This window comes from Helianthus annuus, chromosome 15 (genome assembly GCF_002127325.2).
Source record: "Helianthus annuus cultivar XRQ/B chromosome 15, HanXRQr2.0-SUNRISE, whole genome shotgun sequence".
Taxonomy (NCBI): Eukaryota; Viridiplantae; Streptophyta; class Magnoliopsida; order Asterales; family Asteraceae; genus Helianthus; species Helianthus annuus.
Genome location: NC_035447.2, coordinates 167,617,184 through 167,689,272, shown reverse-complemented (window position 1 = coordinate 167,689,272; position 72,089 = coordinate 167,617,184). Strand labels below are relative to the sequence as shown.

The following is a 72,089-nucleotide window of genomic DNA, read 5'->3' as shown; positions in this document are numbered from 1 at the left end:
TTTTTCTCTTTTTTTTTCTTTTTCAGTTGTTCATAATTTGTCGTTCACGGTCGGTATCAAACAATTCACATTAGGTGGACAAACGAAAAGGTAACTAGGCTCAACAGGGCTACTAAGGGTGATAACTAGGTAAACATAAAACGAACAAACAGGTGTACGGGATATCCTAATGCCTTTATCATTTACGTGCACATGTTAAACCACAGTCTCAGCATGCATCAAATCATACAAGTTCTAACACAGAATAACATGCGGCCTGCTCTCAAAAAATGAATTCAATATGTAAAGCATTCTATCATTCTACAGGCTCAAAATCTCACCAAGAAAGGGTAAAAGGGTTGCCGACATGTAGCATATGCAATCTAAAGCATGTTACCCCTAAATAGACATCTCTTTTCACTTCTTTTATCATTAAAACACCTGTCAGACCTACTCTCATGAAACTTAAAGGAACGACCATGACAAGGGACTATGTTAGTTTACTACCGGCAAGGAACCCATTAGTGATTGAAACGTTCGGTTTTCATATCCATTTAGTTCACTTAAAGCGATGAAATTTTTCAAAATTTTCAATTTTTTCAATTTTCATCATTTATAACCTCTCTCAAATTCTTGTCCCAAACCTTCCTTTCCCGGGTTTCCATATCCCCACACTTGGGCGACATTTAAGAGATATACAGTCAAGAAAATCAAGGGCAATGGTGATATATATGCGGATTAGACACCAAAAAAAAACACTCAACAAATGGCTACAATTTAAGGAATGTGTTTTGTGATGGCATCAGATTCCTAATTGATGGAGAAAGGTCTGGTGGCAAGAAAAGCTGCTTCTAGGAGTTTGTCAACTGTTTTCGCTTGACGATTCCATTCTTGGGTGGTTGGTTTGGTCCTTGTTCCTGTAACTCGAATCCTAGCCCGGTATTTCCCATTTTAATTTTACACCATTGTGAACCTTACGCCTTTTTTACTCTCTGATCGAGGTTCTCGGCATCGAAAAATCTTCGTAAACTAAATCACACGTGTATATGTTGACATTTAAGAGATATACAGTCAAGAAAATCAAGGGCAATGGTGATATATATGCGGATTAGACACTAAAAAAACACTCAACAAATGATTACAATTTAAGGAATGTGTTTAGTGACGGCATCAGATTCCTAATTGATGGAGAAGGGTCTGGTGGCAAGAAAAGTTGCTTCTAGGAGGTTGTCAAGTATTTTCGCTCGACGATTCCATTCTTGGGTGGTTGGTTTGGCTCTTGTTCCTGTAACTCGAGTCCTAGCCCGGTATATCCCATTTTAATTTTACACCATTGTGAGCCTTACGCCGTTTTTACTCTCTGATCGAGGTTTTTGGTATTGAAAAATCTTCGTAAACTAAACCACACGTGTATATGTTGACATTTTAGAGATATGCAGTCAAGAAAATCAAGGGCAATGGTGATATATATGCGGTTTAGACACCAAAAAAATCCACTCAACAAATGGTTACAATTTAAGGAATGTGTTTAGTCACGGCATCAGATTCCTAATTGATGGAGAAAGGTCTGGTGGCAAGAAAAGCTGCTTCTAGGAGGTTGTCAAGTGTTTTCGCTCAGCGATTCCATTCTTGGATGGTTGGTTTGGCCCTTGTTCCTGTACCTCGAATCCTAGCCCGGTATATCCCATTTTAATTGTACACCATCGTGAGCCATACGCCTTTTTTACTCTCTGATCGAGGTTCTCGGCATTGAAAAATCTTCGTAAACTAAATCACACGTGTATATGTTGACATTTAAGAGATATACAGTCAAGGAAATCAAGGGCAATGGTGATATATGTAAGGATTAGTCACCAAAAAAACACTCAACAAATAGCTACAATTTAAGGAATGTGTTTAGTGAAGGCATCAGATTCTTAATTGATGGAGAAAGGTCTGGTGGCAAGAAAAGCTGCTTCTAGGAGGTTGTCAAGTGTTTTCGCTCGACGATTCCATTCTTGGGTGGTTAGTTTGGCCCTTGTTCCTGTAACTCGAATCCTAGCCCGGTATATCCCATTTTAATTTTATACAATTATGAACCTTACACCTTTTTTTACTCTCTGATCGAGGTTCTCGGCATTGAAAAATCTTCGTAAACTAAATCACACGTGTATATGTTGACATTTAAGAGATATACAGTCAAGAAAATCAAGGGAAATGGTGATATATATGTGAATTAGACACCAAAAAAAACACTCAACAAATGGCTACAATTTAAGAAATGTGTTTAGTCACGGCATCAGATTCCTAATTGATGGAGAAAGGTCTGGTGGCAAGAAAAGCTGCTTCTAGGAGGTTGTCAAGTGTTTTCGCTCAGCGATTCCATTCTTGGATGGTTGGTTTGGCCCTTGTTCCTGTACCTCGAATCCTAGCCCGGTATATCCCATTTTTATTGTACACCATCGTGAGCCATACGCCTTTTTTACTCTCTGATCGAGGTTCTCGGCATTGAAAAATCTTCGTAAACTAAATCACACGTGTATATGTTGACATTTAAGAGATATACAGTCAAGAAAATCAAGGGCAATGGTGATATATGTAAGGATTAGTCACCAAAAAAACACTCAACAAATGGCTACAATTTAAGGAATGTGTTTAGTGAAGGCATCAGATTCTTAATTGATGGAGAAAGGTCTGGTGGCAAGAAAAGCTGCTTCTAGGAGGTTGTCAAGTGTTTTCGCTCGACGATTCCATTCATGGGTGGTTGGTTTGGCCCTTGTTCCTGTAACTCGAATCCTAGCCTGCTATATCCTATTTTAATTTTACACCATTGTGAAACTTACGCCTTTTTTACTCTCTGATCGAGGTTCTCGACATTGAAAAATCTTCGTATACTAAATCACACGTGTATATGTTGACATTTAAGAGATATACAGTAAAGAAAATCAAGGGCAATGGTGATATATATGCGGATTAGACACAAAAAAAAACACTCAACAAATGGCTACAATTTAAGGAATATGTTTTGTGATGGCATCAGATTCCTAATTGATGGAGAAAGGTCTGGTGGCAAGAAAACTACTTCTAGGAGGTTGTCAACTGTTTTCGCTCGACGATTCCATTCTTGGGTGGTTGGTTTGGCCCTTGTTCCTGTAACTCGAATCCTAGCCCGGTATATCCCATTTTAATTTTACACAATTATGAACCTTACACCCTTTTTTTCTCTCTGATTGAGGTTCTCGGCATTGAAAAATCTTCGTAAACTAAATCACACGTGTATATGTTGACATTTAAGAGATATACAGTCAAGAAAATCAAGGGCAATGGTGATATATATGCGAATTAGATACCAAAAAAACACTCAACAAATGGTTACAATTTAAGGAATATGTTTACTGACGGCATCAGACTCCTAATTGATGGAGAAAGGTCTGGTGGCAAGAAAAGCTGCTTCTAGGAGGTTGTCAAGTGTTTTCGCTTGACGATTCCATTCTAGGGTGGTTGGTTTGGCCCTTGTTCCTGTAACTCGAATCCTAGCCCGGTATATCCCATTTTAATTTTACACCATTGTGAACCTTACGCCTTTTTTACTCTCTGATCGTGGTTCTCGGCATTGAAAAATCTTCGTAAGCTAAATCACACGTGTATATGTTGACATTTAAGAGATATACAGTCAAGAAAATCAAGGGCAATGGTGATATATATGCGGATTAGACACCAAAAAAAACACTCAACAAATGGCTACAATTTAAGGAATGTGTTTTGTGATGGCATCAGATTCCTAATTGATGGAGAAAGGTCTGGTGGCAAGAAAAGCTGCTTCTAGGAGTTTGTCAACTGTTTTCGCTTGACGATTCCATTCTTGGGTGGTTGGTTTGGTCCTTGTTCCTGTAACTCGAATCCTAGCCCGGTATATCCCATTTTAATTTTACACCATTGTGAACCTTACGCCTTTTTTACTCTCTGATCGAGGTTCTCGGCATCGAAAAATCTTCGTAAACTAAATCACACGTGTATATGTTGACATTTAAGAGATATACAGTCAAGAAAATCAAGGGCAATGGTGATATATATGCGGATTAGACACTAAAAAAACACTCAACAAATGATTACAATTTAAGGAATGTGTTTAGTGACGGCATCAGATTCCTAATTGATGGAGAAGGGTCTGGTGGCAAGAAAAGTTGCTTCTAGGAGGTTGTCAAGTATTTTCGCTCGACGATTCCATTCTTGGGTGGTTGGTTTGGCTCTTGTTCCTGTAACTCGAGTCCTAGCCCGGTATATCCCATTTTAATTTTACACCATTGTGAGCCTTACGCCGTTTTTACTCTCTGATCGAGGTTTTTGGTATTGAAAAATCTTCGTAAACTAAACCACACGTGTATATGTTGACATTTTAGAGATATGCAGTCAAGAAAATCAAGGGCAATGGTGATATATATGCGGTTTAGACACCAAAAAAATCCACTCAACAAATGGTTACAATTTAAGGAATGTGTTTAGTGACGGCATCAGATTCCTGCTTAATTGAGAAAGGTCTGGTGGCAAGAAAAGCTGCTTCTAGGAGGTTGTCAAGTGTTTTCGCTCGACGATTCCATTCATGGGTGGTTGGTTTGGCCCTTGTTCCTGTAACTCGAATCCTAGCCTGCTATATCCTATTTTAATTTTACACCATTGTGAAACTTACGCCTTTTTTACTCTCTGATCGAGGTTCTCGACATTGAAAATTTTTCATAAACTAAATCACACGTGTATATGTTGACATTTAAGAGATATACAGTCAAGAAAATCAAGGGCAATGGTGATATATATGCGGATTAGACACCAAAAAAACACTCAACAAATGGCTACAATTTAATGAATGTGTTTAGTGACGGCATCAGATTCCTAATAGATGGTGAAAGGTCTGGTGGCAAGAAAAGCTGCTTCTAGGAGGTTGTCAAGTGTTTTCGCTCGACGATTCCATTCTTGGGTGGTTGGTTTGGCCCTTGTTCCTGTAACTCGAATCCTATCCCGGTATATCCCATTTTAATTTACACCATTTGAACCTTACGCCTTTTTTACTCTCTGATCGAGGTTCTCGGCTTTGAAAAATCTTCGTAAACTAAATCACACGTGTATATGTTTACATTTAAGAGATATACAGTCAAGAAAATCAAGGGCAATGGTGATATATATGCGGATTAGACACCAAAAAAAAATAAAAACTCTCAACAAATGACTACAATTTAAGGAATGTGCTTAGTGACGGCATCAGATTCCTAATTGATGGAGAAAGGTCTGGTGGCAAGAAAAGCTGCTTCTAGGAGGTTGTCAAGTGTTTTCGCTCGACGATTCCATTCTTGGGTGCCCAATCGCTCCAAGACCATTCGTTCCTAAGCCCATTTAAGCCTATAAATACGAACCCCACCCTCATTTCTCACCTTCCACACTCCGAAAATCTCTCTCACTTTCTGAAATCGAACATTCCGAGCTGAACACTTCCAGAATCATTTTAAGTGAGTTATAAGCTCCCTAACCTGCATTTTCTCTCAGTTCTTCTACTTTTCTACTATCTTTTCTACATTCCTTTAATCTTCACAGCTTGGTTTCACAGATTTGCCTTGGCAATATGATGACAACTCTCAAACATAATGAGGACCAAGCTAAAGATTGAAGTTTATCTTTCAAACTTTTATAAAACAACCTTTGGATATTGAACTTGGTAGAATCATTAGCCCACCAAGCTCACAAGCTAAGTCAATGGCTGTGGATTAGAGTTGAGGTTGATTCCAGCCAAGAGGATGAATTGTTCAAACAAAACCGAACCATTTTCATCCCGAAGCAGCACCATTCGCACGAATGGCAGACCATTCGCACGAAAGGCCCTGTTCCATCTTGTTCCGACATTTTTTCAAGTGTTGAATGTTACTCAGATCTCCATCTTCAACATGGACGACTCTATGATAACAGAGTGTGAACTGTGGTGGCCTTGGCTTCTAATCTAGTTCCACCGCCTCACTTGAAATTGCAAACGAACACCCAAACAATCTTCTAGACCTAGAATAAGTTAACCCCGCCCAGCCTCTAACACTTGGTTCACACCTTCCATGTTCAGACGGCACACCTGGGTTGTCCTTGTTCGGTTGTTTGGTATTTAAATTATGTTATTTACTTTCTGTTATTCATGACCAACCGGTTCGTTAACTTAGTTAATGAACTTGTGCTTTGGTGAACTATAATGAGGTTATTACCTCCATACATGACTTATATGATCTATATGACTATAGGATTGTTAACTATACTATATAATATAACTAAATAACTCAACTGGAGTCACAACGTGACTGTTTAATAGTTAAAACGTTCAAAACAAAGTTCTGTCCGCAAAAACAGATGCCACTCGCGCGAAGGGGACTCCCACTTGCGCGAATGGTGTCCATTCGTGCGAACCATCCATTCGCCCGAACGAAGTTGCAATGTTCGGTTTCCGTTTATTTCAGTTCTATGTTTCTCGTTACTGACTCTATCGGGCAAATCAGGACCCGTGAAATCACAGTAACTTAGTGTCATAACGGGTGCCTAGACGAAATATACTTTATGTTTAATCATACGTTCGTACCATTATACTTATGTACTTTAAATACCGAATCTGAATCCTCCATTCAAACTCCAATAACTCACACCTTCATTTACCCACCTGTAGGGTAACCTCGGTGTTCTTGCGCTCTCGTCAACAACTCAACAACTCGCAGGATTGACTAACGAATATTAGCAAAACCGTGAGTATACTCGAACGCCCTTTTCCCATTTTACACTTTTGGGTGCATTGTGTTTACTTATCAACCTGCACAGTTACATTTACATTTTATGCAATCACACAAACAATCCAAACATTCATGCCAATACGTTATACTTGATTCGTGTTTCTGGAACATTCTTATGTCATAAACTTGTCATTAACTCTGTACGAGCCTCCCTTAACATGTATAGCGCTATAGGAGTAACGCATTGCCCGTAGTCTTGTGGTCATGTTAAGTCTTTTAAACTTGCGGTAATCAGAGGATTAACTTGTATAATCGCATGCCAGTTTTACGTTAATCTTGATAACTAAGTTTGCCATGTGGATTCGTTTAAATCATTCTATACTTATGCTATTATTAAACTTGTATACTCGCCAATACATTTTGTATTGAACTATACTTTCAAACATGTTGCAGGTTGATGATGTTGTTATCGATGAAATCTAGTAGGGATGCTTTATATACACATTTAGAAATACTAAATTATGTTGTTGTACTTGACATATGTTGTTGTATCATTTTGAACAATGTTGTACTTTACTTCTTGTAATGTTGTTGTACTTTTGAAACAAATGTTGTATTTTGAATTCTACGTATTGTAATTGATAATTATTATCAATGAATGAAATCGGTTTTGAATTAGATATTGTCGCAATAGTGTTATGAAGTCTCGAGCAATCTCGTTTTTGTCTCACTCCGATGTTTCTGCCATCGGTTGGGGTGTGACAATTGAGGTATGACCTAGTCGATAGTAGTAAAGACAATGGTACGTAATACTGGTTTGGGCATATCACAATTTGTTATTTGAGGTTTTTGGTTTTCTTTTTAGTTGCTATATCAAGTACTCGTATTGTAACAAACTAAATTGGTATCAACTGAAACCAAACTTTGTCGTGTCGTGTGTGGAATCCCTCTAGTACACATGAACACTAGCAATAAAAAATAACATAATAACAACAGTAGTAGTTTAATAATAAAAAATACAATAATACATATACTTTAGACATTGATTACAATAGGCACGTAAAATTTGTAAGACTCAGTTTTGGCAACTTGTACATTAGTATTCACCTCGCCAAAAAATCATGTTGAAACACTAATAACAATAAGCACATAGAATGACAAATCCCGAATTTAACAAAATACCGTATTTTTGAGGTTGTAAGAGAAAACAATAAAAAAAACGAAATATTGAACAACTTTGATGGCTTGTATGTTCACCTGCTGTTCTTTTTCCTCTCTTTGTCGCCTGTTGGTCTTCAAACAACCAACTGCCATACGATTAAGGCATATTTCATCATTCGGCTTGAAGTCGATGGATTTGGCCGTAGAAGAAAAGAGGTGTGGTGCCGGTGATCTCGCGTGTCGCAGAGAGCAGGATAGAAAAGTTTTTCGTCACCACGACTGGAATGCCAAACGGAAGCTTTTCAGCGGCGGTGATGTGAAAGATGTAAACCGCGTCACTTCTCTGGTTCTCTTTTTCACAAGGCCTGTGGCAATGTTATAATTAACATCCTAAATTCTCCTATATATTAAAAATAGTATGGAATGAACAGTAAACAAAATGAAATGAATATATATATATATAAATAAAAATAGAATTTAATGAATAGCAATATCACTAAGGAATGAGCTGGTATCGGGTACCGGTATTAAATTTACCAAACCGGGTGTATTTTTGGTACCGGTTCGGCACCGGTATTCATCGGTTTTTACCCTCAAATGCCGGTGTCGTACCAGTACCGGTACCCGTACCGAGCCGTACCGTACCCGGTATATTCGGTACCGGTACCCACTTTTGGGGATTTGGGTAACGGTATTTCCCGTACCGGTTGGTACCGAGCTCATCAAATCATGTAGCAACGTAGCAATGCAAGTAATTGCACCGTTTAGATTATTTTTCATACACACAGTAAGTAAATTGTATTTCGTTTGAATGATGTTTTATATACACAACTTATTTTGCTTTATTTTTTGTCTTTTTCTGTAATAAATGAATTGTAGCATGTAAAATTAACTTGGATATTTAGATTATTAATGAGCAAATCGTACCAAATCCTGTAATCAAACCGGTATCTTATCGATACCAAATTTACTATACCAAATCATTTTCGGTACCAATTTGGTACCCAACTTTTGGCATTTTCAGAATCGTTACTTTGGGTTCGACACCGGTCTAGCACCACACCTGTATTTATTGATTTTTACCTTCAAATACCATACCATATTGTACCGAGCATTTTCGGTGCCGGTACCTAATTTCGATGATTTTCCGGATCGGTACTTTCGGTACCGTTACCGTTACCAGTACCGAGCTCATCCATATTTTAACGTGTTAGCATCGTAATAACTGAACTGAAAAAAACTGAATTTCCAACGTGTAGGACGTGTGGGTCCTATTATTATATACTAGGTTATTTAAAATCGTTTTTTTTAAGACGGAGTGACTATCCTTTTCACGACATTTTTATTTATGTTTTTATTTGGTATCTGCTTGCCGTGTTACTGACACGCGTTTTGCAGTCATTAGATCCCCGCGCAACGCGCGGACGAAAAATCAACTAGTTTGTCTAGTTAATATACTGTTCACAAGATCGACGTAAATTATTATTATATATAATTATTTTTATTTGGACAAAACTTACTTTGAGCAGATTGATTTCATCAACAAATAAAATGGCATTATAGTAATAATGCTAAAAAGCAAGGTAACTTTAAATATACTACCTTTGACGTAACTTTCTTACTTTGAGTAGATTGATTTCACCAACAAATAAAATGGCCTTTTAGTAATAATGCTAAAAAGCAAGGTAACTTTAAAAATACTACTATTCACGTAACTTTCTAAATGTAATATAGTTAATAATTAATTAATTAATTATGTTTGGGGAAGGTGGGAGGGTTTACCCACTTATGTGGGGTTCATGTCCGGAAGGTCTCAAGGTCGAATCTTGCGAGGGCGAACTATGACACCGGTTTAAACTGGCAATAATATGTCAACCACGGGTTTCCTACTCGTGACATGGGTGATCAAAGGCCAAAGATCTAACTGGGTGATCTAGCCGTCCAAAAAAATATAGTTAATTAATATTGAATAAATAATATCTTATTAAGGAAATTAGATGGGTAACAATGTAAGCTTTTTCAACTTTTAGAGGAATCTTTCTCCCGTGGTTTCAATTTTGTTGTCATTTTAATCAAAAATCAAAATATGGTCAGAATTTTGAGTTAACATCCAGTTTTTTTTGTCTTTTTCCTCTCTTTTAATGAAGGGCAAAATGGTCTTTTAAGGTTTGTTATAATAAATTAAAAAAATCTGACCATTATTGGTATTTTTAATTAAAGCTGAGGCAACCATATTGTAACGTAGACCTTGGGGTGTACCCTAACATATAGGATGTTATGTTAACCTGCATTGCACACCACTCACTCCCTATGTTAAGGGGGTTTAAATGGGTTGTTTGTTAACATATTAACGAAATGTTAAGAGATTATCTTAATTTGTTTTCCTTTTTTACACCCAAACGACTAAAAGAACATGGTTAAGTAGAGTTAGTGGGATTAATGGGGTGTTTGTTTTATCTTCTAACATCTTCAAGGAGCTGATGTCTGCAGGCGCGCAGACATTACCCTTGAAGCCTGTGTTTTTTTTTAAACAGAACTAAAAATGGCTTCTTTCATCTTTAAAAAAAGCTACGGAACCCTTTTTTTTAAACACCTTCACAAAACCCTTTCTTCTTCTCTTTCGCCACCAAACCCCACCGCCACCAAACCCCACCGCCCCTTCACCCACCGCCCAAACACTCTCTAATGCCGTCACGGCTTTTCGGGTCGCCGAAGGGACGGCTCAACCATCCTTCACCACCGTCACGTCTCTCTCTCTGTCTCTGCCATCTCTCTCTATCTCCCGATCTCTCTCTCTCTCTCTTCTGATCTCTCTCTCTCCGATCTCCTTCTCTCTCCTGATCTCTCTCTCTCTCTCTCTCTCTGGATCTCTCTAGTCTGCGTGTGTGTGAGAGGGTACAAGAAAAATGGAGGTTTGGTGGGTGTGGCCGGCCGGAAAACCGGCGCCTACTGGCCGGAAAAATGGCTTCGGTCGCCGAAGTATAGAGAGAAGGCAGAGAGTGTTTGGTGTGCTAGAGTTTAAAATGAAAGGGATGGGGGGAAAGTATTTGCATAAACAAAGTTTGTGCAGACATTATCAATTTATAAAAACAAACAGTCTTATATTTTCAGCTTGCAGAGCTTCAAACCACATCTTCAGTTGCAGACATGAGAACAGATGAAATCAGCTTGCAGACAGCTTATGTCTGCAAAAACAAACAGCACCTAAACCAGTTTCTTTATATGAGGTGAAGTGAAATGGGGAAAAGTAAGTGACGTGATACCTAAATGTAGTTAAAGAGAGTTAAATCATACCCCAATGCCTTAAATTCAATATCACTTCACACCGTAAGGTTAAGCATCACATTAAAATCATTATATATTATATATTATATATTATATATTATATATTATATGACAACTGTTGAACAATCTTAGAAACAGTGTATAGATTGGACAAAAGTCAAATGCTAATTATCATTCTGCCATCTTGTATCTATATATTATTAAAGACTTGATGCTTAAAATCCTACAAATAGTTACCTTGGCTTTTTGGGCCTTTTACTTTCATAGTGTTATTAGTTCTGGATTTATGTTTTCATGGATTATTTAAAGTCTAGAAAAATAAAATTATCTATACTATATAATAAAAGAAACTATCTTTGAGACACTTGTCATCATATTAGGCCATGTATTATAGATAATACAAAATAAATATTATTCAACTTATTTAAAATTTGTATAACCCATTAAATAACAAAAATAAAAGAAAATAAACAACTAATATAATAAAACAAATGCCGTCAATCATGGATGGGCAGTTTACATTTGCCTTTATAACAAGCAAATTTGCAAATTTGTAGTTTATGAATGCAAATGTAAATTATAAAATATATTACGTGTATAATTATAGGTTTGAATAAAGTTTATAGATAACCCCCTACTAAATATTATTCAGTTTAATCTCTTATAGATAATTATTATTTAGTTTAATATCTTCTAATTAATTATAGATAACTCTCATAGTAAATTTTATTTAGTTTAATCTCTTCTACTTAATTATAGATAATTAATATTTAGTTTAAATTTAATGTATACTTCTCATTTATAATATTACTAGGTTAGTTTCCCGTGTGTTACACGGGTTGAACAATTTAAACTATATAATAAATATTTCTTGTAAATGCAAATTAAAGACGGAGCATTTATATATATATTTGATAAATAATGAAACTAATAATAATAGTAAAAAAATCTCATACGTGTGTACAGAGTCGTTTGTAAGAATTTATGTACCCTGTTTGAGCTCGAAAAAATATGTTCTTTCGTAATGTTTTAATATTATTATTTAATTTTAAAATAAAATGGGTATTGGGCTTAGTAAGAGCATGTTTGGTTATGTTTTTTTGAAACAACTTATAGACTTATTGGGGTTTTGGAAAAGTCAGTATGGAGTGACTTATTGACTTATTGGTTTTTTCCTCTCACATACACCCATATTGTCAAACAATGTTTATCTGATAATTATAACCCTTTTATTGAAATTTGAAAAGGGTTTCACGCTTTTTTGGATTTTATTAAAATTCATGACTACATTACATAATTATAAGTTTGAATATATATATGTCAAAATTAAAAATTATTCTTCAAAAATTCAGTAACATCCATACTCTATATATACATTTAGAAAAATGGTAATAATTGCAAATAATACTAAATAGAAAAATGTTAATTGAATACAAAAAAAATATAGGATATCATCAAATGTATATCGATTACTTAAATGAGTATACACATACATGGGCGGTGATAAGGGTGTGCAGGGAGGACCACCGCACAGGGTCTGTGATTTCGAGGGGCACGTGTTTTTTATAAAAAAAAACCCGATATCTATGTTAATTTTTTTAAATAGCATACCAAACATGCTCTTAGTGAGCCCAATACACACACGGGTGTAACAATTAGAACTTGTATAAATAATAATAAATCGTATAATAATTCATACAACCACCTACGTTTCAAAGATTATTTTTCGATATGATTATTTATTTAATAAAACAGAAAATCGGTAAATGTTTTTATGACGAAGATTGATTGATGCCAAATAACAAAAACAATTTTGCAACTCCTCTTATTCATGAATTTCATCAAACAAACAACTTTAATGAATAATCAACATGAATAATATCTATTAAATACCATAAATTAAAAAGAACGATTCCAAATAAAAGTTTAAATAATTTTGAACAATGAAAATAAGAGGACGAATTATAATTAGAAAACTAAGTGTGAATTTGGTTGTTTAAATAGATATTCCTCATTAACTAAAGATAATCATCATCTTAATTTTAATTTGAAAATAAGATTTGGAAGACGGGAATTAGTTGTAATTATGAATAAAAAAATATATTCTATGAGGAATTTAATTTTAAATTAGATAGAGATAAATGAGTAAAAAAATACATCTTTGGCGGGAAAACTTAATGAAGATCACCTCATTGAATGCCATGTGTCCTCCATTTGATTTACTTTATTATATGTATAGATTTAATTGATTTTCTATATCATATTATCTTCATTGTTTATTTTACCTTTTTTTAACGACGATATTCTACAACAGGCGATATGTATCACACCCGCTTAGCAGGCCCTCCACCCCACTCTAGCACAAGACTATGTTGGCTTAACCGGGCCCACGCTTGGCATCAGAGTTGGGCTTGGCGCTCCCCGAGAAAATTTCCAGCCCACCGGCATCCCCGGCAGTTGCACCCTCCATAAGAGTCAGGACTCTTTGGAGTAAATGCACTGTAATAGAAAACTCGGGTATGCTCCAGGATTCGAACTTGAGTTACAGACACCTACTTTTTATTTGTAATATACAAATTTACTCATATTCTTTTCGATGATGTAATTATCTCTAATAAACTATAAACTTTTACCATAGTATATATAATTCTAGACATAAAATCGAAAAACATTTTGGATGACATCAACAACTTAAGACACAATATAATTATATGTATAATATACACTTTTTAATAAAATAAACAAAATTACAATATAAAATCACTGATTTTACTTCTTTTCAATAATCACCTCCTCAATCACCATATTTATCGCGTACTGAATATATCCATTAGTTTTTTTAAATATAATTTTCTTATTATTTGGTATATAAAATTATATTTATTCAACCCGTGTGATACACATGGTTTTAAAAATATAAGTTTTTAATATTTGGTATATAGAATTATATTTATTTAACCCGTACAATACATATGATTATTATAGTATAATTTTTATTATTTAATATATAAAATTATATTTTTTCGACCCGTGCAATAAATGAGGTTTTTAAAGATATATATTGTTTTATTATTTAGTATATAAAATGCATTTATTCAACCCGTGTAACACACGGGGTTATAACCTAGTTATATTATATACTATAACATAAATATAACCGAACAATAATGATTGTTAAATTTGTATATTTACTTTTAGTGTCCAACCTATTATTATTTATATTAGTATTAAGCATTTTTTATTTTATAAATTGTTGTATACATCATTACGACATACTTACTCTTTGTCTATGATTTGATAAAAGTTTAATTCGAATGTGTCTATAGAGTTGCTTTTTGTTCTTTACCATGACGAGCTGAACCACCACCGTTTGAGAAACATCGATAATGGTGAAGTATTCGTTTTTATAGTTTTTATGATATATCTCAATAGAGTATTTCTTTGTACTATAAACTTAGCGAGTGCCGGTAATTTTTTTTCCAAATGTGTATATCTCTTTTCGATTGCTGTAGCAAGCAGGGGCGGGCCCACCCCCATGCCTAGGTGGGCGGGCGCACCCCCGGGAAAAAAAAGTTAGTGTTATTATCCGACTAAAATCCCGTCCGCACCCCTTGAAATTTTTCGTCCGCAAACCTTAAGCAAAAAATATTATGGGTTATATTAAAAAAAAATTAGTAAAGTCTATAAACTTATATACTACCTAAACCAAAACCAAACCCATTATATAAACTTATCAATAGCCCACTAATAATCTAGCCCATTAACCTACCTAAGTTAAAACTAAAACATTTAAAATAAGCCCAAAAACCCTTCAATTCCTCTCCCGACCTCCCTCTGTGCAACTGTCCGTGCTCTCTGCCTCCTGTCCTGCCAGCGATCTTCATCAGCCAACACAGTAACAACACTGCAGCAGCCGATATCAGCCGGAATCCAACATCAACGTGACCGAAATCCGTTCCAAACCAACCGGACACCGACAAACGGTAAGTTTTATGTTTTTTATATGATTTTTCTTGATATTATATGAGAAAAGGGGTAATAAAAAACTTAAATAGGTATGAAAAATCGTGTGTTTTGACGTTGCGTATGGTTGTTTAGATGATTTATAGGATGATTATGTTATTTAGATGATTCTTAGGGGTGATTACACAATTCTAGGGCTTGATTGCTTGAATAGTTGAAAATTAAAATTGAAACATTATGTTATGAAATGATGAACTAATGGTCATGGATCACTTTGTTTGTGATAGGAACCATGAGTAGAGATGTTATGGCGCAATTTCTCAAGAGGAAAGTGGTTGTACCACTTTTTTTGCCGAATTCTTCTAATTATAGACCAGGGTATGTTTTAGATAAATTTTTTTTGTTCTTTTATTTAATGATTAAGAGAAATAGAAGTAGGAAGGGTTTAAACTTTGATGTTTTTTTGTTTGTTAATGTGATAGGAAGGTAGAAACTATGATTTGATTTTTTGAAAATTGAAATTGACCCGATCCGACCCGCTATGAAACTTTGTTTGTTTGTGTTTACTTGTTTTACATGACCTGGCCCGATCCGACCCGCTATAAACCGAATTTTTTTTATATAGCTAGGGGTCTAAAATCTTTAAAAATTTCCGCACCCCCAGAAAAAAAATCTTGGGTCCGCCACCGGTAACAAGTGCTAAAATCATACCAGTATTGTAACCAAACAAACCATATTGATACTGACCGAAACCCGCAGCAGAGCGCGGAAAATACCACTAGTTTGTACTAGATGTTACAACACTTAACAATATTTGATGTGAATTTATGAATAGTAGTTAGTAGTTGTTATGTGAGATGCCAACAACAAACAATAACAACACACACAAAAAAAAAAAAAGTAAAATATGTGATCGTTTCATACAATGTTTCACACCTACCCTCTATAAATAAACAAAACAAAATAAGAATACGAAAACAGGCGGGTACACATCGAGTGTGTCACCCAAGTCAATCGATCATTCTTGACTCTTCTAACTTAATTACCTTTCGTACAACTCCCAAAGCTCTTCGTACAACTCGTCATGTCCACGACGACGGAGAACACAAACGGAACTTCGCCACAACCACCACCACCGCCACCGATGTCCACACCAACGCCGGTAGAGTTCACCGGAAAACCACAGCCGCTCATCCACACAGCACTCGCAATGATAGCTTGGCTCGGCTCGATTCATCTCAACGTGTTCATCGTTCTCGCTTCGTTTTTCCTTCTTCCGATTCACAAATTCTTCGTGTATAGTTTTCATGCAGATATTCGCTTACTGTTATCGGATTTGTTGTTTTGATATGTTTGTTTGCTAATTGTTGTGGTGTTTTGCAGTGTGATTGGAATGCTTGTGATCTTAATTGTGATTCCGATTAATGAGAGGAGTAGATGGGGAAGAGGTTTAGGCAGGTGAATAATAATACCTAATTTGAACTGAATTGTAGTATGAATATATAATTAATGTGCATTTAGATAGTGTGATTGTTACTGGATGGATTTTTTATATTTATCTCCTGTGACCTAAATTAGGATTGATTTAGGAGATATAGAACTTATTAATTGTACAATTGTAGCACTGCACAATTGAAGTTTGATCTGGCTTAATTATTTTCAGATACATATGCAAGCATGCTGTCGGTTTTTTTCCGGTTACGCTGTATGTGGAGGATTATAAAGCTTTTGTTCCTGATCAGGCCTATGGTAATTGAGTACATTGTGTTTTTTATTTTTTTTATTTTAAGTTTTGTTGATAGAATTTGAGTTTTAGCCTCTGCGCCTTGAGTGCGTGCCTTGCGCCTTTGACAATTATAATACATATAGGAGAATTTAGTGATGTACAGTCTGTATTACGTTAGTTTGGTTGAGAATTGACACGAATTGATTGGATATCGGAGATGAAATGGTTGGTAACTGACTGTGAACAGTAGTGATTCCAGACTGTAGACATATGTATGTGTGAGCAATCTGGAAAATTAGTTTATCCTATTAGTGGCAGTTCTTGACACACCTGAAACATGACACATACCATAGTTATTAAAGGCGCTAGGCGCACTCAAGGCGTGTAGGTCTCGCCTGAGGCCTAGGCGCAAGGCGCAAAAATGGCGAGGGCCTGAGAAAAAAGTGCACAATGAAAAAAAGTTTAAAATATTTTATGTATTAGAGAATTAATACTATTCTTCAAATAAAATAAACGAAAGCTATTATATGACATTTCATATCATCTGTTTGGTAGCAAAAGTTCTAAAATATTAGTGTAGAAAAGTAGTTTTCTGTTTTCCTTATATAAAAGCAGAAATCTGGCTAAAATCTTGCCGGAATTTAGAGAATTTGGCCGGAAACTCTCCGGAATCTAGGAATCTCGTCGAAATTTGTGCCTGAACCATCACCTAGAGAATTAAAGCGCAAATGCCTGAGTTAAAGCGCAATGGCCTCGCCTAGCTTGGAAAATGGGCCTAGGCGCAAGAGGCGATGGCTTTTAAAAACTATGACACATACATAATCGGGTTTTGGGTTGTCATATCTAACCTGTTTAGTAAATGAGTTGTGTTTGGGTTGGCATGTATAACCCATTTAATTGAACAGGTTGACCCATCAACGCATATAATTAAAGAGGTTGACCTGCCAACCTGTTAGCCCGTTTAGAACGTTTACAACACATCAACACGTTTAGATAAATGGGTTTAATGAGTCGTGTTCAGGTTGCACCATTTTATGTGTGCGCAGGTTTGGGTTGAACGATTCAACCTGGCGTGATTGACACCCCTAGTTTATCGTGTTTGAGACACAATGTGTATTACTTTTGTTTCTATAACTTGGATTGTAAGTTTGTAACACCTAAAGTTCTACATCTAACACCTGATCTTAAGGTGAAGTCGGGATAAACAGTACAGGCGTACAAGAGGACAAATGTTACTCTTGGAATAACAAACAGGACCAGTGGTCATGTTATTTATAAGGTGTCTGTAGGATAGTATATCAGATTTATGATATGAAGAACTGTCTCAAGCATTTTTGGGTATCTTTTAAAAGTGTTTGTAAGTTATAGTGATAATAACTAAGGGGTGAAAAAAGCAAGTGATAAAACATAGCAAAAAGGAAATGGTCCTTTTTTTTCTTTCTTCTTTTCTTTTTTTGGGGGATTGAGGGAGTAACAATAAGAGTAAGAGGCTGTTTGTTTACCTCTTAATGAGGCTCTTAATGGTTCAGACATCTTACTGGTTCAGCACTTAATGGTTCAGAGTGTTTGTTTCACGAGCAGATGTCTGAATGGTTCAGACATTTGCCTCTGAATGGTTAAGATTTATACAGAGTCTGAATAGTTAAGACCTCTAATCTGAATTGGCCAAACATTTGCCTTTGAACGGTTAAACATTATACAGGCACTTAATGGTTCAGACCTCTTACTGGTTCAGCACTTAATTGTTCAGACTTCTTACTGGTTCAGCACTTAACCATTCAGATGTTGCCAAACAGCCCCTAACTAATTTTGGGATTGAAGTTGTGTTGTTTTTATTTTTCCATTGACAATTTGACTTCTTTGCTTCTCCTATCTTCATTTGTTATGTTCATGAAAAATTCGACACCTCTAATACAAGAACAACTTTTTCTAACTAATACAAGCACCAAAAATAACTATGTCTTGTCAAGCAAAACAATATTGTTGCTTTAAGCCTTGGAAGTAGTAACTTAACTTCTCACTCTAAAACACTAATTAAATCATGATTAAATGTGATTCACACATTCATGTCACCGAACCTAAAAATTCTATATAAGTAAATTTCTTTTTTATAAAACCGGGGGGTCGAAAACGTATATACCTAAAAAATTCTATACGAAACATACATACATAACACTACTGAGTGAAAAGTTCGGGGGGTCCCCCCCCCCTGGCTCTTTGTTCATAACATGATACATATAGGTTATAACATATGCCATTCGCCGTGCAGTTTTTGGGTATGAGCCTCATTCGGTCTGGCCGATTGGAGTTGTCGCACTGGCAGATCTTACGGGATTCATGCCTCTTCCTAAAATAAAGGTCCTTGCCAGTACCGCGGTAAGACTTGCTACCCCTGATGTTGTACACATTCCTAATATCATTATTAATGAATATTGTTACTATAATTATTGTTACCGCTATTGCTCTTCCTATTATTATTGTGGCGGGTCAACCCGCCCCAGCATGTTTCGACCTGCACCAAAAACCTCTTAGCAACACAGCCGTTTTGCCGCATCTGATTCTAATGTTGCTCCACTTCCATCTCTTATATAATTAATATCTGCACAGGTGTTCTATACACCGTTTCTGAGGCATATATGGACATGGCTTGGACTAACGGCTGCAACCAGGAAAAACTTCTCCTCTCTCCTAAAAGCTGGTTATAGCTGCATAGTCATACCAGGTGGCGTTCAGGAGACGTTTTACATGGATCATGATTCTGAGGTACTTTCTATATTCGTTTTGTTATATGGCGGGTTAATTAACCTTGAGACGATCTAACACAATACTTTACTGTAGATCGCCTTTCTGAGAACAAGAAAAGGATTTGTACGCCTTGCAATGGAGACTAATTCCCCCTTGGTTCCAGTTTTTGGTTTCGGTCAGGTAAACTCTTGTATATTTTGATGCACTTGCTTTCATGCATTGGTTTTTTTTTTTTTTTTTTTTTTTTTTTTTTGACTACGAAATCTCTTGCATGCTGCAGTCCTATGTTTACAAGTGGTGGAAGCCACGCGGGAAATTGTTCCTGAAATTGTCTCGGGCTATAAGGTTCACTCCGGTTTTCTTCTGGGGTATACTCGGGTGCGTTCCCTTGATTCAATATTACTATTTTCGGGTGTGTAGTACTATGTCGCATCATTTAACTACGGAATGTGGTCTATGCTATTTTAGGTCTCCTATACCCTTCCGGCAACCAATGCATGTGGTGGTTGGTAGACCGATACATTTCAAGAAAAATACAACGCCCACCATGGAAGAGGTATTATAGTTAATAATTTGGCTTTAAAAAGAAACCCGTGTTTGGTTTTTGAAACTGATTATGAAAGCGTGTTGCAGGTTTCAGAAGTACACCGGCAGTTTGTGGATGCGGTTGAAGATCTATTCGAGAGGCATAAAGCGAGAGCCGGTTATCCTAATCTTCAGTTAAGAATTATGTGAACAAATGGCACACTATCGACAGCAGTACACGGATGTCCTTAAAAAGTATGAAACTTGGTTCGGTTTGTACAAACTTAGAAGATTTATCATATTCTGTCGATATTTAAGCATCGCTTCATCTTACATGGTTTACTTCTTCACTCACTAACTTTCAAAAAGTTTTTCAATTCAAACATTTAACATTTCGCATGGTCGTACGGATGCCATGTAAACTTGTACACAGATCTACAACAACTATACAAGCATATTTTTTCTTCACTTTTGACTTTGGTAGAAGAGTTATGTTTTTGTGACACCAACTTAGGAAGTGTAGTTTCTAAAACTATTTACAACCTTATTGGGGGTTGATCAACAAGTGACCGATGTGTAAATCACTTAGGCAAATAATCTAACTGCGCTTACCTTTACCGACTTTATAAGAGTTAGCGTGTAAAGACACATTTTTGCTTGATCGAGCTAACAGTTAGGCAATCTAACAATCTTTTGCGTACTTCGACCAACAATGGCCTTACGTCGACCATAAATGGGCAACGTACATGATACCCGAGCCTTGTCTAGTTAGCAGATTTCACTGGAATCATAATTTGGAAGAGTTCCACTAGAAATTCGTGTTTGGTTGGCACCAAATGGAATCGGATTCAATTCCATCTTTATGGCATTCTATCATACATTCCCTCTCTTTTTAATGGAATAGGATTGACCAAAGAGCATTCCATCTTTATGGCATTCTATCATACATTCCCTCTCTTTTTAATGGAATAGGATTGACCAAAGAGCCTTTGTGAGTTATGTAACATTAGTCTTTATGTATTTCCCAACATACAATATCATATAAATACTTAACTAATGTGTTTTTTAATTGGATTGCAATAGAATGAAAAATTAGTTATAGTTAGTTACACAACTTGGGGAAGGTTAACGTACAATAGCTCCTTAACGTGCGAAGCGTATACGAGTAATTTAAACCTTAATCGCGCATAGGGTAAACTCAAAATCACGCATTAACAAAAATTACATAAAAATCACGCATAACTACCTAATCACGCATGAACAAACACACATGTTCACGCATTACTAACCCTAAATCACGCATGACCAACCCTAATCACTCATGTTATATGCATAATTATGCACGCTATTTGTGTGATCAGAATGGCACGCGTCTCAATCTCTTGCTCGTGTATCTTCGCACGAAAGTACTATTGTATTCTACACTTTATCTACACAACTTAGCATAAAATATGTCCCTTTTCCCTTTTGATGGAAAAAAGGTAGTTGCAATCGCCATAAGAGTCCTCTATTGACTAATGCCAATTATATTTATGTTGTAAATGTTTTATTCAAGTTGCAAACACGTGTTTAGAAAGTCGGTGTAACGTCCGTCCCTGAGAATCCTCGAACCGAAAGTGCAGGACGAGTAGAAAAATAGGCTCCTAATATATAATTTTATTAAAAAAAATCTAAAGAAAGCCTAAAAATATAAAAAAAAATTACAAAAAAATATTTTTTTCATTTTGAAAAATTTGGCTCCCCGACCCTGGGCGGTTGCCCACCCTTCCCCTCCTCCGGGCCGGCCCTGTAAAGTAGGTGGTTAGAAATCTAGTTATGCATTTGAAATGTGTTAATTATGGCATTATATACACTTTTTCTATATACACCGTTTCAAAACTTTCTATATATGATGCCTAGTAGAAAGATCGATCAACTTGTCCAAATTTGTAAATCAAGTTAAATTATCTATTATTGGTCTTTGAATGTGACAAAATTAGAGAGTTAGATGAGCATGTTAAGCGATTATCACTGCTATAACTTTTGGGAACACTGTTTTTAGTTTTATAATTAAATATATATTATGATGAAATAACCTACAATTTTTAAAATTAATTAAATAGTTTATAAAGTAAAAATATGCTTATTTAATTATTCCCATTTTGGAACATATATATGGAAAGTACCGACACTAGCGAAAATATGCCGCCCGACCACAAAACCGGCTAGATTTCGAAAACCAAAGCTTCCATGTCTCTCTTGTGTATCCTTTACCGGCCATCCTCAATTTTCAGAAATTATAAAAGAAAAATTAATAATGTAGTGAGTTAAGTGTCATTTACGTTCTTTTGGTTTGTTTATTTTTGCCATTTCAGATCAAATTTTAAAATTGTACCATTTTCCTTCCTGACATTTTGAAAACGTGTTATTTCAGTCCAAAAAATAACCACAGTTAAAAAATTCAGTTAGCTTAGGGGTAGTTTCTAAGCAGTTGGTCACGGGTTCGATCCCGACCAGCTGCAATTTTGACTGTGGTTACCCCTAAGCTAACTGAATTTTTTCACTATGGTTATTAGCTGCAATTTTGACTGTGGTTACCCCTAAGCTAACTGAATTTTTTCACTATGGTTATTTTTTTGGACTGAAATGGTACGTTTCCAAAATGTTAGGAAAGAAAATAGTGCAATTTTAAAATTTGCCTGAAATAGTAAAAGTGACGTAAATGACACTTAACTCTAATGTAGTTTTTAATAGACCCCGAGATCTATGAATATAGTTTTTAAAATATTTGGTTTTGCTATTCAAAAATATTATCAAAGAGTTTTTTATTAATAGGTTTGTAGAAGTGTATTAAAATATACTTAACCATTATATGTTAATATGGAGCTAACTCACTTAACAGAGGTATATGTGTCTTAGAGAGGAGGTGTTAGGTGTCCATGACATTATAGTCTAGTGACATTTTGGGGGTGTGATAAGACTTAGAAACCATTAGATCCTGGGTTCGATTTCCACAATGGGGTTCTTCCCAGATTTATTTGGTTTCTCCTGAATTGGTGTATATACATTATTTATTGCCTAGTGGAGATGAATATGATCGGATGATTATGTTGGTGGCGCGATTATACTACAGTGGTTCGTTAGTGATCTAAATTTACCGTTAAAAAAAAGGAGATGTTAAATAAAGGCATAACTTAAATGATGTAAGGTAGGAAGTAGAGTAGGAAAACATTTGTTATTCAAAATCATTAATTCCGGATGCCCATTCATTGTCATAATCCTAGACCACAATTTCATATTTTCATTTTCTATAAGGTGAACTTATCTATCAACGAATCCATAACTTGTATGTATAGCAAATCCTAAATTTATTGTTTCATTGGTCTAAGTATATGCTTAAACATGTTATATATAACCAACAATTTTTCTCAAGTTTGATACAACAATTTCACTATACCTTCTAATATTAGTATCGATCAAATATAAATTATAGTTTAAAGAATATATATAGGGATGATAATGTGTTGAGTTGATGGGTTTAAATAATGAATCCAAACACCATACATGTATGTAATTATGTGAAAAGAAATCAACTATAATATGGACAAACTAAAAACCTTGTAAACCAAACACCACTCATATAACACACTTATTTAAACGAATTGATTGATTGTAAACGAATAACATGTTTGTAAATGTGTTGCAAGTTGATTAAACATGTCATTAAACAGGTTAATGGGCTACATTAAATCACTTAAACATGTTAATAAACAATTAACTTGTTGTCAACCTGCTTAAGTTAACAGGTTAACTCAGACATAACCAATGTTTTAAAAATCGGTTGAACCGGCCGGTTGAATCGGTTAAACCGGATGCCGGATGCTTGGTCGGCACGAATCATACCGGTAAACTAAGGAAACGGAAAAGAAGTTGTACCGCCGGTAAATTGGGAATTATACTTGTTTAAACCGGCATACCGATACCGGTTCATACCGTGCCAAATGTCAAAATTTTGAACTTTTAATTTTTAGATGCCTAAAAAGGTGACTATCTACCTTTTTAGTTAAAGTGTAAAACTTAGCACCCACAATTGACAATCCACATCAATCAAACTTCTTCCTTACTCAAAGATAGAAAATCATTGGATTTTTCAAATTAAGTTCTTCAATCGATCATCCAGGTTTACCTTCTTTTGACTTTTGTTCAATCATTCATGTTGTTAATTGTTATATTGTTTGCTAATTGCTATATAATGTGTATTTAATCATGAGCTTTTGGATAATTTTTTATTACGGATTAACTTTTGGAATATTTTTTAAGAAAAATTACAAGTTTTGTCCTTTATCTTTATACCACTTTTCAGGCGGTGTCCTTTTTAACGAATGTTGACAGGCGGTGTCCTTTACTAGGTATTTTGTTGCAAGTTTAGTCCTTTACACCCAACCCAGTTAAAAAACCCTGTTAATTGTTGACAGGCGGTATCCTTTACTAGGTATTTTGTTACAAGTTTAGTCGTTTACCTAGGTATTTTGTTGCAAGTTTAGTCCTTTACACCCAACAATTAACAGGGTTTTTTAACTGGGTTGGGTGTAAAGGACTAAACTTGCAACAAAATACCTAGTAAAGGACACCACCTGTCAACATTCGTTAAAAATGACAACGCCTGAAAAGTGGTATAAAGATAAAGGACAAAACTTGTAATTTTTCCTATTTTTTATTATGAAATGATATAGTTTTGGATTATTATTTTAGTTGAAATTATATTTTATGGATTTATAGAGTTAATTAGTCAACACGGTTGAACTGCCCTGTACAACCCGGTTCAACCGGTTAAACCATTTCTAAGTCTAACCCGGTATGATTAAAATACCGGTTTTTAAAACATTGGACATAACCATTTAATCATGGGCGAAGCTTTTAAGGGGTGGAGGGGGTGGCCGACCCACCGAACTGTTCGTATAGAAACTTTTGGGTATATACGTTTTCGACCCACGATTTTATAGAAATTTTTAGGTCCGGTGACTTCCGTCTCCGCGGTAAAAAATCTCAAGCTTTGCCACTGCATTTAATTAAAGTGTATAAACATTTTATCGTGAACACAATATATTAAATAGGTTATACATTACAACTCAAAACCTATTTATTTCGTGTAAGAATTCTATGACTTGTTTCAAATCTTATGGTCTATGACATGTTTCAAATTTTATGAGGAAATACGTGGCATCTTTTTTCCAATATTTAAATTACCAATTCCCATATTTATAAACCAAACTCCCAACCTAGAAAAAAAGTTAAAAAGATTGTGTTTTACGTTTACCTATAAGCCAAATGTAGAATAAAAAAGTAAAGATAAGTCGTATGTTGCATATAAAGGCAAACGCATGTCACACCTACCAACCTACCGCCACACGGCCTCACGTGGTAACCTTCATTTTGGTTCCATGCACCTTGTCTTGTAACAATCCGCCGTATTCGCATACACACACACACACAATTCTTTAATATGTACACTTATGTTTTGTTGTCTCTTATTTATTTATTTATATCTAATTCAGATTTATGACAGTGTCCACAGCTAGCCTTTTCTTTTGTGTCTCCTTTTTATTTTAATGGTAAATTTAGATTACTGGCAGATTCAGTGGCGGACTTTATGTATACCGAGCCGTAGCACGGGTTACGGCTCAACTTTTTATCTGCAGTGTAATTTTTTTTTCGGTTTTTATACCAAGGATACCTCTGAACAACTACGAGGACACCCCTAAAAAAAAGTCTGTAAGCCCAAATGAATTGAAAATAATAAGTCCAATTGCCCAATATGTTAGCCCAAAATAATAAAATAAGTCTGAAGTTTTAATGCACGGCAAGGATACCAAACGTCAATCATCTTTCTCAATTCTCATAAAGGACGATTTTTGTAATTTACTCTTTATTTATTATCGTTTTTTAATATTGTATGATTGCACGTAAAAAAAATTGGGATACCCCTGATTTAATGGGCTAGTTCCGCCACTGGACAGACCGTTAGAGTATCATCATGTCATCAGTGAAATCACTCAATCATATCCATCTTCACTAGCAGTGGCGGACCTAAGATTTCAATGGGGTCCATTTTTTTCGGTGTTCAAAATTTTTATAACAAATCGTTAAAATTCGTGAGTTGTCCAACATTCTGCCCGTTAGACATGCTTACGGACCGTAAGGCTATGGTCTTACGGTCCGTAAGACCTCAAACGTGTCAATTTTAGTTCCTACAGTTGGGTTGTGTGTCATTTTATGCTATAATTACATAATTAGGTATGATTTAGGCATCTTAAGGTGTATACAAGCATGTGTAATGTATGAATATATTTGAATATAATTCCGAGATCGGTGTATGACTCGGTTTCCAAATATAAAAGTGTATTTTGTAATTGATTATGTATTGTGTATGTATGAATAAACACGTATGATAAAAATGTGATTTTCATTATGATCAAAGTCTAGAAGTTACAAGGATTGAAATGAAATACGAATACAAGCTTTCTAAAAATAGAACACATTGGATTTTTAAAGGTGAAAGAGAGAATGTGAGTGATTTCATATCTCTACATTTTTAGAGGGTACCAATAGAAAGTCAACAGAAAGTCCCATGTTGGTTTGAGAAATTTCTTTCATAATTATACAATTGTTTTGGTGACTGAAGTAAGGGACACCCAAGTGGGGCTAGCTCAGTTGGTAGAGGCTCTTGTCTCTTAGTGGGTGGTCTTGGGTTCAATCCCAAGCAAGGGTGAGTTATTTGTAAATATAGTAGATTGGGAGAGTAACGTTAGCCATTCAAAAAAAAAAAAAAAAAAAAGTAAGGGACACCCCTCCATTACAAGTATTCTCCACCGATAGATTTAAAATCCTTAAGTGTAAGCGGGGATGTGAGCTCAAACCATGAAATTTGGTTTTTGAGATAAGGATTAGGATCAAATACAAAGGATCCTAATTGTAAGAAGTGTAAGAAGGATTTATAGAGTGACAAGTGTCCAATAACCTAAAAAAACCCACCTACACAAAAAAAAAACCCACTATAAAAAAAAAAAAAAAAAAAACCTTAAACATCCACCACCACCAAAAACCTAAACCCCCCCCCTCCCCCCCCCCCCCCGCCCATCACCCACCCTAAAAAAAAAAATTTTTTGCCGATGGGGTGGGGGTTTAGGTTTTTGGGTGGGGGTGGGTGTTTAGTTTTTTTTTAGATTTTTTTGGGGGGGGGGGGGGTTAGGTTTTTTGGGGGTTTTTTGGTGAGGTATAGTTTTTTTTTTTTTGTTTTTTTTTTTTTTTGCCGGGGGGGGGGGGGGGGTTAGGTTTTTGGGTGGTGGTGGGGTGGGTGTGGGTGTTTAGGTTTTTGGTGGTGATGTAGTGGGTTTAGTTTTAGGTTATTGGACACTTGTCACTCTATAAATCCTTCTTACACTTGTTACAATTAGAAGCCTTTGTAGAATAACTTGACCCTTTGAGATAAACTATGGCACTTTAGTGTATGCATGGATCATTCTTATAAATGCACTAGCTTGATAATAATAAAATACAAACATATATTGGAAATGTTACTTTTACAAATGATAATACGTTCACAATGTCCTCTCAATGTCATACGCTTAAAGCCATACAAAAATAACAAAGAGATCAGCGCTTAAAGCGTAGGATACGCAATCAAAGAGCTTAAGGAAAACTTCACAAAAGAATATAGTAGCCCCACAATTGATATGTGGGTGGGTTGTGAATCCACATGCACGTATGTATACATACTAATGAACATGTGCATGTCACGTGATAAAATCTTGTTCGGAAAAATTTGACAAGACATATGTGACATGAGAGGAGAAAGAAGAGCGGTTAGATAGAGAGAAACAACGTACTTAAAACATCTTTAACGAAGGAATCACATTATTCATATATTATCTTGCATTGCACATGTACAATGTAAACTTTAATCAACTATGCATCCACACATGTACAAGTAAAATTTTAATGGATTACTGATAGTAAAATACATGAATAGTAGGTTGATTAACAAAACTGAAAACGACATTACATTACACATCAATTTTCATCACATATATGACATAATTCCAAAATTTAAAACTTAATATGATAACATCATTATTCATTAACTATACATCAATTTTATTACTTGAATTGTTAATTCCTAGCATTATCATACACTCATACCCGTATCAACCACATTTCCTATAACATTTTTTCTGATTCGCTTGCCGATTTACAATGCTATAACCTTCTTCATCATCGCTATTAATCATTCAACTTCGTTGAGAATGGGTTACTTGCTTAACTTATTTTGCATTGATTGTTTGTGACGTTTCATTGCGACAAAACAAGCTCTGTGAACCGAATTTTTATGAATATATATTTTCTCTAGTTATAAAAACATGGTGCTAGTACATATAATACTTTTATGCTAAAAACAGTGAGGAGAAAGTGTTGATATGTAAATAACAAAGTGCTGATAAGTAACAACACATGTGTAGTTATATATTAACATTTTACATCTCACAGTTTTTAGGTAAAAAGTATTGTGTATTTAATCTATGAAAATATAAATATATACAGATGGTGTATATATATACGCACACGTGTGTGTATCTACACGAAAAAAGGGAACAAATTGTTGTTTACCTGTTTCTTAATATAATGTTTGTCGAGTGATTAGAAATGGTACACGTACTGATATCTTCAAGAGATACTTTTAGGGTCTACATATTTACACACCTTATTGCCTATTTGGACACCCTTTAAGACGCCTCGTATAGACCTATACGAGGCGTATAGCCTTTTTCAATTTCCAAGAGAATCTCTGATTATGTCATATTTTGTCTTATTTGCCTCGTATACGCCTCGTATAGGCCTATACTGGGCGTCTAGGGGAAAAAAGACCATTTAGCCCCCGATTTAGGCCTATACTGGGGGTAAATTGGTCTTTTTTGCCTCTCTTATATGCCTAGTATAGGCCTATACTAGGCGTATATAAGGGTTTTTTTTTTTTTTTTAACAAACATTTTAACAATATTAATCGTTTTAGCAAAACTTTTATACAAAAACAAGTTTTTTTATTTTAAATAATTAATATTAGGACCCCTCGTTGGTTTTTTTTTTTTAGTTGAAAAATGGATGTTTTGGTAGGGTAATTTGATTGTTTTTGGAGGGTGATGTTTTTTGAGTAAAAAAATGGGTGTTTTGGTGGGGTAATTTGAGTTGTTTTTTTTTTAAAAAAGTTTTATTGTTTTTGTATAAAAGTTTGCTAAAACGATTAATATTGTATAAAATGTTTGTTAAAAAAAAAAAAAAAAAAAACCCTTCAAGACGCCCAGTATAGGGCTATACTGGGGCTATACGAAGGGTCCAAAAGACCATTAAACCCCTGAATTGCCCCCAGTATAGGCCTAATTCAGGGCTATAATGGTCTTTTGGACCCCTCGTATACGCCCAGTATAGCCCTATACTGGACGTCTATTATTATTTTTTTTTTGTTTTCTTTTTTTAGTATTTAAAAAGAAAAAACAAAAAAAAATAAAAATAGACGCCCAGTATAGGGCTATACTGGGGCTATACGAAGGGTCCAAAAGACCATTAAACCCCTGAATTGCCCCCAGTATAGGCCTAATTCAGGGGTATAATGGTCTTTTGGTCCACATAGACGCCCAGTATAGCCCTATACTGGGCGTCTTGAAGGGTTTTTTTTTTGTTTTTTCTTTTTAAATATCAATAACACTAATATTAACTATAAAAAACTCATATTAATTATAATAACACTAATATTAATTATAAAAAAACTCATATTAATTATAAAAAACTCATATTAATTATAATAACACTCATATTAATTATAATAACACTAATAATAATTATAAAAAACTCATATTAATTATAATAACACTAATATTAATTATAAAAAAACTCATATTAATATCAATAACACTAATATTAATTATAAAAAACTCATATTAATTATAATAACACTAATATTAATTATACGATGCCTAGACGAGACTTATACTATACTATACAATACGATACAACACGATAGGCTTATACAAGACCTATACGAGACTTATACTACACTATACTTTACGATACGATGCGATACAACACGATACTATAGGATACGATCCCACATCCATAGGCCCATACAATGCCTATACGAGATTTATACTACACTATACGATACGATACGATATGATACGATACAATACAATACGATACTAGACTATTGGATAAGATACAACACTCGTATAGGACTATAGGTGTGGTTTAGGTCCCGTTTAGGCCTATAGGCTTATACAAGACCTATAGGGGCCATATACTAGACTTATACTATACACTATACGATACGATACAACGCCCGTATACGTCGATAGGCCTATACAAGACCTATAAGGGACCTATACTACACTATATGATACGATAGTATCGTATAGTATGGTATCGTATTGTATCGTATAGTGTATAGTATAAGTCTCGTATAGGTCCCATATAGGTCTATACGAGAGCTATACGAGACTTATACTATACTATACGATACGATACAACACGATAGGCTTATACAAGACCTATACGAGACTTATACTACACTATACTATACTATACTATACTATACCATACGATATGATATGATATGATACGATACAATACAATACGATATTAGACTATTGGATAAGATACAACACTCGTATAGGACTATAGGTGTGGTTTAGGTCCCGTTTAGGCCTATAGGCTTATACAAGACCTATATGGGACCTATACTAGACTTATACTATACACCATTTTTTTACTCAAAAAACATCACCCTCAAAAAACAATCAAATTACCCTACCAAAACATCTATTTTTCAACTAAAAAAAACCAACGAGGGGTCCTACTATTAATTATTTAAAATAAAAAAAACTTGTTTTTGTATAAAAGTTTGCTAAAACGATTAATATTGTATAAAATGTTTGTTAAAAAAAAAAAAAAAAAAAAAAAAAAAAAAAAAAAAAAACCCTTCAAGACGCCCAGTATAGGCCTATACGAGGCATATAAGGGGCAAAGGGTCACATATGAGGCCTATACGAAGGGTCCTATACGCCCAGTATAGGCCTATACGAGGCGTCTTGAAGGGGTCAAACCAGAAGTGACATGAGTCAGGCACTGATTTTGATGTAACCATATACGCCTCGTATAGGCCTATACGAGGCCTATACGAGGCAAAAGGTGTCTAAATAGGCAGATAAGGTGTCCAAATAGATTGACCCTACTTTTAATTAATTTAATATATAATTCAAACATAAGTATGCTCAGAGGATGTTTCATATTCACATCCCTTTTCCCAAAGCAAATTGGGAATAAATCTCCTTTAAATAAAGTTGAAGATATCCTGAATACATTTAATTAACTTAATTTTCATGGTTACTTTTTAGTTATGTCTAGTTCTAAATTATTTACTGTTATTGTATATAACATTTTACATAAATCATACGAGTCATGGATAACGACCTCTTAAATAGAGTATACTCTCTTGTCAGTTTTTAATTTATTTTTTTAGTTAAACGTAACTATTCTATTTTTATACAGACAGAGACGTCTCTGAGAATTCACGTACTCTGTTCGAGCTTGAAAAATGTGTCCTTCCGTAATGTTCTATTATTATTTAAAAAAATTCAAATTAGTATTGAGCTAATAAACCTAATGCAAGTGGATTAAATTCCAAACCACAAAAAATGATTTGTAAATGGGCCTATATTGGAATTGGTATGTTTTTATTATTTAAAAAAAAATAACATATATATATATATATATATATTGAATTTTTTAAATCGCGTGCCCCTCGAAATTACGGGTCTTATGCAGAGGTCCTCCCTGCACACCATCTAAGCCGCTCCTGTATACAGAGGGTGTAAACGAGACAAGTTATGTATAAGCTTGATATTGGCTTATTTTGAGTTCTGATTCTAAATCCAAGGTTTGGTTTGGTAGTAGGTTTTTAAGTTTGAGTTTGACTCTTTTATTAAGTATGATTATTTTATTATTTTGTTTTTATACTCTTTAATAGTTTTATTTTACATATTTATAATTATAACTTTTATATATACATAACCTATTATTTAGTTATTTTAGTCATAATTATATAAAGTCAAAATTATTATGTAAATATATATTTGATAATTCAAATACCAACTACATATAACATGCTCGTTTAGCTCACGATTATAGTCAAGCTCGAAAGTTTGGACTCAGACTTGTTTAATAATTGAGCTCCATGTTCGAGCCTTTAATCTCAGTTTAGTTTGAGCTTTTAACTAGCCGATTTCAAGTAGCTCGTGAATGACTCGGCTCATTTGCCCCGTTAAATTTTTCGTAAGAAGGAAGCGATTGTAGTATTTGAATAAATATCCTCCTAAAACAAGTTTTCATTTGGTTGTAAATAATAAATTCGTGAGCCGATGAAAACCTATCAAAGTTATTTTTTAAGTGTAAAATCTACAGATAATCTATTTATACGACAAAAGTACGATTCAGATCTATGGAAAAGATGACCTTGATTTTTTAAATGTTGATAGAATATTCACAATTTGTGTTTTTATAATAAAAGCAAATCTAATATCACCAGAAAAAGATTCATTTATTTATTTATTAAATGTTTTCATATATATATGCATTCGAACAAAAATAATTTATCTACAACTTATTTATATAATTCATAACACTATTAATCAACTATTTTTAATATTTTTTCCCACAAAGATCAATAACATATAAGAAAAGTTCTTGGTTGAAAGTGGTTTATGTATAATCCGTTCTTATTATATATAGATATATAAAATATATTATATATAGGTGATGGATATAATGGAAAGCCTTTTGAGTTAATGAAACTCGTTAAACCCTATCAAACAAACAAATTGTGTTTTTATTTATTTGATCATCATCATCATACTCAGTAAATTCTACCAATGGTAAAGCTAAGGTAGGGTCTGAGAGAGTAAGATGTAGACAACCTTACTTTTACCTCATAGGAATAGAGAAACTGCTTTCAGTGAGACCCCCAGCTCGATAGCGGTTTTGCATCAAGCCTTGGACATAAGGCACATAACACTCAGCAATTGGGACAAAAGCCGATTAGCGCATGTACCCCCTTGTCTTTCGGCTATCAACGCCACCACATGATGCATGATTAACCGTCCTTCGCTTTTTAACGTTATTTTCACGAAATTAGTAAAATAACGTTAAAACTAGTACACTTTCACTTTTGCCCCCTGAGTGCCCACACATATAGACATTATATGAGCATACCGCAAATGGGGCGTTTCATGTAAGAAAATGCAAAAGAATTTTTTTTTATTTGTTTATTACACTAGAGTTTAGTACGTTTCGTAAACTCAAGTGGGTTTTCATTTTATATTTGCTCGTATTATACATATGCTATATATAGATCTACATAGATGTGTGTGTTGTGTGTGTACATGTGTATATATATATGTATATATACAAGAGAGACGAAACAAAACTCACCGTCCCAAAGTTGATAATAAAGAAATATTAACATTTTCTATATTCAATCCCACCTCTCAAGAACAATGGCCATTGAAAATTATTTTCATACTTAAAACTACAAGTGTCACCTCTTACTTTAAAAAAATGACAACTTTCACCCCTGTGTTCTATCTCTATATAAACTACAACAGTCAACACCTTATTAGTACCATCAACCTCAAAGAAAATTGAAATGAAGCATATGAGTTACACCACCATCCGCACGAGAGGTTTTCGGGTCAACTCGAAAAGATTTTACGTTCAAAGATTGCGCGCAAAGTTGTTGAATTTCTTTCGGATTGTTGCAAGATCTTGGAAGTCATGTTGTGGTTCACATTCCAAAAGTGAATCAAGAAGAAGAAGAAGTAATAAGGTAAGGGATTGGAGTAGCCCGACAAGGAAAGCGAAAGTCGACGTAAGATCGTTTGGAAGATCAAACTCATTTTACGCTGAAGCGATCGCTGATTGTTTAGAGTTTATAAGAAATTCTTTGGATGAGAAGTAGTTGTTTTTGTTTTTGGTAATTATGTGACATATTCAACCTTTGATTAACATTGGATTTGGATAGATAGATGGTGTTGGAAATGTATAGGAAATGAAATGATTTACCATGTTTTATTGCCTCTACCTTGTTGATTATTTGAATGAATGTATCTTTTATTGTATATTAGTAATTAGGCTATTCGGTGTGGAGGAGGGTAGTCTTCAAAGGATGCTCCGCCACATAGGCGTCCACGTAAGCGGCTGTGAGGATAGGTATGTAGGGGATGGACCTAGGGTGGGCAGAATGGGCCTAAATATATATATGTATGTATGTATATGTGTGTGGGGGGGGGGGGTCGAGACCGGCAGCTTGGCGCCGGAGGACGACGGGCAGGGGACGATCCCCGTCTATTCTTAGTTGAAGCCAAAATATGTTATTGGTTGAGTAGAAAATGAAAATCAGTTTTACAAGTGTGTATGGTTTTTCTAAGGTGTTTTTTTTTATTATTTATAAATTTGTATGTTAAATAGCTTGATGATTTTGTTAATGTATGTAGTCCAATTAAATGCCCAAGGGTTAAGGTTTAGTTTGTACTTTGTACTTCATCTCCCAAATATTCTCTTCTACATTCTTGTTTTCTGGCAGAGGAAAAAGAAAACCTTTGTATCTCTCATCACGTGGGATCAAAGCCTAAATTTTTAGTGATGAAGTTAATCTTGAAATAAGTGGATAAACAACAACCACCATAGGTTTAAGAAGATGAGATAATTTAAAGTTAAAAAGAGTTTAAAGATAAAAGACTGAGTTTAAGATTGTAGATATATGTAACAAGGTCGTCTTTAACAGCCACCTAAAATATAAATTTAATATAAAAAATCAATAATACAACGATAATGGTGAAAGAAGTAAACATAACAAAAGTATTGTCGCAAAATGATCTAATACAAATAGTTGAAAGATTCGTAAGACTGAGTTCATGGTTCGCCCTCCTTAATCACCATTTGTCATGTTTAAGATTGACTTCACCCTCTTTAATCGCCGTTTAAAATTGGCTTCTTGGTCGTCGTAGGTTTCAAGACTGTCAGACTATAGATATAAACAACAAGGTCGTCCCTAACAGCCACCTAAAATATATAAATAGGTGAAAGAATATAATATAAAAAATCAATAATACAACGACAATGGTGAAAGAAGTAAACAAAACAAAAGCATTGTCCCAAAATGATCTAATACAAATAGGTGAAAGAATCGTAAAACCGAGTTCATGATTCACCCTCCTTAATCACCATTTGTCATGTTTAAGACTGACTTCACCCTCTTTAATCGCCATTTAAAATTCGCTTTTGGTCGTCGTAGGTTTCAAGACTGTCAAACTGTAGATATAAGCAACAAGGTCGTCCCTAACAGCCACCTAAAATATATAAATTTAATATAAAAAAAATAATACAACGATAATGGTGAAAGAAGTAAACATAATAAAAGTATTGTCGCAAAATGATCTAATACAAATAGTTGAAAGAATCGTAAGACCGAGTTCATGGTTCACCCTCCTTAATCACCATTTGTCATGTTTATTCCTGACTTCACCCTCTTTAATCGTCGTTTAAAATTGGCTTCTTGGTCATCGTAGGTTTCAAGACTGTCACACAAAGTTCACGGGTTGTTCCTTTCTTTCACCAGTGACCAGTAAGTGTTAATATATTTTAGTAGGGTTTATTTGAAAATTAAGTTTAGTTATTTAATAAGCTTAAACTAAATGAAATAGTTAATGAGTTTAACAAATGAGTTTGTATGTTATTGAGTCTAAACTAAATAAAAATGTTAATGGTGCTTTAATTCAAATATCGCCTTTTGTTTAAATAACTATATGTAAAATATATACACAATCGTAATATTTTGGTTCCCAGAAAAGTGGGCCTTGGGTGGTCACCCACTTTGCCTCTCTCATGGGTCGGCCCTAAGACTGGAAGGTATGGTGACGGAGGATGGGCCGTCACGTCACCTCCACGTCACTGGAAGTGAGGATGGATCTAAAGGGGATGGACCAAGAGGGTAGGGGATGAGCCCCTTTATGTATATATATATGTATAGGTATATGTGAGAGAAGGAGGCACGGCGAGATCGTCGTGTGAGAGCCGGTTGGGACGAGCCGGGCTAAGGGAGGCGGTGTGGGGGACCGGCGCCTGGCCAGGCCGGGCCTTAGCCGGCCCCCATACCCTTTAGTCTAATAAGCAAGTCTTAGTGTACTTTTCGCTCTTCATAGTATAGAAAAGGGTTATGGGAGTTTCTACAAAATACACGTGATTTTTTTTTTCTTTTTCTCTTTTTTTTTTTTTTTTTTTTTTTTTTTGTGATACACGATTCTAGGCCAACATTGTGTTTAGTGGGTACCCTTTGAGAACTTCACTGTTCCACAGGAACCCACTCCACTAAATTTCCCAAATCTTAAATCCATGTTTACGCTTTTATGCGCAACACATGCGATACCACCCGTGTAATCGAAAGTGGTTCGAGTACCTACTGAACAAAATGTAACAAACATAAATGCCTAGAGGAAGAACGCCTACTACATCCACACAGACAATTTGATCATAAAAAACCACAATCCAAATCACAATAGGGGGTGGGGTGTTTTGCCTGTAAGAAACAAGAAAAACTGTGTTGCCCTTCTAACACAATGTGCATACTTTTTTCACACTCACATGAGTATCCAACTTACCACAAACATACAACTATAAATCTGCAAAGAAATCACTTGTGGTATCGAGGCCTTGAGCACGTCCGTTGTTTTTCCTCTTTGTTCCTAAAAAAAGAAACAAAATTAAGCAAAGTTGGATACACATATCGCAAGAAAGGAACACATAAACAGATCTTTATGGAAATTATGGTGTGTGATCTATGAACAAGAGCTTGCAAAATTTTTAGTTTCGATTTCATTGTGAAACAAAAATCAGAACTCTGCTTACATTAGAAAAGAAAACACACTACCTTTTGACGATTTTGGAGGAGCATTATCGGTATCCATATCCATGTCATCATCATCATCACTGTCAGAACCCGATTTACCCTCTACTTTCTTTCCAGAACCTTGAAGTAGACTATCGATATCCCACATCTACAAACGAATATGTTGATGGTTAGTAACTTTTCCAATCATGAACAAACGTACACACACAAAGAACACCACCTTCAATATCGAATCATGGGATATGCTTCCGAGAAACTTTCTATCATGGGAAAAAGCTGAAACAAGAACAAAACGCAGTTTAGGGACAAGTTTAGGTGTAAATCCAAATTTATCACGATTGAAGACCACGTAACTGGTTTCACACGTTTCTGTTTTAGCTGTGCTTATTTTAACCCGTTGGCAATAACACCACCCAAACCGACCTTTTCTTTAGTAAAACCGATTGAAATTGACTATTCTTAGCACACACAGATATACATATATAGAGACAGATATATTGTATATGTATATCCATACTACAAACGAGGCATACCGAGACGCTCAACAGGATACTCCGAGTGCTCTGCAATTGGCTGAATTACTCTGTTGGGTAATATACCTACCAAACTAAACACATTGCAAAAAAAAAAAAAAAAAAAAAAAGGTTTAAAACTCATGAAAAACCTGAATTAAACAAGATAATTACAAAATCCTTCTCACCTGATGAGACCATTTTCAGTTCCAGCAATAACCCTCTCTTCGTCAAGCTAAAGCGTATGGCAAACAGCAAATCATTATTACGTAACTAAAACCCGAACGAAGATAACGTATGCAACTTATCAATTTTGATAGGCTGGTCTCAACTTTTAACCCAAAATAACTGACCTTTAGCAGGGCGTTCACAGGGTTGGGAGTGAGAGCCGTAAAGCGATCACTGAAAATATAAATAGATTAAGCAACATTTGCCACAAAACCAATTATATGTTGCAATGGCGAGAAACCTCAAATTTCCAAAAAAAAAAAATATCCATTAGCATTAAGCATTACCTGCAATCCTTGAAAAATCCCCACGAGTATAATAACATAGTTCCGCTTTCAGTCCCACATATAACTTTTCGCCCGTTCTGAGTATTTAAATCAAAGAACACAAATTACTGTCAAATTCAGAAAGCAATATGATGTCAAACATGCACTTAATAGTATTAAGCTCCTGCGTTGCAGCACTTGTCATAAAACTGTGTTAAGTGGTAGCAATGCTATACCATTGTCAGCGACCACCAACACTGGAAAATCTCGTAAAAACAAAATAAATAAAAATGGGAAAAAAAATAACGCCGAGCGAAAAGCAGACGTAAAATCTTTGAATCACGCACACTCATTGCTGAGAAATTAAACCGAAACGTAAAATATAGAAAAAAATAACTAAGTCCATCCAGGACCTACGTGTTGGACGAACTTGTCAAACGCATAAAAATAGATGTGATGCGACGGGCCAGACAAACGGGAAAAAATATACGAAAAAACGTTGAACCCCACACGCACGTTGCGGTGCGTTAACTCACAAAATTTAGAACGAAACGAAAACTTGGGAAAGATGAAAAGTATGGTGGACCAAATATGAAAATAAAAAAGAGTTGAGATTAAATTGCAAAAGATGAAAAACTTTGGGTTAAAAGTAATAAACCAAAGGGTCTAAATTGCAAAATTGAAGTTATTTATTAATTTTAGATAAAGATAAGGATAAAAATAAGTGATATCTATATATCGGTTATTAATTAATATTAATATTAAAAGAAATTTATTAAACAAAATATAAATAAAATTTATAAGGTTGAAGAAGAGAATGACATGTGGCATTATTTGGAGTCTTTTATTATAAGTTAGATTAACACCCTATTCCAAGATATAGACCACATGGAGAAACATTTCCAAGATTTAGAGATCATTTGCCCTTTTCTAAAGAGTGGCAAAGTTGTAAATATATCTTTGATGAACTTATTTACAGTGATGCTTATCTGAAATTAAATTTATTTCTAACTGTTGGTGTGAGTATTGCAAATTTTACATCATATACATACCTTCATTATCACTATTGACAACGGCTCATCTTCAGAAAATTCTGATTGTGTTTGAACCTGTGAAAATAAGTAAAGATTAAATGTATGAACATACAAGTGTAGAAAAGAAAAGTTATTGTATCATAAATCATGTTAAACACATACCTTGTTACTTCGGAGATTACTAACAGATAGAGTGCCGTCTCCACTTGATAAGATAAAAAAACGATATCATAATTTAGTATGTCTACCAATAGAAGCTTAACCAAAAACAAGAGTGAATTTCAAGGATTGTCCTTTATCTTTATACCCATTTTCAGGCGTTGTCCTTTATGTTCAAAATTGACGAGTTTTGTCCTTTATGTTTTCATATCATATACGTTTTGTCCTTTAGGCCTAACCCAGTTAGTTTTTTCAGTTAAATTTGGTCATATGCTTTGCACACGAGGGCATTTTTGTCAATTCAAAGGTAAGTTCAACTTTAGATTAACAGCTCAAAGCTTCTGCAACCTTTGAATTGACAAAAATGCCCTCATGTGCAAAGCACATGACCAAATTTAACTGAAAAAACTAACTGGGTTAGGCCTAAAGGACAAAACGTGTATGATATGAAAACATAAAGGACAAAACTCGTCAATTTTGAAAATAAAGGACAGTGCCTGAAAATGGGTATAAAGATAAAGGACAATCCTTGAAATTCACAGAATAAAGAGAGAAATGTACCTTGTTCCTAAAAGTTTCATGGAATCGGGTTCAAAGGTCATATCAGTAATGTAATCTTCGTGAATTTGAAACGAATTGCAGCAGGACTGTTGTCTGGTATCCCATACCTACAAAGAGAAATGTAGCAGCTATGTCAATCTCCAGTATGGATTTACGGCCAAACATCAACATCTGGTAGATTATTTCAATTTCAAATCTAGACCTCTAAATGCATATGTTAAAAGAATAGATCTATACACGATATAGAAGCCGACTAAGACTGATATGAGCAAAGTCATGAACAGAGATTTGATTGAGACAAAGATAACAAGTAAGAAACCTTTATACACCCTTCGTCACCTCCAGAAGCAATCGTTGTTTCTGTGAGATTAACCAGGCGGTTGACAGCTTTCCTGCAACACACATGATCATTGTACGCTAAAGATCAAAGCTTAATAATAACCAAAACATCCTCAAATCTATTGTAGAAAACAAGGACACCTACTCATGGGAGTTTTCAAGACGCGCAACTGGAGATCCTGTTTCGATATCAGTGGCCAGAATGGAACAGTCTGGAGAACCCGTGAGGATCACTGATAATAAGAATAAACAAACAATAAACAACAATAAGTTCTTCATTGGAATGAAAGAAGTCAGTATTCAATCAGTTTTGCATAGTATATAAACAATGATGTCCATTACCACGTCCTTCGTTGATGAATCTAACAGCTCTACAAGATTCACTGTGAGCATGAACCTTCAAGACCCTAAAATAACCCAGATTTAACATCATAAGAAGATGAATATAAGAAAATTTAACACTTTTTCAAGGCTTTTGTCTGTAATAATCCTGTATGGAATTTAGTTTCATGTTCTAAACTTCTAAACTTAACGAGAATTGACTCAAAGCATAGTTATTAAAGGCACTAGGCGCACTCAAGGCGCGTAAGGCCTCGCCTGTGGCCCAGGCGCAGAGTGCAAAAAAAGCGAGGGCCTGAGAAAAGAAAAGCGCACAATGGAAAAAAAAAATTAAAAATACATTATTTAAAAAAAATAATACTATTCTTCAAATATAATAAACAAAACCTATTATATAACATTTAATATCATCTATTTAGTACTAAATGTGGCAGAGATGAGAATGCTAAGATGGATGTGTGGGCACAAGGTTAGACCGGATAAGAAATGATGTTTTTAGAGAGAGGTTAGAAGTAGCTAGTATATCAGATAAGATAAAGGAAGGAAGATTGAGATGGTTTGGGCATGTGAAGAGGAAGACGATAGAGCCAGTTAGAGTGGTTGAAACTCTCGAGGTGGAGGGGAGGAGGAGTAGAGGCAGACCCAAAATTACTTGGGATGAGCGGATTAGGCAGGATTTGCAAAGATTGTACCTCTCTAAGAACATGGTCCATGATAGGAGCTCGTGGAGACGTAGGATTAAGGTTAAGGATTTCTAGGAGAGGGTACAATTGTGTTTTTAGGTGTAGTGTATGGTCATAGATATGAACTATGTGTATAGGCTGTTTTGTGTTGTTATATTTGTCTTGTTTACCATGCACTCTTTCACCACTCATGTTACATCGGTAGCTAAGTAGCTTCATACACACACACCTCTCATGTTCTATTTATTTCTTTCCTGGGTGTTTTGGAGCCGAGGGTCTCACTGGAAGCAGCCTCGCTATCCCTAAGGGTAGAGGTAAGGTGTGCTTACATCCCACCAGGCCACCCTCCCCAGACCCTACCAATAGCTTTGCTATTTGTGGGATTTTACTGGGTATGATTGATTGATTGATATTTAGTACTAAATGTTCTAAAATATTAGTGCATTAGTTTAGAAAAGTAGTTCTTATATAAAAGTAGAAATCTGGCTGGAATCTTGCGGGAATTTAGACAATTTGGCTGGATACTCTCTGAAATCTAGGAATCTAGCCGGAATGTGCACCTAAACCATCACCGAATTAAAGCGCAATTGCCTCGCCTCGCCTGGAAAATGGGCCTAGGCGCAAGAGGCGACGGCTTTTAACAACTATGATTCGAAGTCCACGGCATAAAGACACTTATTAATTTACGGTTGAGCGGTCTGGATTTACGACGATGTGTGCAGATATACAATCTTCACCCCTTTTAAAAAAACTCTTTTCAACTAACAAAACTGACGTGATCGAGATCTTTACCGGCACAGTTAACCATTTTTAACAACATCAAACACTTTTCTCACATAGACATACATGTCATAAATCATACACTAACCTCTGCGGTTCCGAATCTTCAGCGTAACGATATCTATAACGTATACAACACTTTTAGTTAGCCAACAATCATGAAATATATGAAAATTAGTTACGTATCAATAGAAAACTTACAGAAAAAGGTTGCCGGTGATTAAACCAGCAGCAACAAGCTGATTTGACGGATGAAAATCAAGATCAAATGCTATATTCTTCAAATTGATCTCCATACGTATCAAAACTATGCAGAATTCTTCAACTTAATCTACATAATATGATGAAAATAATCAATCGAACTGAAGATAAACATGAATTCGCTTTATACAGGTTAAAATTCCCCAATTTAACTGCTAAATATGAATGACAATTACCTTGAAGAGGCTTGGAGAACCGGAAGGGACGAACAATCGTAAACCCTAAACCCTCTTGTTTGTTTTTAAAAATAAATATAAAAAATACTGAAAACCCTAAAATTAGAGATTTCTTTTTATGTTTTGAACACATAACTTTTAACTCTCTCAAACCTAGCTCCCAAAAATTAAAATTCACATAAATAGTTACGTCGATGTTAAAATTTGTAAGGCTCGGTTTTGACAAATTGTACATTACTTTTCACTCTGGGAGGTTTTTTTTGTTTTTAGGGATATTGGATTTAAATAATCAAAACTTTCATCAATTGGCCGATAACAATCCCAACTTTCAATTTGTACATCAGCACTCCCAAATTTCCAACTTATTGGTCGATAACACTCTCTAACTAACAGAACCCTAACACAGTTAGTTGTTGCCACATCATCAAAAATGCCATGTCAGCTGCTACATCAGTTGCCATATCAGCTGTCACGTCATCAAAAAATCCCACATCAACTGCCACGTCATCAAAAAATCTCACATCAGATGCCACATCAGCAAAAACTAACTGGGTTAGAGTTCAGTTAGTTAGGGAATGTTATCGGCCAATAAGTTGAAAGTTGGGAGTGCTGGTGTACAAATTGAAAGTTGAGAGTGTTAACCAATTGATGGAAGTTGGGGACTTGGGGCTATTTAAATCTGATATTCCTTTGTTTTATGTTGAAGCGCTAATAAAAATAAGCACGTAGAAAAAAGACAAATCATGAATTTTATGAAAAAACATCTTTTAAAAGTTGTAATAGAAGAATGAAACCTTTGAAGCATCTTTGATGGCTTGTATGTTTATGTTTTAATTACTTGTACTCAGGATGAAATTTACATCGAAACGTATATAAAAATATGTATATTGCAACGTTACATTCAGTATTTTTTATAATACATCATATTTAAAAGTTATAAAAGAATTGTTAGTGTGTCATGTGTCATGACTTATTGGGCAAAAAGAGAAAAATAACGACAAAAAATTTAGGGTTTAAACGTTAAATATCAACTAAAGGAGAGATGGCAAGTCATAACAAGAATTCTATATTCAATTCTCGGTTAAATCTCATGCGGAAATCACTTGTACTAAGGGGGTGTTTGGGATTCCTTTTCAACTTCTCCTTCTCAAAAGTCCTTCTCAAAAGCGATAAGTAAAAAATCCTGACTTCTTCTTTCTGCTTTTTGAAGGCATAATTAGCTCCAAAAGTCCTTCTTTGATAGTGTTTGGGATTCTTTTTTACTTCAGAGTGTTTAGGATTCCTTTTCTTCTCAAAAGTCCTTCTTAGCCCCAAAAGTCATTTTCAAAAGGGATCCCAAACACCCACTAACTTCTTTTAGCACTTGTAACCTTTGATGTGATTATATAAATACTAAATCTTTAAGAGGCCACCGACCTTTTGTTTTGAAGTATTAATATTGTTTTTAAGTTAAGAATACTATAAATATTTGTTTATTTATTTGTGAACAATCTTAATGAAAAAGGGTCTGCTTTTTATCTACGTTTAAATCGCTTATTATTGTTATCTAACACATGAATCTAATTTGAAAAACTTTGAAGTTCATTCTTATTAAATCATAACCATCAATGTTCTCCATCTTTATATGTTCATTGTTTTATCATGATATGTCAAAATGTTAGCACAAGTTCTATATTTTGATTCATAATCTTAGCAAGAAGTGTTTAGAGACGTTTTCCTTCAATGAAATACATCAAGTTTGATTTGCATAAACGGATTTGTGACAATTATTTTAGCAATGTTGTACTTGTATAAAAAAATATTTGCTTAAAATGTAATAGATTGTTTTTTAAAAACAATAAACTCAATAGAGAACAATTGTAGGATTTTATTATGAAGCATTTATGCGACCCAAACCGGACTGAAAAATCTAAAATCAAGTGATAGGCATCCCATACACCGAAAATTACCGACACCCATGGACAGTGGCGAAGCTTGAGACTTCCGACCGGGGGGTCGAAAACGTATATACCAAAAAATTTCTATAAAACGGGGGGTCGAAACCGTATATCCCCAAAAATTTCCACTACTGAGCAAAAAGTTCGGGGGGTCAGCCGCCCCCTCCGGCCCCCACTATGCTTCGCCAATGCCCATGGAAAAAATTTCTGGTTCTTCCACCGTTGACTCCATGAAGTTGAATAAAGATAATTCAGACTAGTGATCAGGGTCAGAAAGTTGCAACAAATATTCATCAATACAGTTGTAGTTGGATGGTTCAATAAATAGTTAGTTACACATGTCCCTAACCATACAGGCCGAGCACCGAGAGCCGATAATCACATGAGCAGCATCTTTTAATTAAACATTCACCAGAATAGAATCTCAATTCTCCTACCGGAGTCAGTGCCCGAATTGAAGAAGCACATTTAACTCCTTCACCCTCTGTATTTCTGTCCCTGCAACTCAAATAATGCAAATCATGTTAAGCCTAATGACTCAGATGTTACGGAAATGTAAGACGTATTTTACCTTCTTGCATGGTTAGTTGAATGGCACGCCTCTCGAGTTCAACTGCATGTCTGTTACACTCATCAGGAGAAAACGATCGGAGCTCTAGCATTATGAAAGATATGAATTAGACGAGCAAGTAAACGCATAGAAATCACACTACCTAACAAAACGAAACTAGGGCAGTTCAAAAAGCTCGCGACTCGGAGCTCGCTCGAAACTCGCTCGGATTTAGCTCGGAAAAAGCTCGCTCGATTTGGCTCGGTTTAAAAGTGAGCCGAGCCGGCTCGGCTCGGTTAGAAAGTGAGCCTAGCTCGGCTCGGCTCGTAACGAGCCGAGCTGGCTCGGTTCGGCTCGCTTTGTAGCTCGGCTCGGTTTAGCTCGAATTATTTTACTTATAATAAGTTTTAATTTTATATACATTATAATATATTACAAAAAAAAACTGATTATTATTTACATGTATATAGGTTTGTAATTTGATATTTATGGCATATTTGAAGATTGATTACCATACTAATAAACTAATATTGTATTTTATTGAAATTAAAACTTATTTTGCGTTGTTAAACTTGATTTTGGTTTGAATTGTATTAGGTTGAACTTATTTTGAATATATTTTTTTAAATTATTGAATAATATTTTAGGCTATTAAATTTTAAGAGGTATATATTAGTTTTTTTTTATAAAATCGGCCAAACCAAGCCGAGCCAAGCTAGCTCGGTTTAAAACCAAGCCGAGCCCGAGCTTAGATTTTCAGCTCGGTTTCAAATCCGAGCCGAGCCGAGCTAGCTCAGTTTATAATCGAGCCGAGCCCGAGCTTGGCCTGGCTCGGCTCGGCTCGGCTCATGAACAACCCTAAACGAAACTCACTCTGAAGATAAACCTCCTGATTTGAGGCGTCACATTGGCGCAAGTAGTTGTGCAGCTGAGCAAATCTTGCACTCCAATGCTCCATTGCAGACTTCGCTTGCTCGTTTTCAAAACTTCTAATTGTAGTAGCAGTAGCTGCTATAGAGTTAGGTGCAAAAGATTCATCAGGCTTCTTTTTATCACCTGCTGCTTGTGGTTGATATGCTGATGGCGTTGTTCGGTTCTTGTCTGAGTTACTCAGTTCTGTTTCGGATTTCCTACGTGCATAAACGAGATTACGATTGACATTACCAGTAGTAGGACTCTTGGGTTGATCTTCGTCAAAGGACCTGTGAGGTTTATTGTCGTTTTGCACATCTCTCACTTCAGCGGCAGCGGCGGCGGTGGTGGTTGTGGTGGTAGCTGTAGTGATGATGCTTGCACATTTTCCGAGACCGTACTTGCTGAGATTAGAGCTAACCATTTGTTCAACCATCTTATCGGATGCCTTGCGTCAATGGCCTGTTAACCACCATATAAACTCCAATCATTTACTCCGTATACTTATGGTTTTGGTAAGAGTATTTCTTTATTCCATGTGAGTAGAGGTGGTAATTTTTACCCATTTACATACCAACGGGTCAATTTCTTTTGTGCTTTATCTCAATGGATCAAATCATATAATTTAGCTAAAAGCTTGAATATGTTAAAAAATTATTTTAATTGCATGCACCATCTAGGTTGTTTTATTCAACTATAATTGTAATAAGATGTTTATTTGTAATCATAACTAAATAATTATTTATCTATAAAAGAAAACTAAAAACGGAAATGGACATATACTTGCAAAGCACCCCCTTCCATATAGATTGAGCAAACTATAGGCCCTTATAGCAAACAAAGGGACATAGCCTTTATAGGAGCCAAGAACAATTTATGTGCGAAATTACAACACCTATATGCATCTTATTGTACAGTAATGATCTATGATCATAGTTGTCGATAGCGAATAGCGATAAATAACGACAAGGCACCTATAGGCTACGTAGCGAATAGCGACAAATAGCAACGACTATTTTATAAATAGCGATTACACTAGAAAAAGAATTTTGAAAATTTTTATATGTATATTACATCAAAATACCCTTGTATATATGCTATTTTACATGTATATTTAACAAAAACCTATAAATCCAACTATGTACACTTGGCCACTTCGCTAAATAGCGCGCTATAGCGGTCACTATAGCCGCTATTGACAACTATGTCTATGATCAAAGCGGAAAACGTGTATAATTTGAACAAACTATATGCAACCACACTTTATGTTACCAGACACATAGACCTGGCAAACGGGTCGGGTCGGGTCGGGTCATGGGTCAAAACGGGTTAGGGTCAGAACGGGTTCGGGTCAAAACGGGTCAATTAAAAAAAGGGTTGTTTTGGTTCGGGTCGAAACGGGTTCGGGTCGAAACGAGTCCGGGTCAGAACGGGTTTCGGGTCGGGTCGGGTCAGAATTTTTTTATGAACTTGCAGTAACCTTTGTTTCTGTGAACTATTGAGTTTGGTCCTTAATTTTGCGTCCTTATTAGGTCTACTGCAAGCTGAAAAACAGATTCTGATTTGGATTTATATAGTTAAGTTTGCTGATAAAAAAATGGTCAAATCACTTCCACAAAGTTGTGTATCAAGCACAGTGGGAAATTATATTAGTTTAGATGCTTTATTTCAGTATGATTTCGGGTTGAAACGGTTCGGTTCGAAACGGTACTGGTCGGTACGGGTTGAAACGGTTCGATTCGAAACGGTACTGGTCGAAACGTGTTCGCGTCGAAACGGTACGCGTCGAAACGGTTCGTGTCGACACAGTTCGATTCGAAACAGTACTGGTCGAAACGGTACGGGTCGAAACGGTCGCGTCGAAACGGTACGTGTCGAAACGGTTCGCGTCGAAACAGTACGGGTTGAAACGGTACGAAACTCGTCCCGACCCGAAACTTGTCTCGTGCGGAAACACGTGTCGGCCCAAAACCCATTGCGATCCGAAACCCGTCCCGTGCAGAAACCCGTGTCGGCGTGAAACCCGTCCCGAACCGACCCCGTTCCGATCCAAAACCTGCGTCGTGCTGAAACCCGTCTCGGCTCGAAACTCAATTTGAACTGAACCCGTTCCGATCCAAAACCCATTTTGTGCCGTAACCCGTCTCGTGCGGATACTTGTGCCGGCTCGAAACCCATTCCGACCCAAAACCTGCCCCATTTCTTTAAGACACTAACCCACATCGACCCATTTCTTTAATGTTGTCGACCCGCTTTGACCCGAAAATAACAAGATAAAATTTCAAGTGACCCATTGTGACCCATTTAGTTAAAATATCTTACCCAAACCAACCCATATAACTTTAAAAGCAACCCAAACTGACCCATTTGAAAGGCTTTGGGTCAAGATTGCCTCCTCTACAGACACATAACAAATTAAAGGAAGTATTGGAATTTCATCATTAGTTATGAAAAAGAAGCCACTGATGGTTATAACTGAACAAGAATCCTCTGTGCAGCCACATGTTTTATACAAGAATAACAACTGAGCCATGTAAAAGAAGCTTTTGCGTTAACCGAGTTTTGGTACTAACCGATACACATGATAACTTACTGCGCAATGTTCATAAGTCTGTTTTAAAAAGCTTCAGGTGAGGTTAGGCGCAGAGTGTACACAAAGTGTTCGCCTTTTAATACTTCTCATTGAGGCGCAAACATTGGCGAAACCCCCCCCCCCCATTTTCGCGAAACCGGGGGGGCGGCAACGTATATACCTATACGAAAGTACTATTCATAACACTACGCATCGAAAAGTTCGGTGGGTCGGGCGCCCCCCCCGGACATACCTTATCCTGCGCCCCTGCGCGAATGAACACATGTATGTGCCTCATGTATCAAATGCTTTCTTTTATGTATTTGTAGACCATATGTTCTATACTTACTCGATTTAGATGAGCTCACGTTTTAGTCTAAATACTTGGAAGAAGCCCATGTGTGATGTGCCTAGCATGCATATATTGTGGCACCTTTGCTTAAGAAGGAAGTTGAAGACACCCAAACAAGAAATAATGGGCTCTCAACAGTTCTGATTTATCTGATGGATATCGTATCGCGATTCAGTTGTTCAAAAAGATATAGTAATACATACGTTGTCACAAGCGCACAAGGCGCACAAGTGCAGCCCAGTGCACGCTATGCAGTTATAGCGGTCCAAAATCAAATAGCAGTCAAGGGCCGTTATTTGAGATATAGGTTATCACGGTAGGATATCAGTAATTTTGCTATCATGCAGAATTTATATATGTATATACAAAACATAAAAGATATATAATAGTAATAGTAATATCAAAAATCAAAACTCACAAAAGTGTGAATATTTGAAATATGATCTAATTAATCATAAGCCATGAAATCTAATTATAACCATTTTAGTTCTTACCAGAGATCTGTTCTAACCCACCCATTTTGCCACGTTGAAGGGAAATAAATCAATAATCTCCCCTCCGTTTGAAGTTTCGGCATTTAGTGTTGGGTTATTAAAAAAATACATTTTATTGCCATTTCCTTAATTTTGGCCCGGAAATATAACACCTTGAAAATTGGTGCTATGACCACTATCTGGGAATCAAGCAGCGGTCAATATCACTGATAATATCAGTTATTCTGAACCACTATTTTACACGAGGGCCGCTAACCGCTATCCGACCGCTATCGACTGCATAGAGTGCATGGTAAGTGTTGCACCCTGAAAGACGCTATTTCAGGCGACCGGCCAAAAATCGTTTGAAACCCAAATAAGCCTGGAATCAACCTAAATAAGACTAAACTAGCCCTAAACAAGCCAAAAAAATGTCTAAAACCCCTAAATATGGTATTTTATTTTATGCACCTAGCTTAAAAAGCCCTAACTTTTTTAACACCTGGAACCTAGGCTCCAGGCTAGGCCTATGCTCCTTGAGCGCACCTAGCACTTTTGACAGCATAGGAGTAATACCTTTAGTTAACTATCCAAAAGACTATGTTTGTGTTAGGGGTATCGGATCAGAGTAGGCTCGAGCGGAAGCGGAACAAACACAAACACACACACTAGCAGAAAATAAAGAACACGAGAATTTACGTGGTTCGGTCAAGGTGACCTACGTCCATGGGTTGCAACTAGGGTTTTACTTTTATTAGATGCTCACAACTGTTTTCAGAATTCTCGTGTTCTATAAATACCTATGATGTAATTGTAATCTGTGTCATTCTGAAAACAGTTGTGAGCATCTAATAAAAGTAAAACCCTAGTTGCAACCCGTGGACGTAGGTCACCTTGACCGAACCACGTAAATTCTCGTGTTCTTTATTTTCTGCTAGTGTGTGTGTTTGTGTTTGTTCCGCTTCCGCTCGAGCCTACTCTGATCCGATACCCCTAACATAAGCATACTAATACTTTGTAGTTACTAATTAGTGTACTTATTATGTATATTTTTTATGTTTACTTCATTGATTAATTACATATAATACCTTTTAACGACTTCATACAAAAAAGTGAAACTAATTGGCGCAAAGCCAATTAAATGATGTGATGTATATAATATATAACTATGCATTGAAACAACCTTGGTTTAAAAAAAAGCGCTAGGCACCACAAGGCATTTAGGTCCAACAAGCCGAAGCGCTAGCTTCACGTATGTGAGGCCGGAGGCGTTGCTCTATGTACAAGTGTACAACCAAATAAGCTTAATGTACAACCAAAAGCTGCATCTCTCTCATCTCATGTACTTATCAACCATTTCATCAATTCATCCTTCTGGTCATTTTCACATAGTTGCCTCCTCCACACCCTAAATTTGACCTATTCTGACCCATATGTATATGAAACGCTGCCTCAAGGCCGGCCCCTAAGGCATTTTTCCAATCGCATCGCGTCTGAAACGCACTATTTAAAGCTAAAAAATAAAGGAAACTAAGGTACCAAAGAAAGGACACAGCTGATCCTATTCTTTTGCTAGAACTAACTATAGTAATGAATGGTCAATGGGTCACATGAATGATGAAAATGCTAGGAAGATGTTACATATTTTCTGTTTGATGGTGATGAATTAACACGAGCTAAGCTACTAGAGCATATACACAACATCAATGTAAAAGATGTTGCTCATATGACCAGCCCTAGGCCTAGAGTACCATCTTATGGACTCATGCAGTTATGTTGATTGACGAAGATGATGAAGGGTATGGAGGAGAATATTGGGCTTTCTAAAGATGACAAGAAGAATGCGATATTCGGGAATGTTGTTGAAACAACGATTGAGATGGTTTCTAGTTTAGCCTTACAATCTTATAGACACTTATCACCATGTCTTTTATTTTTTTTATTTGTTTCTAGAATTCGATTATTACATGTAGACTTTTTTCGTTGGTTTTCTACTACTTGTGGTGTTTGATGATATATATGTCAAGTGTTTTACTATAAAATGTAATAATTTTCTATGGTTGTGTTTTAACAAATAGAAGTGTTTTTTTTTTTTTTGGCAAAACAAGGGCGCCTCCTTGCTCCTGTACGTGATGTGTGCACCTTCGCCTCTGCTTCGGGAACCCTATCGACTAGGAGAGTCTCACACTTTTTAGAACACATTCATACGGTTACACAACGGCACATCTTGATCCCATTAATGTGAAAAAAAACGTCTTATTTTATTGATAATAAGTGAAAAATAAGCTATATAAAGAAAATGGTTCAAACAACTTAATAGTCACCTAACGGACAACCTTCTATATTGCTTTCCTGAAAAATGATGGATTCATGAATCATTATCTAAATAAGATGGCTGTAACCGTATTTGATATATTATTTATTTATGAAATAAATAACTGAATAAAAAAGCATTGATGAGTTGACCCAATAAAAAGTAACTTGCTTTGATGCAACCCACTTTGATCCAGCACTTGAATTGAATTTTGACACCTAAATTTATACCACAGTTCAAGCCCACATTGATTTTGAAATACGAACCACAAAAATGTTCTCGTCAATTTAAGTCAACGTCAACATCATAGTTGTCAATAGCAATCGTAGCGATCGCTATAGCGCGCTACGTAGCGTATAGGTCCAGTGTCGCTATTTGGGTTATAGCGATTAATAGCGAGAATAGCGACACTTTATTTTTTTTTAAATATAAATAGCAATTAAATATAGCTATAAAATAGTTGGATTTTAGGTTTTTGTTAAATATAGATGTAAAATAGCATATATACCAGGATATTTTGATATAATATACATATAATATTTAAAAAAAAATTCTAGTGTATCGCTGTATATAATATAGCCGCCCACTATTTATCGCTATTTGCTATGTAGCATATAGGTCCCTTATCGCTATTTGTCGCTATTCGTCATTAACAACTATGTTCAACATTGATACTTCTTTAACACGTAAATATATCAAATTTGACAAGTACAAAGCATAACTATCGTAACTTACTGAAAAGGTTCATTCAGAGCAGTAACATCCCTATGTCCAAAAAAGACAAATGCAAGATCTAGCAAACTAGGTTCAGTACCCTTAATAATCAAACTAAACAAAGCTATTTGTGCATAAACAAGTTGTAGCATTGCTCATTTTTCCATCAGCATAAACTAAATAAATTGCAAAAGGTCAGTTCTGATAGTTTGAATATTACAGTTGTATAATAAGTTAATAACTCCTAATCATAATGAAATTTGAAAACTATTGGATTGCGACTCTCTCCGTCTCAGAGCAGTTACTTTCCCGTGAAAATGAAACCAAAATCACAGAGCTTGGTGGCTATAATGTAGGATCATACCTTTATGGTATGCACGTATAGTACTAAACCAGGCTAGTAATCATAGTTGTCAATAGCGATCGTAGCGATCGCTATAGCGTGCTACGTAGCGTATAGGTCTAGTGTCGCTATTAGGGTTGTAGCGATGGATAGCGAGACTAGCGACACTTCATTTTTTTTAATATAAATCGTAATTAAATGTAGCTATAAAATAGCTGGATTTTAGGTTTTTGTCAAATATAAATGTAAAATAGCATATATCATTTTGATATAATATACATATAAAATATTTTTAAATTTTTTTTTCTAGTGTATCGCTATCTATAAAATAGCCGCCCGCTATTTATCGCTATCTACAAAGCTATAATGCTCAAATTGACACATCTAAAAATTAAAAAAAAAAAAAAAAACATTTACCAGAATCATGGTTGCAAAAGTCGCTAGGCGCTCCCTAGTCGGTCGACCGGGGAGTTGAGAGTACTCGGTCTATGCGGAGAGTACTCGGGGAGTACTCGGAGATGTTAAATTATAAAGAAATTACTTTTTGGTGATTAAATATATGTCAAATAACACAAATTTACTAATATTTATAACAAAATACGTGAAAATGATATTCATTCTTTAATATGATAGGCATAGAAATTATGTTATATTATTATTTAGTTCAAACTAGGCCCGAGTTGACCTACTAGATCCAATTTTGGCCGAGGTTGACCGCGTTTGACCGACTCCGGGTAATTAGGCGGAGTCAAAGAAAGTCGCCTCGGCAGCCTGCCTTGTAGCGACTACTCGGGGAGTACTCGGCCTTGGAAACCTTGTTTTACAACCATGACCAGAATACATCAACTATTCAACCAACTGTAAGGATCTAGTTAAATTAACCTAACTACCACAAATTTAAGCACCGGATTATCTAACTTTTAGTTCTTCAACTCACAATAATCACTTTAAAAACACATGATTTTTGCATATATATGATCTGCAAAACCTACTAACGAACAACAATTGGTGCAAGCAACCGCCATTGGTTGAGGTAAGGATTTTCTGAATATATACCTAAATGAGTATGTTCAACATCTAGTGGATCAATTTCTTCGTCCTTAGGGCTCAAATTGACGATTAATAGTGGTAAATTAAGTTGAAAGTAACAACAGATAATGATCGAAGATGAGATAGTTGATTACCTTTAAGAAGAAACTGAAGTTGAACGCAGAAGATTCAAGTGTATGTATGAAAATGGAGATTGAATTGGGGACGAAGAGTGATTTACCAGGAAATTAGGGATTTGAAGCGGGAAGTAATGGCATAGACCGTCACGTCTACAAACACAACCGCCTTTATTTATATATTTTATTTATTGCTCTTTCGTTACTTTATTTTATTTAGAGTAAATTGCCAACATCGTCCTAGAAGTTTGGCATATTGCTATTTTTCATCCAAAATAACTTTTTTTTACAATATAGTCTTTCATGTTTGGGATTTTTTGTCATTTTCATTCAAATATCTAATTTGCTTTTATTTTTCTATCAAAAAAATCCCAGATCTCAGGGACGATTTTGACAATGGCAAAAAATCTCAAAAGTGAAGGACTATATGGTATAAAAAAGTTGTTTTGGATGAAAATGACAAACATACCCAAACCTTAGGGACGATTTTGTCAATTTACTCTTTTATTTATTATATTATAGTTTTTTAATAGAGTTAAATGTCATTTTAGTTCCTTTAGTTTAGGCCATTTTGTCAGTTTAGTCCAAAGGTTTCATTTTTCGCTTGTGGGCCCAAAAAGGTTTCATCGTTGCAAGTTTAGTCCACTAGGTTAACTTCATCCATTTTTTTTGTTAACAAGAAAGACAATTCGGTCATTTTATATGACCGAATTGCCCTTCTAGTTAACAGAATTACATATAAAATGACCGAATTGCCCTTATCGTTAACAGAAAAAATGGATGAAATTAACCCAGTGTACTAAAGTGGCAACGATGAAACCTTTTTGGACCCACAGGCGAAAAATAAAACCTTTGGACTAAACTGGCAAAATGACCCAAACCACAGGGTGTAAAATGGTATTTAACCCTTTTTAATAAGTTATTTAAGATTTTATTTATTTATTTATTATAGTTTTTAAATAAGTTATTTATGATTTTTTAACAGCAAATGTTACCTTTGTTTACACCAATAATTCTAAACTATCATTTGCCCTTGTCCGGGTTTCTCATCTCTAAATAGACGTCTGCACCTCTGGCAGGTAGGCATTATAGGGGTATGGACGGTTCGATTATTAGCATTAACCGTAACCGAAGTCACATGTTAATCGATTTGGTTAATTCGGTTAAATTGTCGGTTTTTTGTTCGGTTAATAACCAAATCAAACAAGCGCTATTTTTTTTGCTTAGAAATACACGTAATGAAGATATAAATACAGGAAATGAAGGTATAATAATCACTGAAATAGAGGTATAATTACAAGTGGAGGTATAGATAAATGAAATTGAGGTATAAATACATGAAATGAAAGTATAAATACATGAAATGAAAGGATAAAACATAAAATGGAGGTATCAAATCTGGAAATATATGAAAATATAAATGGTTCGGTTCAGTTTAGTTAATTCCGGTTAACCGATGGTACAAAAATAAACCGATAACCAACTTTCGGTTAATTCAGTTTTGGTTAATGTCGGTTTGGTTTCGTAGATTTTCGGTTCGATTTCGATTAACGGTTAAATTATTGCCCGCCCAGGCAAGCCCTACATTAACAGTTATGATTTATGAATAGTGTTTCTTGTTTAGTATCTTCGTTAAATAAAAAGTTTGTTAGAGGTGAAAATTAAGTGACTAATCTATGGACAACTGTATGGGTGATAGTGTTTTTTTTTTCTTTTGTTTTTTTATAGAAAGTAGTGATGTTTAAAAACTTTTGTTATGGTATAACTTTGTTCATAGTATTTTAAATATCTGATAAGAGTTTGGAAAGATACGTGTTATGGATATGTTACTTATATTTTGTGCCTAATCATGAATACAAATGGGTGGAAACAAAGGTGGTCCGGACCATTCAGTTAGATTTTTTTATTATTATTAGCGGTATCTAACGTCATCGTTTTCTTATAGTTTGACCTCTTAAAGTGTCGTCCAGAGAATAACTGCAATGTAGTTAAAAGAAAACAAAAGTCATATTGCGACATATGAGTTTGAGAAGTTTTGGTTCTGCTTTTAGAGAATGAAAACCCAAACATAAATCTCGATATAAATTTTGATTCCAAAATCTATCGTAATTTATGACAAAGTTCATCAAAATGCAAACTTGTTATCGAGATTACACCCACAAAAAGCCAACATTTTGTGAGTGTATGAATGGTAATTATTTGCCCAATGAAAGTCTGATAGGTTCTTTTTTCTTTTTTAATTGTTCACCGCACATTGGTGCCCCATTTGGTGGATGGAGCTATCCCCACCCGTTTTTTTAATATATTAATTTTAGGTTTCTTTTATTGTAATGTTATTTTACCATTGTGTCTACATTTTCATTTACTTTTTGTTAGAAATTGACCCCCTTCCCCTGCCTGGATGTAATCTACTAGTTTACAATACATTTTGCTACCAATGTTTATAAGAGTGCATAAAAGTGGCACTATATCAGACTATCAGAGCATTAAACTACAAAATGTTGGATGTATATGAGTCGATATACTCTGAAGCATATGTTTATATGGAGTCAAGCAGTTTTGAAACACGTATTTAAAGCCTTTTTTCAGTCCTTGGGAGTTTCATGTCTAAATTCAACACTTGAAAAATAAGTGAACAAGATTTAAATGGTGCCACTAAAAATACAACCATAGATGATGCAACAATATGCGTTATGATATGGAAACATATACAACTCAAAACTCATGTTAATTTTTATCGATGATTGTTGAAAAACATTCAAAACAAAAGCGAAAATACGTAAAATCATACAGGGCTGGCTCAAGGGGGAGTGAAATAAAGCAAGCCGCTTTAGGCCTCCACTTCCCCGGGGCCCCAAATTCTTAAGATAACATATTATATGTAGGTGAGTTTGACTTTAAAATTGTTGGCGTTGAGGTTTATGATATATAACTATGTATACATAGAGATGGTATATGAATCATAGGATCAAAAACAAAAATTTTGTTTCTTTTATTTTTTACGCAAAGGGCCTCAATTTTGTTATCCGCCTCGGGCCTACAATATTTTGAGCCGGCCTTGAAATCATAAGTAGAGAGACGTAGTGGGTGTATAACCACCATTAGGGACATAATTTTCATAGCCCAAATCAACGTCATATGATCCATCAGTCTGTAAAATTTCACAACCCAGATACGTTCTACCCTCTTTCTCTAGCAGCTTCGCAATATAAACACATTTTAACAGGTATAAACATTTGAGATGGTAATCTCACTTCTTAGTAAGCATGTCCATCTCTTGAATTTCAAGTTCTTGATATTCAATTGGGTTTCCAATCCAAGTTTAAGTTTTTCTTGATTTAATTGTGTATATAACTCCTCTAATTGTATTAAAATTTTGTCTATGAAGCTAACGGTATTGTATATGTTTAATTTGAAGACTCAAAAAGAAAATTGGTTGTACAAGGATTACTTTGAATTTGGGCACAAATTCTATGATAATTGTATATGATAATTTTTACGTCGTACATGTTTTTTTCTAAAAAGTATGTATATGTATGTTTTTTTTTTTTTTTTTTCTAAAACAAAAACTGAATTAAACTGTAAGTGTATCAAAAATGTGAATTTACAATGGTGGTTATAACTTATATGATTAACATCTCCAATTGTGTGTGTATGGATTAGGATCAAATACAAATGATCCTAATTGTAAGAAGTGTAAGAATGATTTATAGAGAGACAAGTGAGGGTTAGGTTTTTTTTAGGTTTTTGGGGGTGGGGTTAGAGCATTCACATCCAATCCATCAAATTATACATACATTCCACTAAAAAACAACTCCTATATCAATATATTTCCACGAAAAACAAATACTTTTTCTCTCTCCTTTCAATTAAATAATATTATCATTACCTTTTTCTCTCACTTCCACTCACAACCACTTTCAAAATATATTAAAAAATTATAACGGGTGAACAGTATCCCCCAAATATACAGATGAACAGTAACATTTTCTCTCTCCTCTACTCACAACTACTTTTTATACCCTTTATAATATAAAAACCCCTCCTCACATAATTTGATGGTTAGGATGTGAATGCTCTTAGGTTTTTGAGGGTTTTTTTTGGTGAGGTATAGTTTTTTTTTTTGTCGCGGGGGGGGGGGGGGGGGGGGGGGGTCAGGGGGGTTTAGGTTTAGGTTTTTGGGTGGTGGTGGGGTGGGGTGGGTGTTTAGGTTTTTGGTGGTGATGTAATGGGTTTAGTTTTAGCTTATTGGATACTTGTCACTCTATAAATCCTTCTTACAATTAGAAGCCTTTGTAGAATAACTTGACCCGTGTGTGTATATAAAGAAACGTTTCACTTCATTCCAAAATTTAATCAGTTGACTTTGTTTTAAAGTCAAAACACATCATATAACAAGAAACCCATAAAATAAAAGTGACTGCAATATTTCAGTCACAAGTTAGAAAACAGAAGTGGAAAGCTACAAATGAATTCAAAGTTATTATATGACCAATGAAGAAGCTCTCAAAGAGACTATAAATAATGAATAATACCTTTGCAAAACAACACATTCAATAGGGAGGTTTGTGCAGACGAGGTCGATTACAGAAAACCCGACCATTGGCCTTCACAAATCCCCCGATCGCTAAACTTAGTCCCGCCCACAATAGGGAAAATAGCAAATGCCAAACATCATACCGAACTGCAAAACAAAAGCTTTAATCAGGGAACAATTTCAATTAAGCAAACAGAGGTTTTCTCACACAATCACATAAATGCAGAGAATGGTGGTTCTTTTTATAGGGGTTGTAATGAGCTACTCGAGATTAGATCGCTAAAAGCTCGAACCAAGCCAAGTTAAGCCGAGCTAAACCGAGCTCGATCCAAGACTGGAGCTCCTTTAATAGACGAGCTTCGGCCCGAGCTTGATTATGCTATATAATTACATAAATATAAAAATTGTTTGCATAAATATAACAATTATAATTTGTATCAATATAAGATAATATACAATTACAAATTAAATATAATTATGAGAAAAATAACTAAATAATATACATTCTAATGAGTGAGCAAGCTCGAGCTTGTAAAATTATTCACGAGCCGAGATCGAGCTTTAAATGTGAATGTAAAGTTTCGAGCTCTCTAAAGTTAAACGAGCCGAGCTGGGACTCACCTCAGCTCTCTAAAGTAATTATGATTGTTTTTGTTAAGCTAGGTCAAAATAAACCCATCCTTAATTGGGTTTAATCAACTGATTATCTGATTTTTAAGTCAAGATAATCACTTTTAAAACACACATACATACACCCCCTAAATGCAGGCTATGCTTTTCCCATTGTCGGTAGATTTATGAGAATGATAACAGCCAACCAACACATATTCATATAAGTTTAAACAAACCAACTCACCTTTCCTGAGTGACATCATTGCAAAAACAAACCCCGTTATTATCAACGCTAAAGCAAGACGGAAAGACTGCAAGAGAAAAAACAATATGAACATTAGAATAACTATCACAACTTCAAAAAAAAGGTATGCGGTTGTCAACATATTATAAGTTCTGAAACGAACATGTACTATACACACACATATATAACTTATTTGATAGATAAAGTACTATACTCACCGCAACAGCCTCAACCTTTCCTTGGGGCTTTTTGGAAGCCATGTCTCGAGAAACAGAAACAATGTAATGTCCTTGCATTAGATCAATGGCATCCTACATGTGCAACAATAAATAAATAATTAAAAAATAAGCTCAGGAATATAATATAGTTGCTAAAGAGGGAGAAATGCTGACCTGTTTTGTACCATCGACAAAATTATTCAGGTAATAGCGCGTTAGGGCATTTATACCATCATTAATAATCCCTTGGGTGGTCCTCTTGCCGTATCTGCAAATAGGCGACAAATAAGTTGATTTTCTAACCTTAAAATGGAACTACTACATCACTGTGATAAATAATCATCAAGACTCAAACAGAAAACAAGTTTTCAATTTGGCTGCCACAACTAAAGTGATAGGAAAGCATAAACAGGATTAGCTTAATTGGCATTGTAACAAGAAATGAAATGCAAATACATTCTTCAAATTCTTATGAATCATTCTACATTGTCATCAGAAACATCACATGTCAGTTGAAAAAAAAAACGTATATGAATCTATGGGAATTGGGATATTAAAAAAAAACAACCTTTTATTTTTCTGATACCGATTCTAGATTAGTAACTGTAATAAAAGCCACAAATTATTCCTTCTGCGGGTAGCTTTTTGAAGACACACACACACACACACACACACACACACACATACATATATAGAGGCCGGTTAATGTACAATATTCCTTAACGTACGAGCGTACGCTGTGAAATTACGCACATTGTAAAACTCAAAACCCTAATCACGCATGTTGAAAAGACATAATCACGCATGTTGAAAACCATAACATGCTTCATTACATAAGTATAACATGCGTGATTATGGTTTTTCAACATGCGTGATTAGGGTTTTGAGTTTTACAACGTGCGTAATTTCACAGGTACGCTCGTACGTTAAGCAATATTGTATATTACACTTTCGCTACAGATATATATATGTACATATATATATATAGAGAGAGAGAGGTGGATCCAAATGAGAACCACAAAATAATTAGGAACATAAGAAAATCACTTTCTGGCCTTTGATCATAAAGAAGACGAGAAGGTGATGGTCGCGATTCAAGGAGTGGAAGAGATATGACTGTAGTTATCCATTAAAATATGATCCCAGGTCAAAACGTTGTTCCTTTTGTTACTAATTATTTAGTGGTTCTCAATTGAAACTCCCTTAATATACATACATATATATGTTTATATACACATACACACATCCATGGAGAGAAGAAAAGATTAAAAATAGGACATGTGTCATCCTCTCCTTCCTTCCTACCCATTTCAGTCGATCCTATCCATGTAACTATACACACACACATATAAAATATTATATCTATGTATTTATGTAGTAGGGAAAGGGTAAAATGAGAACCACTTTGAGTTGTGAGAACCATGAGAACTAGGCCTTCCAAAAGGTTTTTCCAAAAAAAAATTTCTTAAAAATCTTCAAAAAAATCACTTGTTTCAGTAAGAAAATAAAAAATAAAAAAAATGTCGCATGAAAAAATTTACATCAGGCGTAAAAAAAATGTCATCGCCGTAACAAAATTTACATTAGCGCGTAAACAAAACTTATATCAGGCGTAACTACCGACTCGGCAATTTTTTTTTTACATATGTGTTTATAATATTTTCATCTACGTTTGTGCAAAAAGTTGTGGCCCAACTCGCGCGGGAAGTAGGAGTTCTCATGGTTCTCACAACTCGTGGTGGTTCTAATTGAACCGAAGCCTTATGTAGTATTATATATGTATGTATGTGTGTATGATATTTGGTATTTGAGGTACTATTCTACACAATAGATAGTGGTTACGGAGTAGACATCCCCACAAACAAACTCATTACAGGTCTACCTATTAAGTAGAAAAATCAGATGTTTTACGTAAGAAGTCAACTTAGATCGAGTCAAACCACGTAATTTTTCAGAATCGGTCAAAACAAATAGTTTGTAAGAATCAATCAAAACGGCTTGGGTTGACTTACCAACACTCTCTCAACAACATTTTAGATTCATAAATAATTAATGTATCAAAACATTACAATAGCAAATGCAAACTTTCACTTTCAAAGCTACTGGATTTGATGACTACTGCTCTAAACAACAAAATGATTTTTATCTGAGCACAAAAACTAAAGATAAAAAACTATATTTAACAAACAGAGGTATTAAAATATTGTAAAAATGTAAACATATAACTAATATTCTCTATGACAAGAAAACTAAGAGAGTGAAAGATGATGTAAATGCACCTGACAAAATCTCCTTTCAAAGCAGGTGTACCAGAATACTGAATGCTTATATCATCCCCATGATTTGCCCACACTGAAAATTATGACAGGATAAAAAGATAACGCGTTTAACATTTCACACGCACTCAAGGATCCAGGAATTTCAATATAATGTACATACATATTTTAAAGCAATCGTCAAAACTAGGATAGGAGCTAATAGTTTTGTTAGCATCAAAAACACCAAGCCGTTGAAGTTGGAGTTCCAACATTTTACGCCCAATCATGCTCTGCAGGAATAGCTCAGTGTTAATAGAAATGAACTAAACCAACAAAGCCCCCCCCCCCCCCCCAAAGAAAAAAGAACGTATACCTGTGTGACATTTGTGCGGTCTAAGCAATCAATACAATTAGTTCGTACGATTCCAATTTGTTCTTCAATCTTTTCACCGTTCTCGTTTAGCAAATAGTACCTACAGTTTAAAAAGGAGTGCATGTATGTCACATAACTAGAAAAATGCCACCGTGTCCTTGTTTACGACCCTCCTTAAAAATTTATCTTCAAGTTAACAGTCTCTTGAATGATAACAAGTTATAGATTCATAGTATAATATTGCATATACAGTCTCTAGAAATAGAATGATAACTAGTTACAGATTTAATAGTATAATCTTTACTATATAATAAAAGAAACCACTTTAGGGACACTTGTCATCATATTAGGGCATCTCTTATAGATAATTATTATTTTAGTTTAATCTTTTCTAATTAATTATAGATAACCCTCCTACTAAATATTATTTAGTTTAATATCTTATGGATAATTATTATTTAGTTTAATCTTCTTCTCATTTATAATATTATTTATTTGAATTAATTATTACTTTTATATTTATCTATTTACTTCAAATTCAAACTTAATTATCTAATTTGATATTAACTATAAATTTGAACATTTTGTTTAGTTTGGTATCAAATAGATTTTACGAAACCTAAAATAAAATTAACTAATATTATATATCATTTATACATTTACGGAGTTTTAAATAAAGGGTTAAATTTATTGAGACTTCGTTAACAAATTTTGCAACAACTGAATAATCTATTTTTATCACGAAAACCAAACTTTGTGTTAATATATTAAATATTTTTATTTTCACTATACAAAATTACATTTACTCGACCCATGTAATACATGAGGTTTTTTAAGATATAACTTTTTGTTATTTGATGTATAAAATTAGATTTATTCAATTCGTACAATACACGGGGTTTTTTAAGGATATATATATTTTTTTTATTATTTAGTACAGAAAATTACTTTTATTCAAACCGTGTAATACACATATTTTTAAAAATGTATTTTTTTTTGTTATTTGGTATATAAAATTACATTTATTCAACCCGTACAATATTGTTCTTATAGATATAACCTTTTATTATTTAATAAATAAAATTATATTTATTCAAGCCGTGCAATAAATGAGGTTTTTAAAGATATATTGTTTTATTATTTACTATATAAAATTTATTTATTCAACCCGTGTAATACACGGGGTTATAACCTAGTACTGCATATTTGAACTCTGAATAGCAATGATACAAAAATATCATATATCATTGTTTCGAATGGAAAATGACATTGTGTCCTTGTTAATGGGCCTCACTAGTTACTCCAACTTTTTTTTTGGAAAAGCCTCACTCCAACATTTTAATCTTAATGATAACTAGCTATAGATTCAATAGAAAATAACATATTGCAGATTTGAACTTCGAATAGCTTTCAAATAGTTAATACACAATGATGTCAAAATATCAGATTTTGAGGAACACAGTAATAGTTAATGCATATCTAAATTCCAGCGTACCTATTTTTAACAAGGAAATCCTCGATTTGATCATAAAGAATAGATAAGCGTTCAAAATGGATATGTCCACAGATGCGATGGAAGTCAAAGTGCACGTATCTACAAAGGTCAACAGATTTAGCATATAACATACAATATACATATGCAGATACACACACACATAGAGCCAAATAGTCCACCTCATATCATCGCTAAGAATATTCTGTACTGCACCGGCGTACTTTTCACACAGGCGACCCTCACCACCATGCTAAAAAAAACGTTTTAAAAAAATAGGTTAATCAAACATTAATGAATCCATTACCACATACATATGTGATTTGATTACACACCTTATTGACAAGATCAACAGCCAACACATTTCCATATTTCTTCCTTAAATCCAGGAAATGCCTCTCAGCAACTCGAGACTGCAGAGATCATATGATATATATAGTTAGAAATAGAAACAAATAAACTACATTTTAATAGATGCGTTGCATAGTCTACTCACTGCTTCCTCAGGTTTCACAATATCAAACTTAGGCTTATATGTTAGATCAACAATCTGTTCCCAGAGAAGCGGTATTGAGCCTCGGACCTACAAACAAAAATCTATAAACTGATCTCTGACATATTGTGATTTGAAAAAGGAAGACAAAATAATAAAAGTCATCAAGCATTCATTAGATGTAGAATCACTTACGAAATTAGTTTAAATATAGACTCAGATTTTTCATTAAAACATGATTTTGTAAGCTATTCCAGTTAGATACTTGTGTTGAATTTACATGCATTGAACATGAACCGCTTAAATAAAGTATACCTGCACATACGATGCAGTATAGCCATTTATGTGTACAATTTGTTCACTTTCTACAAAATTTGCTACGTAGCCATCAGGATCAGCTCCTCTTCTCCACATCCGGGTCCCTGCCCATATTTACAACTTTCACACTTAACCAAAACAGATAAGTGAATATGCATCTATATTTATAATTCAATTAACAAAGAAGAAATTCAGTAATATCACAACTGAGGAATAAAAACGTGAGATACAAGGAAAAAAAATCTTCCATACATGAAAGCCTCAGATAAGAAATTGTATGAAAGAATAGTAGCTTGATCACAGTGGATATAAAAAATTGCCAATTTCTCAAAAGGAAATTCTTAAATAAACATTAATATAATGATTTGTCTTGTACTTGATAAAAAGTAAAAAGTTATTGTTATGTCCCTTACAGAGAGAAGCATACCAGTCCTCCTAGTGCACCTCCGTGCGATGAGGGTGACATCTATTGTATCTTTCCCGACGGCCGATTGAAAATTCTGAAAAGCTGGTCATAAGTTAAGAGGACAAACAAAAATATATACCATCCTATCTTGGTTTTAAAAAACGAGTAGCACACAAAAGCGACAAGGTCTAAAATCGAGGTGCAAATAATTATATAGATTTTTATCTATTTCCTACAGGTTTCTAGCATTATTTACCCATATTTAGAGACAATTTAGCTTTATATATGTTTTAATATGGAAATTACATACATGTACAACCTGAAAAGCATGTTGTACAACACTATTTGACAATTTCTTTTAAAAATTTAATTAATTAATGCATTAAATGTGATTACAAAAGAAATCTACTACTAAAACAATAGTTCATCCCTAGGAGTTTGTAAGAATTTGGGCATATATATTCCTTTTTTTTTATTTTTAGCTATTTTTACAACATTTACATGTATTCAGTATAAACCATTAGAGATAAAAAAAAAAAAAATTATAACCCAAGTTGACTATTGATATGGTTGAAAAGGAAAAGGATACATCCTTGGATAACAGGAAGCATGTAATGGTCGAGCTGCAAGAAAGTTCAGTTGGTAAGATTTATTTCTGCACAGCGAAGCAATTAATTCAGTCATGTTTTAAATTTAATTTACAGAAAACAAACCTTGTTATCAATCAGAACTTCCAACATATAGTTGTTCCAAAGAAACCGAGGCTCTGCCTGTGGCAAAAAAAAAACAAGTATATAAATAAATAAATAAAAATGGAAAATTTATTCCAAAACCAACCATATGTGTTAAATAAATAAATAAAAATGGAAAATTTATTCCAAATCCAACCATATGTATTTTTGGTTAAAACAAAGAATTTCAGTTAAAGACAACACTTGCCTGCCTCCAAAGAGGAAGAAGCCTTGACTCGTCACCCAAGTCATTCAACCGTTGTGCACTGCAAACAGAAAATTGAACCAGACCAAAAAAGGTTCACATGGTATGTTTTATGCTAAAACCATAGTCCATATTGAATATCATACTAATTGTGTAATATGAAAAGTAATATCAAAATGATGAATGTTAAAGAGGCATATACTGATGGAGAAGAAGATAAAGAATGCATAGAAGCAATATAACTTAGAGAAAAAATGGACCTTAGTGTTATGTTAACATCATATGAGAAGTAAAGGCCAGGTGTCTTCTCTGCAACTTTTAACATGGAAGAAAACTCCGACTCCATCTTTTTCTGCCATTTATGAATTTTATAATATTACAAATAATGTAACCGACAACAACAAATGAACCTACCCAAAAAAATTTAAATGAAAAGGGGGCCCACAGTAAGCTCACCTGTTCCTCGGGAGAGTTTTTCACAGAAAGATCACAGGGAAAGACTTTCAGCTTTAATACTTTAAAAATAGGATGACCCAAGTAAGATCCAGCACATTCACGTTCTGTTATGACGAATAGATATGATCCTAGAGGCAGATAAACAGTTCAAGAGTCAACGAATGAAACATTACAACCAAAAGAGCATATGCATCGTATCACCTTTGATAAGAAATATATAAATATATATATATATATATATAGAGAGAGAGAGAGAGAGAGTTTAAAATACAAAAGTCCCTTAATGTGTGAAGCGTACGTGACCACCAAATAACGTGCGTAATCATGCATATAACATTCATATAGAAACTTGTAAACAGTTTGTTCAAATCTAATTGTTTTGCCTAAGAATAATTAAAAGCCGAGAATCATAAATCATTTTAACCCAAACACTCAAAATTGATTATTGCGATTTAATCAGTTTAACACACATCCAAACCGCCTAAATCTACCATTGTCCTATTTTCATAGTAGATAAATCTAACACTTTATGAAACCGTTAAGTGAGAATCTTTGCTGTTCTTAAACACTAATTATTATTAGTAGCTTAGAATGACTCAATGACTCACAAACTAATATAACTGAATCATGCACCTACATGATTTGGATCCAAAGTGGAAAGATGGTACATGGTGCTATCAACTGGCAAACTAACCTTTTGGGAAAACTATCTTTCCTGAATTCCACATACACCTATGCACCTAAGAGACTGGAATTTCATTGCTTAAACCTACAGAGATTTAGGTAATTGCACATTTATCTCAATAATCAGTTTTCTTACAACCACCTATTACGAGATTATACGAATCTAATAATTGTGACTTCAAATAATCAGTTTACTCAAACACTCAAAACTATTGCAACTTCAAATATGGATAATCAGTTTAATTATACATGTTCTTAAAAGTACTATGGTTCGAATTTTGGATCCATGAATCGGGAAAACTCCTTGTAATGCTTAATCAAGCTTGTGACATTATACAGGCATTTATGTGTAACACACATTAGAAACAAACTCAAAAAGCAGTATGCATTATGAATATCTACAAAAAGTTTAAGCACTGATAAAAAAAGGTTACTACTATAATCATCATCTGACCTGCCAAAAGCTTTAGTATCCCAACAACACCAAAAATGGTCTGAATTTTTGGAGCACGGCCAGTAGCGTTTGGAACTTCGTCTACACGGAAGGAAACAGTAAAAAATTCAGTACATAAGATTTAAATGCATAAACTATTGCAGAAGCAAAGCAAGTAGCCCACACAGCATCAGCAGTTTCTACTAATATCGAGGTCCGTGCAATCAAATCACATGTTTGAATAGCATAAAGAATTAAAGATAACAAAAGGTTTTAAAGCGAGAAATTTTGCCACATAACACGCTTTCAATACATTGGCAATTCCATTCGGTTACTCAAGTTTAAAAATCATCATTAAAACCAATCCAGCTTTATAGTCATCAAACCAAATAGCAACAACTGCCTTTTACAGGCTTCCTGTCATATCACCCTAAATAACCAATTTTTGAAAATTTAACGGTTTTAGTATTGAGTCTATAGTCAAATAACCAAATTAAAAACGAATTAGAAATACAGTGCTGGTAGCAATTGCACTTTTACAAACATGCTAGAGCCCCTAGACCTAGCTCACTTCATCTATCTCGAAACATATTGCAACCTTTACATAACTGGATTCAAAGATCAACAATCCTATGTAACAATCGGAAAATTAGGTCTATAAGTTTAAACATTCACATATCCTAAAACTGAAATTGTGACATTAATTACAAAAAAAGAAGAAAAAATAAGTATCTGATCTATGTATCACTAACACAAATCACAAAGCACGAACGCGGTTTCCGCATCTCCGCTTCCACCGTCACACAGATTCAACAATCAAACCTCATTCTCATTACAAATACATCAACATTCTAAAACTTCTAATCAATTACGATCTTCAAACATGAAAACAACAAACCTAAAGAACAAAACGAGAACAAAATCAAACCTAGAAGAGTCACGGAGCCATTAAACCGATCAAATCTCATTCTAAATGCAATTACAATAACATCTAATCAAATACGATCTTCAAACATTCAAAACACAAACACAACAAACCTAAAACAATAAAACGAGAACGAAATTAAACCTAGAAGAGTCACAGAGCCATTAAACCGATCAAATCTCGTTCTAATTGTAATTACACTAACATTCTAATCAAATACGATCTTCAAACACAACAAAACGAGAAGGAAATCAAACCTAGAAGCGTCATGTTGCCGTTAACACGACTAATCGCCAAACACGATCCAGACGAACCGTCACTAGGTTCCACAACGTATTGATCGGAAAACTCCCATAACCGCATGCGCGTGTAGAGTTTTTGAGAAGGATCTGCCTTGGCTAACATTGCGAATTGTGGATTTGATTCGAATTGAAGGTTTTGTAGAGGTGAATCTGGATGAGAAGAAACCGGAGAGTGAAGAACTCCGGCGAAGATGGTAAAAGGAAACGGGAATTTGTGAAGATGCCGGCCGGCCGGATGTTATTATTAGATCTCGGAGAATGTGGGTGAAGTTACGGTTTTGTCCTTGCTATGATTAAGCTTTAGATACCGTTGTTGACGTGGCCACGTAGAATGTTTGGGTTGGAGGGGTTAATAATAATTTCTAACATAAGCTTTTTATATTAAGAGGGTGTTTTGGGGCTAAGTTTTGAAAATAGTTTATGCATTTTGAATAATCAGGATCGGATAATTAATTGTAACAAAGCGTTATGTTGAAAGATAGTGTTTGGATTTGATTATTTTGTTTGATATCACAATAATCAGATAATCAACTATTTGAGTGTTTGACAAATATATATTTTTGGAAAATAAACCAAGTGAAAATCCTTTACTAAAGGCAAATAATCAATTTTTGGAAAACTGCGTTTTGTTACAGTAGAGGGGAGCTGCTTTTGGAAAACTGCGTTTTGTAACTTTCTAAACGCAAATAACCATTTTTTTAATTTTTTACCCAAACATTCAGAACTGATTATTTACGATTTCAAAACTCAATAATCTAAAAATCTCCTTCAAACTCAACCTCAAACACCCCCTAAATCTCATAAAGCCTCTTGTGGGGCGTTATGCGACAAATGGCGGATTATGCAAGAGAGGGGTTTTATATAACTTGAGTGTGTAGTGGGGTTATATATGTATCAGCTTTATATATATGTATGTATGTATATGTGTAAGGGTGGGGAACGATTGATCACACCGTAAAATGCATCGCGAGAGGGAAAAAATTACCCCATAGTGCCCGCCGTAATGGTGTTGGCGGCGCTATGGGGGCGTTATGCCCAATTTTTCCATCATATGGCGCCCCATTACACAAGACCTTATCTATATCTACATCTACTAGTCATTTACCCGCGCGATGCGGCGGGGTGGCGATTTACAATAGGATACTCGTTTACCATTAGTTTATCAGTCATCTCGTGATATATTGTATAGTACTTATTGGAAAAGGCTGAATTTTTATTGAAACGATATAGCTTTTACAATCTTACTGGGCACCCCACCTGAATATAATAATATAATAAGATAAAACAAAAAATTTACAAAAGGTGCTTTGGTACCAGTTCCACCCGAGTACAAAATTAGTTGTTTAAACTTGTTACTAAACCACCCCAATTTTTTCCCACCCCATACTTAAAGTAATTCATACTTGGCCAGCATCATACCGAATTTAAAAAATTAGTTGTAAAAGAAACGGGTCTAAAGGGTTGCACTTATTAAACGTCTCAAAACTATTCGATGCGGTTGCGCTCGCCGCACCGTTGCGGCCGCGGTCGCTGTGGTTGCGCTCGAATTTAGAAAGACTGGCACAAAGTAATTCATATCTGGGCAGCATCATACCGAATTCAGAAAATTAGTTGTAAAAGAAACAGGTCGTAAGGGTTGCCCTTATTAAACATCTCAAAACTATTCGTTGTGGCTGCGTTCGTCGTGCCGTTGCGGCTGCGTTCGCTGCGGCTGCGCTCAATCATTTACCCACTGAATTGGCTGCCTTCTTTCAGTCGTTTACCCACTGAATTGGTTTGCGAAACACGTTCACTTCATGCTAGATTGACAAAATTCTACGAAAAAACTCATTCTTTTGTATTTTTTCATTTTAATGTCAAGAATTTACATAACAAATAATTTAAATACTATAGTATTTATAGTAGGCTTCTATACCACAGTGGCTGCAAGAATGCTTGCACTGTCAACCCATGAGACTTCACTGGGAGAACTTTCAATTGTCTGAAAAATGTAACAATGAATCATGATGATCTAATAATTTTCAAGTTTCACTACAAAGAATTTTCGCAATAGCGGCGACTTTTGTCATCACTAAAAGTCAAAAACGATATTTTGGAAGAACAGTACAGTGATCAGAGAATGTCAGTAGGAAGTCTCTATAATACTTTTTAGCCAAAGGTAAAGCCTCTGGAACATAAACCGAAACAGATTTCTACTATTGATCTGGTCAACATCAAACTTTCTGATTATATCTCCTTTATCATCATCATGAGAAGATCCCAAATTTAGTGAAGTTTCAGCACTAAGAACATTAACATTTGCAGCGGTGGAAATTGATCCCGATGAGCTATCAATAGCACTTGCATGTGCTTTTAGGGTGGTGCAACATTTAAGCTGAAAACTCCCGGAAGGAAAGAAGGTATAGGAGGATTGGTAGGTTTCTGAGCATGAGCTGCAAAAGGCCCAGAAGGTGAAGAAAGCGCGTCTTTTTTCTCTTTTGAGACCGGACGGGCCTCACCTGGCTGTTCAACAGGCCCCGGATCTTTCCTTGGCAAGCGTTGTTTCGAGACATCTGAATTTTGGGAAGATGCAGCCTTTAAGGAATTAGTACGAGCCTGCAAAATAAAAATATCCAAGGATATCAACATGTTTCCATTATTTAGCTATCTTTTAAACCGAAGGACCCTAGTTAAAGAATATTAACTCGGATTTTTGTGACCCTAATTAAAAAAAAAAATATTAACTCAGATTTTTGTGTTATAAGTTGTTGACCGGTCAATGGATCAAGTAACAGATATGTGATTTTTTGGTCAACAAAGTCAAGAATCGAGTAGGGTAGGAACCGGTTCCGGGTACGTTCGGGTTTTGACCGGGTAGGTTCCGGTTGGATTCCTTTTTTCTACACCCGGGTCTGGAACTAATATGTACCCGTGGGTCAAGTATGGTAGGAACCGGTTTCATGTCGGGTCTGGAAACGGGTTTTTTGTGCATCTCTACAGACAATCACTACAACTCTTGCAATTAACAAATTTTTGATTTTTCAACTAACAGTTCCAAAAATTTCAAAATTAAAATTTGTTTCATGATTGATGCACATTAAAGGTGGAAAATGGATGGGTTTGGTCAAAACCTGTAACTTATAGAACGGGTCGGGATGGGTCGAGCAGTCCTGCAAACACTTTCTTGAATTCTATAAATATATGTTTAAACTAGGCTATCACCCGGGAACATCCCGGGATAGGAAAAATTATATTTGAAAAACAAATACATAGATAAAATTTATAAACTAATTAGTGTGTTCTTTCCCTTCCTAACAAAATCTTTTATTCGGTTTGAATAATATCCCAATTTGGCCTCCATGAGTGTTTAAAGGTTTCATGTGGAACTATTAACTTTTAAGTTAAGACTGAAATATAAATATAATAATGTTTGGAGATGGTTAAGATATTTCTATGTGATGATTGTGTGAAGTTTTGAGAAGTGATAGTTGTTGATGTTTAATAATGCTCTGTAATAGCTTGGATATTCGGTCCAGATAGCAAAGGATTAAAAACATATTTACATAAACCCCGTTAACTTTTGTAAAATGTACATAGATATAGTCAAACTCATTTAGTATGATAGTATTTTTTTAAACCTTATTAATTAAATGAAAACA

General features: G+C 34.9%; 4 protein-coding genes across 5 annotated transcripts; 1 reads left to right on the top strand and 3 right to left on the bottom strand.

The window, feature by feature from the left end:
- The first annotated feature begins 16,070 nt into the window (after window positions 1-16,070).
- Window positions 16,071-20,577, top strand: LOC110912448 (diacylglycerol O-acyltransferase 2D). The gene is made up of 9 exons (XM_022157157.2): window positions 16,071-16,409; window positions 16,497-16,571; window positions 16,777-16,862; window positions 19,109-19,215; window positions 19,447-19,602; window positions 19,678-19,764; window positions 19,865-19,962; window positions 20,053-20,140; window positions 20,218-20,577. Exons 1-9 carry the CDS (start codon window positions 16,198-16,200, stop codon window positions 20,317-20,319), a joined length of 1,011 nt encoding a protein of 336 aa, XP_022012849.1. The 5' UTR covers window positions 16,071-16,197; the 3' UTR covers window positions 20,320-20,577.
- A 16,094-nt stretch (window positions 20,578-36,671) lies between these two features.
- On the bottom strand, window positions 36,672-42,539 carry LOC110912449 (WD repeat-containing protein 55). The gene is made up of 16 exons (XM_022157158.2): window positions 42,432-42,539; window positions 42,196-42,325; window positions 42,083-42,115; window positions 40,535-40,599; window positions 40,338-40,425; window positions 40,173-40,245; window positions 39,854-39,960; window positions 39,296-39,338; window positions 39,152-39,208; window positions 38,121-38,197; window positions 37,959-38,007; window positions 37,794-37,840; window positions 37,627-37,700; window positions 37,314-37,369; window positions 37,115-37,241; window positions 36,672-36,929 (listed from the first exon to the last, which is right to left on the bottom strand). Exons 2-16 carry the CDS (start codon window positions 42,288-42,290, stop codon window positions 36,859-36,861), a joined length of 1,062 nt encoding a protein of 353 aa, XP_022012850.1. The 5' UTR covers window positions 42,291-42,325; window positions 42,432-42,539; the 3' UTR covers window positions 36,672-36,858.
- A 2,065-nt stretch (window positions 42,540-44,604) lies between these two features.
- LOC110912450 lies at window positions 44,605-53,947 on the bottom strand. 2 transcript variants are annotated; one of them, XM_022157159.2, is made up of 4 exons: window positions 53,783-53,947; window positions 45,792-46,292; window positions 44,940-45,023; window positions 44,605-44,866 (listed from the first exon to the last, which is right to left on the bottom strand). In XM_022157159.2, exons 2-4 carry the CDS (start codon window positions 46,264-46,266, stop codon window positions 44,811-44,813), a joined length of 615 nt encoding a protein of 204 aa, XP_022012851.1. In that variant the 5' UTR covers window positions 46,267-46,292; window positions 53,783-53,947; the 3' UTR covers window positions 44,605-44,810. The 2 variants fall into 2 exon arrangements, with proteins under 2 accessions (XP_022012851.1, XP_022012852.1); XM_022157160.2 differs by having other exon boundaries at window positions 45,805-46,292; window positions 53,783-53,931.
- A 4,156-nt stretch (window positions 53,948-58,103) lies between these two features.
- On the bottom strand, window positions 58,104-68,737 carry LOC110912451 (phosphoinositide phosphatase SAC6). The gene is made up of 20 exons (XM_022157161.2): window positions 68,407-68,737; window positions 67,246-67,326; window positions 66,108-66,235; window positions 65,912-66,003; window positions 65,655-65,712; window positions 65,429-65,485; window positions 65,305-65,338; window positions 64,737-64,817; window positions 64,307-64,413; window positions 63,995-64,081; window positions 63,834-63,911; window positions 63,681-63,751; window positions 63,502-63,600; window positions 62,007-62,106; window positions 61,815-61,923; window positions 61,655-61,727; window positions 59,550-59,643; window positions 59,376-59,468; window positions 59,158-59,224; window positions 58,104-58,448 (listed from the first exon to the last, which is right to left on the bottom strand). Exons 1-20 carry the CDS (start codon window positions 68,552-68,554, stop codon window positions 58,318-58,320), a joined length of 1,788 nt encoding a protein of 595 aa, XP_022012853.1. The 5' UTR covers window positions 68,555-68,737; the 3' UTR covers window positions 58,104-58,317.
- Window positions 68,738-72,089: the final 3,352 nt, after the last annotated feature.

Excerpts from the sequence above, each read along its gene's own strand:
- LOC110912448 (XM_022157157.2), top strand. The coding sequence starts at position 16,198 with ATGTCCACGACGACGGAGAACACAAACGGAACTTCGCCACAACCACCA. Across the intron at positions 16,863-19,108 it reads TGTTCCTGATCAGGCCTATG|TTTTTGGGTATGAGCCTCAT; the intron begins GTAATTGAGTAC and ends TTCGCCGTGCAG. Across the intron at positions 20,141-20,217 it reads CAACGCCCACCATGGAAGAG|GTTTCAGAAGTACACCGGCA; the intron begins GTATTATAGTTA and ends AGCGTGTTGCAG.
- LOC110912449 (XM_022157158.2), bottom strand. The coding sequence starts at position 42,290 with ATGGAGATCAATTTGAAGAATATAGCATTTGATCTTGATTTTCATCCG. Across the intron at positions 39,209-39,295 it reads GTAATCTCCGAAGTAACAAG|GTTCAAACACAATCAGAATT; the intron begins GTATGTGTTTAA and ends TTATTTTCACAG. Across the intron at positions 37,701-37,793 it reads ACTGAAAATGGTCTCATCAG|TTTGGTAGGTATATTACCCA; the intron begins GTGAGAAGGATT and ends CAATGTGTTTAG.
- LOC110912450 (XM_022157159.2), bottom strand. The coding sequence starts at position 46,266 with ATGGTTGAACAAATGGTTAGCTCTAATCTCAGCAAGTACGGTCTCGGA. Across the intron at positions 45,024-45,791 it reads TCAGGAGGTTTATCTTCAGA|AGCTCCGATCGTTTTCTCCT; the intron begins GTGAGTTTCGTT and ends TCATAATGCTAG. Across the intron at positions 44,867-44,939 it reads TCAACTAACCATGCAAGAAG|GGACAGAAATACAGAGGGTG; the intron begins GTAAAATACGTC and ends TTTGAGTTGCAG.
- LOC110912451 (XM_022157161.2), bottom strand. The coding sequence starts at position 68,554 with ATGTTAGCCAAGGCAGATCCTTCTCAAAAACTCTACACGCGCATGCGG. Across the intron at positions 66,004-66,107 it reads AAAACTCTCCCGAGGAACAG|AAAAAGATGGAGTCGGAGTT; the intron begins GTGAGCTTACTG and ends CATAAATGGCAG. Across the intron at positions 65,339-65,428 it reads AAGTTCTGATTGATAACAAG|CTCGACCATTACATGCTTCC; the intron begins GTTTGTTTTCTG and ends ACTTTCTTGCAG.